At 33.0% G+C, this 72,089-nt stretch overlaps 4 protein-coding genes across 4 annotated transcripts; 2 read left to right on the top strand and 2 right to left on the bottom strand.

Annotated features, from left to right (window-relative positions):
* Window positions 1–8,175: 8,175 nt before the first annotated feature.
* LOC108336802 (UDP-glycosyltransferase 72B1-like) lies at window positions 8,176–8,601 on the top strand. Its single transcript, XM_017573252.1, has one exon. The coding sequence runs from the start codon at window positions 8,176–8,178 to the stop codon at window positions 8,599–8,601; it is 426 nt and encodes a 141-aa protein (XP_017428741.1).
* Window positions 8,602–14,800: 6,199 nt separating this feature from the next.
* On the top strand, window positions 14,801–18,276 carry LOC108338202 (LOB domain-containing protein 19). Its single transcript, XM_017574951.2, has 2 exons — window positions 14,801–15,218; window positions 17,941–18,276. Exons 1-2 carry the CDS (start codon window positions 14,916–14,918, stop codon window positions 18,274–18,276), a joined length of 639 nt encoding a protein of 212 aa, XP_017430440.1. The 5' UTR covers window positions 14,801–14,915.
* LOC108338201 (uncharacterized) lies at window positions 17,798–25,150 on the bottom strand. Its single transcript, XM_052868259.1, has 3 exons — window positions 23,243–25,150; window positions 22,502–22,632; window positions 17,798–21,382 (listed from the first exon to the last, which is right to left on the bottom strand). The coding sequence occupies exons 1-2, from the start codon at window positions 25,003–25,005 to the stop codon at window positions 22,563–22,565; spliced, it is 1,833 nt and encodes a 610-aa protein (XP_052724219.1). The 5' UTR covers window positions 25,006–25,150; the 3' UTR covers window positions 17,798–21,382; window positions 22,502–22,562.
* A 38,684-nt stretch (window positions 25,151–63,834) lies between these two features.
* On the bottom strand, window positions 63,835–67,298 carry LOC108346534 (uncharacterized). Its single transcript, XM_017585609.2, has 2 exons — window positions 67,085–67,298; window positions 63,835–66,065 (listed from the first exon to the last, which is right to left on the bottom strand). Exon 2 carries the CDS (start codon window positions 66,040–66,042, stop codon window positions 65,497–65,499), a length of 546 nt encoding a protein of 181 aa, XP_017441098.2. The 5' UTR covers window positions 66,043–66,065; window positions 67,085–67,298; the 3' UTR covers window positions 63,835–65,496.
* Between the last annotated feature and the right edge of the window lie 4,791 nt (window positions 67,299–72,089).

The following is a 72,089-nucleotide window of genomic DNA, read 5'->3' on the forward strand; positions in this document are numbered from 1 at the left end:
TTATTTTCTTTCTCGTCTTAAACTACTCTTCATTTCTCTGCTGCTTCCTACTTCACTTGTATTGGTTCAGACTTCGTTCCCTCATCTGCTCCCGTATAACATAAACATTATACGATCATCGCAAAAATAAGATTTTCCGGCATAAACAAACAAGTAAGGGTGTGCTACCATGCAAATTCTAAAAGAGGCATAACACTATCATTATACATAATACATTCACCATAAATTCTTGTAAGATGCAATTATTATACTAGACTCTATTTTTCGAATATAATGTTGATGGAAGTCTCGGGTGGTCATGCACTTGTGGTGACCTCTACTCCTCTCTCACAACACAATCTTGGACAAATACAATATTTCATATCACCCAAAAGGTTAGTCCGTTAACATCTATGACCATAAATGAACATAGACTAGGACCTCCTACCACTCTCACCACATAACACATCCTTCCCTATTTGAGACTGGATAATTATTAGAGTATTAGGATAACCACCACCAACAGGACCCTCAAAATCAACATATACACTAATATCATGCCATTATAGAGTCTCTCCCCAAGACTCATACTATGTTCAACTACAAAATTTCATACCCATCATTGTAAAATACATTCATCACAAAAATCATACAAAATAAATATTTCACAAAATAAATTGACAATTATAAAATATCACAATATAAACGTTCTGGAGAACTAAGAAGTTGAATCTGGCATAACCAGTCAGACATCTTCGTATCCTTCTAGAAAGATGAAAAAGAAAAATAAAAATAACCGTAAAAGTTATGGGGAAACAAGAAGTTGAATCTGGCATAGCCGGTTAGACAACTTCTCATCCTTCCAAAAATGAAATATAAATAGATAAAAACAATAAAAGTTTTCTGGGAAACTTTAAGTTGAATCTAGCAAAGCCGGTTAGACAATTTCTCATCCTTCCAGAAAGATGCAATATAAATAGATAAAAACAATACAAGTTTTGGGGAAACAAGAAGTTGAATCTCGCAAAGCCGGTTAGACAACTTCTCATCCTTCCAGAAACATGCAATATAAATAGCTAAAAACAATAAAAGTTCTGGGGAAACCAGAAGTTGAATCTGGCAAAGCCGGTTAGACAACTTCTCATCCTTCCAGAAAAATGCAATATAAATAGCTAAAAACAATAAAAGTTTTGGGGAAAAAAGAAGTTAAATCTAGCAAAGCCGGTTAGACAACTTCTCATCTTTCCAGAAAGATGTAAAAGAAACAACTAAATGTTCTGAGTAACAATAACGTAATTACAGCATAACAACATCAATGTCACGTTTACAACCATCAATAGACTTGGATCTCATCACAGAAGCATGTTCATATTCAAAATTCAAGATCATACAAAAATAAAATACTCCATATTCAAGATTTAAGATCAGACAAAAACAAAAGATTGCATCTTCAAGGTTCAAGATCATACAAAAACAAAAGGATTGCAATTTCAGCCTTCCCCCTGCTTGCTATTTATAACTAAGATTTTGCACTATTTAGTTTTTTTAATAATATTTTATTATAAATAATATTTAAATCCCATTAATTAAAGTTGTTCCCTCTTAACTCCACTTCTTAAAGTAGTTTTTTCTTCTTGCAATAATTGTTTTTGTACTTTTTTTTTACAAAACCTTCTAAAATAAATTCTCAAAATTTTGAATTCCTTCTTCTAAAATTACTATAATCCTTTATGCTAAATTTTTTATTTTTCTTATCATAATTTTCTTATTAATTATATTTTCTACCTTTAAAATTATTACTACTAACAAAGAAAAATTGATACTATTTATTAAAATAAATAAATTTTCATGGACTTTACATAACATGTTATCAAACATATTCTCTTTGCCTTAATGTATATGTTAAGAGTAAAAGGCAATTTCATTCCATTGCTCTTGTAAATACCATGCATTGTGTCGTCAAGATGATTTGTACTTAATTGATTGTTACATATGAAGGTTTAGTGTAGACTTGAGCATAAAGCTCAGATTCAAAAATATTTCCATGCCAAGGCATCTCATAGACTTTCTAAGATGTTTAAAAATATTAGGATTGTTGGAGAATCCCATTATTGGGTTGGGAGGGTGTATGGAATAATTTGCTAGGAGTTCTCCTCTTTATCGCAGCAAAATGTGCTATGACAAAAAAAATAAAAAAACAAACAGAGCTTTAGAAAATGGTGGGACCATACACCCATGTGGTTCCATTATCACTCATAAGCATGTCATTCGTATGGTATAAACCTTAATTTTTTTTTGTTTTCATATTATGATATAACTTTTTTTTTTTTTGAAAATTTATGTATATATATAACCTCGTATTTTGTTACAAGCATAGGAGTTGGGATGATATTTGCTTTTTGATGAGGTATTTCAACAAACTCATCTTTGTAAAAGATAACCAGTTTCTTAAGGAAAAATCTTGGAGGACAGATGTAAGGAAACATACTTACTATTAAACTTAATTACTTACTTGGTCCCTACATTGGGAGGTTTTTTTTTTTTTTGTTTAGTACCAGCTTTTAAAAATGCATGTATTTTGTCCCAAAGTAGTAAAAATTGTAGCAATCAAGTCCCTTCTCTTAAATTGACAGAAACGGAGTTAACTCTGTGCTGACTTAGTGAAGAAATCTGCACTTTTTCTTCTCTTTCATATGCTCTTCCTACAACACCCAACTTTTTTTCTCTTAACTAAATTTCATCAATTTGGATTCTTTACATTATTAAATCGAGAATCTCCAACCAATTTCATTAAAAAATATACATAACACCATCAGAGAAACTTCTAAACTATAATTTTGGAAAAAGAAAAGCAATCATTCACATCAATACCCACCTATTAAAAATGTATTTGTTCTTCATGACTTAGTATGTTGAAGAGGAATAGTCATTCAAAATAGAAAACAAAGTTTATTTTCATCTTGGTAATATAAATTGCACATGATCTTATTCTCCAAAATTATTTTTTAATTACAAAATCTTGAGATAACTCTTATTTAGTGTCTTTTCATACTTGCATTTCTAAACAATCCTATTTCTTTCTTTCAAGACGCTTACTCAAATTATAATTTTATAGAAAAAATATAAATTTTAATTGAAACTCTATTAAAAAAATCGTTATATTAAGTCATCATTTTTTTATACTTATAATTAAATATTTGTCATAAATTTTCATATGTTATAATTACTTATTTAATTTTAAATAAAAAATTACAAAACTTAGTTAAATTTTAATTCTTTCATGAATTTAAATACTTTTTATTAAATTTTTATTAAAAAATTTCTATTAAATATTTAAAATGTCTATATTTTGTTTAACTTAGTCGTTATCATTTATTAAGATGGAGTAACTAATTAATTTTACATTCTTAAATATAATACTTTGAACTTAGAAAATTAAAAAATAATATTTTAGAATTTTATAAATACATAAAACAATGACTATTTGTAAAAGTAATTAGTATTTTATAACTTTTATTATATTTTATTTAAAATTATTAAATCAAAGATCATGTAATTTTAATTAATGATAAAAGTTCAATTAAAAATATAAAAATTTTAAAAGTCCAATTAAACAACAAATTTTAGTAAAAACTTACTTGATTAAATTTTTTTATATTTTTTATGAAAGTATATAAATGTTCACAATACAAAACAATCATTATATTATAAAGTAATCATAATCTGAATTAACAATAAAATCATACAGCAAAAACACAATTGAAACATAAAAAATTTGATTACTCGATCAAATCAGATTTTTTAATTGAAACTTATTATCAAACGTAAAATCATTGCTTAAATTATAGGCTTAAATGCTTACTTTGTCCCCATGTTAAGAGGTGAATTTTTGTTTAGTATCCATTTTAAAAATGAAGACATTGGGTCCCTATGTTATGAAAAGTATATGAATAAGGTGCACAAAGAAAGAACAAGTTCAACAAATCATCAAAGAAAAAGCTGAACAAGAGAGAGAAAAAACTGGATCGTAGAAGAGAGAAGAGAAAAAGCTGGACAGCATAAGAGAAGAGAAAAAGTACGGCCACATCAGCATGGACTTAACGTCGTTGCTGTCAACTTAATGGACAGGACCTTATTCATACACTTTTCATAACATAGGGACCCAATGTCTTCATTTTTAAAATCAGGTACTAAATAGAAATTCACCTCTTAACATGAGGACGAAGTAAGCATTTAAGCCTAATATGTATTTAGAAATGAGTTTTTAAAAAAAAACTCAGTATTATTTATCAAGTAACATTTTCATATAGTCCCAATCGAATGATGTAGTGGAAAGAGAAAATAAAGTCATGTCAGCAAGAGTTAATTCCATTTCTGACAATTTAAGGGAAGGAACTTGATTGGTGAAAATTACACCAGATGGGGACGCAATACATGCATTTTTAAAAGCGGGTACTAAACAGGAACCAAGTAAGCAATTAAGCCTTACTATTATTTACCTTCAAACTTAAAATTGTACCATATTTAACTAATTTCTCATTCTTTTATTAACAAGAAGAATTTGAAACTAAAATTTCACATGCCAAATCTGAGTAATGATCATGTCCTAATGCATCAAAAGAGCATCATAATGATGATGATGCACAAGATGAGATCATTAGGACTCAATGTTGGGGTGTAGTTATTGGTGAAAAAAAATGATGGAAGATTATATTGGGTAACATAACTTGCTACAATTTGCATTGGTTGAAGAGGTAGCCTCAAGCACCAACCATCTTCTTCCACTTATAGTGTTGAGAACGTACTCAAGCAACAACTAGAAGCACATGATCAGGCTTATGAAAATTTGAGTCGTCAATTTCAATACTTGGCTCCTGATCCTAAAGATGTCTTCAACAACATCAATCCAATTCATCAATGTTCCAACAGCAACCCACCTCCGATCCAAGAGCCATAATTCCAACAATAAGAACAAGACCCTTAGTAAGAGGATAATAATTCTATAACAGCAACCCACCTCTGGTCCAAGAGCCACAATTCCAACAATAAGAACAAGACCCTTAGTAAGAGGATAATAATTCTATTGATTATGTAGATTATTAGGATTCTTTTTTACATACTTATTAGGTGTTCTCTATTATGTGTGGATACATTATTTACTAAGATATTACTTCAACCACTTATTTTCTACTATATTTGGCTGTGATATAGTATTATAAACAATTGATGTTTGGATGGGTAGGTATTGTATGTCTTTGTTTAGGTAGAAATATTAACAAGTCTGTGTGGATGTAAAGAATATAGCTAATAACACTTTTATTGCATGTTTGTTTGTGATAAATTTTAGTATATGTGTTTGAGTGTAGAAAAAGATAGCTCACTTATATGAAAACATACATACATGTATCGACAGAAATATTCATTCGTAATGTTTTATAAATTATCAACGAAAAAATACATCGGTAATGTTCCGTACAGAATGCTCATTAAAGCCTTTATTATTGATGAAAAATCATTCGCTAATTATCGAGGAAAACACATCCGTATATTTAGTAATAGAAATGGGGTTGTTGGTAATTACCAAGAAATTTAAAATTCTATCAGTAAATATTATCCATCGTATTATTACTTATATTTATTGATGAAATTTTATTATTTTTTGACAAATTATAACTATGGATGATTTATTTAGTGCTAATTCTCTTAATCAATCTACAAATTCAAGATAATGTAAAATAAAAAATTGAGTTGTGTATAGATTGTTCTGTGTTTCAAATTTATTTTATTCTCTAATATCATAATTTCATGTTGAGATTATAATTTTCTATTGAGAATACATTTTCCCCAAAATTTCAGAATACGTTTTGATCGAGATGTTAGTTTAATAATAAGTTGAAATTTAATGAAATTTTCATATAGTTCGTAAAAATATTAATCTATCTCAATTAGGTATTCAATTAAATTACTTGATTGAATTGATTAATTTTATCTTATATTTATATGATAATATTCAATTTACATGCAACTAAATTTATGGATTGATGTTTTATATTATCTTATTTTAGTAACAAAATATATTCATTTTACTTTTTAATTTGAAGCCTTGGAAGAACTCCACTTAATTTTGGTTCATATAATTTTTATTTTTTATTTTTTTGTTATTTTCTTATACTTCCATAATATTCTTTTCATTTTAAATTAGTTACTTTAAAAATTGTTAAAAAAAAGTGATAAATGTTATGTAATTCATAAAGAAAAATCCAAAATATTTGAAAGTATATATATAGAAAGAAAAACATGACTATATTTCAATAATGAAAGCATATTTGTGTATGTATTGGATAAAAAAATAGTGAAAACTCAAATAACTTAGAGAGACTCGTGCACATTACCATGTTCTTCTTCTCGTTTCCTTGGTGGGTCCTTTGTCTTGTGTTGTTGTAACTTGATGTCTTGTAATCACATCAACCATGTTTTTTTGTGCTTCCTAGTCACTTCACTTTCACACATTTATTTAGTTCTCAACTCACTCACGCACTTCACTTCACTTCTTCAATCACCTTTCTTCCATTCCTTATATTTCCTTAATATTCTCTAATTACTTTTTCCTACATTATTTAAATACTTTTATACTCTTATATTTTACTTCCAAGAGTTATTTAATAAATAAATGTTCAAAATAAAAGAGAAACACATGATCAATGAAAACATGTACCTACATGTGCAATAATTGGTCCAGTTTGAGCTTTATTTCTGCAACCGATTTAGTCAAAGTTATCGGAAGTGAAAATCTTTTTAGTCATTATTTAGGGTTTAATGAGTTTATGCCTTTTTCATCTTTTGGGATTTTGGATACAATTAAAGTTTTGGGAATAGGAGATATATGTAAGTTTTTCCACAAAGTTGAATGTGACAAGTTGTATTTGACAAGTTGTATTGATAAACTTGAAGTTTTATACTTTGTTTGAATATACTATATGACAAAATCTTAGTAAATAAGAAACGTTATATTACATTAATTGAATGCATGATATATGATTGGCCATCTTTTAATAATTTCAAATTATGCCTTCGATTAAAAATAGAAGTTAAACAAAGGATACATATTTTAATATCATAATAAGCTATTAATAAGTAACTATAGTATTTTAGTTTATCGTGCAAAATGAGATTAAGAAAGCGGGTCATACTCTCGATTTTTAGAAAACCGAATCATATATAAAGATGGTGACATTTTTGCAATTTTAACGAACTTATACATCTCAATTATAAGGGAACCGAAACATAAAAGAAAAATTACCTTGGTTAAAAACGAAATCGAGGCATAATGTTTTGCCACTTCCCACCTAAAATTGGCTATTCAATTGACAACTTTTAGAAATTGCTGTACTGCCTCGGTTCTCTGACCAACTGAGGCAGAAAAGTTATGTAATTTTCCAATATGTTAGTCTATGTCCGAAAGGGGTAATCAGATTTCATTTTAAAACCCTTGGCCTTCATAATTGGTTCTTCTTCTTCTTCTTGCGGATAACCCCACCATTATTGGTTCTTCTTCTTCATTATTTCTGGCTCGTGCAAGGGAAGTAGACTCGGGGAGAAGGAGACAACGGTGTGAAGTGGCGCGACCAGACGACGTTCATGGTGGTTCGCGGTGGCGCATGGGCCGTGAGACGCGATTTCGACTTTGGGTTCTCTTCTTCCCTTCTTTCTTTTCGGGTTTAGACGCGGTTTCGCGTAAGGAGGGGCGGCCGGCGCGACTTCGTCTCCGCGGCATGACGGTCCCTGTTCGTGGGGGTGTTAGTAGCGACATCTCGCGATTTAGGGTTTTGATTTGGGGCTTGGCGACACTGTGGGAGGCGCGACTCAGGCACGATCTCGCCTTCGTTGGCGGCGGTTGGCGACAGATCTCGCCTTTGTAAGGGATCGTCCTTAGCGCAGCAAAGGCACAACAATGGAGAGACAAGGGCGCGATGATGGCGTGACGAGGGCTTCTACGTTTGGCGGTGAGGGTTTCACGACGAGTGATTTTTGGTGATTTGGGTTCTCTGTAACCATTCTCTACACGCACTTCTACTTGCCCACGCTCCACAAGGATCTGCCCCAGCCCATCACAGTACCAGGGTGTGTGCCCTTTCATGGCAGGGATCGAAACACAGGATCGAAACACTTTGGTCAAGCACAAGATCAAAACACAATATGGTCAATTGCAAACTATTTCTGATATTTTTTTTACTAGAAACAAGTCTGAGCAGAGCATTCAAAGATGAGGAAAGGAGTTACCCTCCTTTGTATCTTGTTAGACCAATTGTTCAAACTAGGACAACTACAACTGGTTGTACAACAGGATTGGAGTGTTTGACATGGTTGGAGAAGCAACAAGATGGTTCGATTTTGTATGTTTGTTTTGGAATGAACGAGCTGGCACATGGTTTGGAATTGAGCAAGCACAAGCTCTTGTGGGTTATGAGAGCACCAAGCGATGAGGCCAACACAGGTTATCTCGGTGGAGAAAAAGATGCAGACCCATTAGAGTTATTGCCAAGTGAGTTCTTGGAGAGGACCAAAGAGCAAGCTATGTTGCACGTGTTTGTGCCCAAGGTCACCGGGATGAAAAAGTTTTGAATTTTGGAAGAATTTTCCTTTAACTAGTTTCTTATTACAATAAGCTGAACAAAGTGTGGCCAGAAAAAAAAAAAGTAAAAATCACTCTACTACCTTAGTTCAGGTCCCAACCAAAATAGTAGAGTCTGACATATTAACTCGGTTTAGCAGGAATCAAGGCGAAATCCTACCCCTTTTTGCATCGGTTCAAAACTAAGGCAAAAAGGAGTAGACTTTTTGCATCGGTTGAGGAACTGCTGCTTATAGGAGAAAATAACCGTTATTGTTTCCCTTGACTACACTAGTGTATACATCTCACAAGATAATAATTTACTTTCATATAATTAAAAGTTATAATAAATTAACATTTTTAATTACATAGATACGCGAAACACAACCATCTTCAAATATGTAAATTATATGTAAAAGATTCCATAAACAATTTTAAATTTATATTAACTATTAATGTTTTATATAAAAAGTATTGAAGTTCAATTAAATTTTATAAAATATAGTATATTGAAAACTAGGAAAAAATGAACTAATTTAAAAAGAATTATTATAAATAAGATATACATATACATATAATTATATATAAATCTCATCACACTATTAACATAAAACACGAAACAAATAATAATTGAATTACTTTAAACAAAAAGAGAACTTTTAAATCAGATTTTAATAAAACAAAGTAACTTTTTACACTTAATGCCTTGCAAAAAGATTTATTTCAAGCATAATACATGACTAAAAACCATTCCAAAAATCAACCTCATTATATTAAAGTGGTTTTTTTATAGCAAATGATACAAAAGCTCCTTCAATGGTGTGATTTGATCATTGTTGAAGAATATAATATCTCTTTTCTTTAGTGAGTTTCGACCATTAGAACTAGAATAACTTTTAAGGCATTCTCTTTCTCACACACACAAATTATGGTTATATCTTCCGTTATTTAGAAATTTTACACTTAAACACCTATCATTTGAGTGTTCTTGCTCTTTTAATGATTGAGAGTTATTGTAACACTTAAGAGCTCTTATAATGCTTTAGCGATGCATTTGTTATATCACACTAGTTTTAGAAACATTAAATACACAACTTCACCAACATTTGTTGAGTGTTGACATGTAGTTGTATGATTTAACATATTTCAAAATCCTATGCACTATTGTCAATCTTAAGCATTTGACCAACCATGTTATTGTTAAGCATTGCTGAAATTATACACACTATGTTTTTGAGCATTTATGTTGGCGTGTAATCCATAATAGATGGTATATATAATCATTATTCAAACCTTAGGCATCACTTGTAAGTCATTGTTTGAGCGATATCAATTTAGAGAATAAAATCTTTCTAAAACATAGTTTCAACACTTTTAACTATATAATTTTACTTTAAACAATGTATTTTAAATCTAATAACTTGTAAGTGTGGGTGTGTGAGTGGGTACGAGTGTGGGTATGTGTCGGTGGCATAAGCGTATGTGCGTGCGTGTGTGTATGTGAATTTTTTATTTATATATTTCTAGAAACCCAATTAAACTTTGAATAAATTCTAATCACCAAACATTTACATTGGTAATATATTCTCTTTACAAAATATCGAAGAAGAAAGAACATTAACATTTATAAATAATGAAATACTTAATGAATTAAGAATGTGATTAACTAAATTTGATTTTCACCTTACTATTTTTCTTATAGATATAATCTGACAATACAATGATATTCATATTTTTTTTTTGTTATTAATTACAAAGCTAAAATTTAAAATGATAAAATTATGATAAAAAATAAAACATAATATTTATAACCTATTTATAAAATTTCTATTTTATATTCATAAAAAAGTTTAATTTACAAAACTTCATATTTTATTGTGATTGAAATAATTTTTCTTAGTAGTTACTTGTATGTGGAATGTTCTTAAGAAAATTTCAAAATATTCAATTGATAAAGTGGAGATAATAAATTATGTATTTTATAATATAGAAGTAAAAATATTATATATGCTTATGGGAAAATTTTGAGATAAATTCTACTCTATTATATCAATAGAAATGAGTGTATTCATCATAAAAATTAATAGAATTAATTATGTTTTTGTTGTTAAACTATAATGTGATTTTAATTTTTCTTTTTATCTCAAACTTTGATCCCGTTAGGTTTAGTGTCAACTTAACACCTAAATAGGTAAAACTATTTCTTGAGGTCTCTTAAATAAAAAGGCCTCCAAATTTTTGTTAGTTGATAAGTGTGAAAAACAGATGTTTTAACACTTATAAAGGATCTCAATTTTGTAATTATTCATGTTATTACTCAGTGAAAAGTCGTAATAGGAAGTAGATTGTGTTGTAAATTATTGTTCAGGAAAAGTTGTACAAAAGGGAATCTGTCAGCCAATTCTCGCATAGCAGAAGCAAAATTCGCAGAGCTAGGAGAATAAATTCGCACAGCGCACCACCATTGGTTCGCTGAGCGAATGACATCAGAGAAGAATGAAAATTGCAAAATTCGCACAGCGCACCAGAGGCTGTGCGCTTAGTGAATTTGTGCAGTTGAGTGCTGAATTAATTTTAATTCGCACAGCGAATCTGCTTCTGTGCGCGGAGCGAATGGAGCAGTTATGAGAATTCAACTGTCTCTTAAAAGACGTGACAGAGCGACAGAAAGACTCTCTCCTCTTCGAACAGAAGCTCCGGACAAAAGAAAGAAACGAAAACATCTCAGGAACTTCCAGAGACTACTTCAAGGCATCAAGACACCACTGTTGCAAGGGATTGCTTCAAATGTGTACGTTTTAGATGACTAGGAGTAGTTAAATTTCTCTTTCGTTGGGATTGGATGTAATGAATTCACTATGATGCAATTTTCCTGTTCAATATATCGTTGTTCGTTCATATGCTCTATCTTGAATTTATTATCATTGTATGAAAATATGATGTTATTTGAATGTCTTTGATTACTGGAAAGTAACTTTGAACATGAACGTACATAGGGCACTTAAGTGATTTGGGATCTAGGGATAGACTCAATAACTTGATCATTCTTAACATCGGACTTAATGCAAATTATATATTAAAGTGACTAAGGGATTATCATTTTAATATATTAATTTAGAACTAGTTGCTAAGGGATTAGGACTAGTATGCCTTGATGTGAATGTTTGAGTGAAGTAATGAAATATTGAACAAAGTTTTATATTCATATGATTCATGACACTCAATTCCAACGAAGTTTCTTTTAAATATAATTCCTTGCACACCAACTGTTTGATAAAAATACCAAAAAAGAGTTTCTTGTGTTTTTTGTACACTTTGATGTCTAATTGAATTATAAAAGGAAGAATTGTCATGTGTTGCACAAGTCCCTTGGGAGAACGATACACTTTGAACTTACTCTATATTACTTGGAACGATTTGGTATACTGCCAAAAAGTTATCATTAGTGCTAATATATCTCTATCAAATTAATTGTAAAATTATGTTTGAGAATAAAATTAAAATATTATAAGTGATAGTTAATTTTTATTGATACTAAAAATGATATTTAATGAGCTAACAACAATAAATCATAATTTTCTTTAGGAAAAAGGAGTTGGTAGTTATCTTTATTCTGTTATTAATCAGTTAATCCTAACTTCCAATCATCTATCAATTCTACTCATTGACTATTGTTTTCATCTTGAACATTGCTTTAGTTCAATTTGACATATTAGTTAATTACCCATTATTTTATTCTCACTCTTATATGTTTTGCATGTGTCTATTTTCTTTATTTCAAGTGGTAGAAGGAGCTAGATGACAATATTCCTTAAGTGCCATAAGGTAGAAGGCTAAAAGTAAAGAATCATTTGCTTTAGTCTAAAGGTGTTTTTGAAAACTAAGGATAATGAAAATTTATTTAAGTTCAATAATGACTCAACAAAGATTAAATGGATTAATCTTATTATTTGTTGAAAAATTAATATTAAATGAAATAAATTGTGACAAGCTAAGAAAAAAAAAGAAAATAATTAAAAAAATAAAAAAAATGAAAATGACGACTAAGATTTTTAGAAAAAAGAAAAACCTAATCGAATACTATTTAAAAAATTATCTAATAAGTTTTCTGTCTATTAACAAAAAATATATACAAAATACAAGAAACAATTTAATTTATCATTAATTAATAAAATATGATTTTAATTAATCTTTAAACAATTAACACTGCATAATATTTTTAAAATAATAAACATAATAATATCTATCCATTACATTTAAAAAAAAAAACAGTGTTGTGTGAGAAAACAATAACAACCTAATCAAAGACTAAACTGAAACATGTATTATATTAAAAGCGTCACACATGAGTAAGTATTGGAAAAGGGTGAAAGACAGCACACTGGCGATGTGTAGAGGGAAAACAATCTCGTACTAGACAGAAAAACGAGGGCAGGAAGGAGGAGCAAGAGGAGCCCTGTACGAGGTGAAAGAAAGTGTAACTTTTTTAGAAGAAGCACAGGGCACCAATAGTAACTCACACATTTTCATGGTGTCACTTTCACAAGAGAAACAGCAAATTAAGTGAAATGGAACAAGAGGTGACAACTGAGAGAGAATAAGAGGGTCTACAAATGTAGCATTAAATACAGATACATAGAAAAAGAGATTCAATTGAATGAGATGAGACAGATAAGATAGGATGTTTGTCCCACGTGCTGCCGTAGGAAGCTGGTATGGCACGTGGCTTCTTTTAGTGGCGGTTGGAACCTGATACTGATGCTGTCTGTCACCTACTGAATTCAACTCTCTTCTTCTTCACTCTTCTCACCATTTTTGTGTTGTGTTTTGCACTGTGTTTGCTTCACGCAAGACCTCTTCTTCCCTTTCTTTCTCTACTACCATACTACTATGTTCCCTCCCTTCTTACCTTTCCTTGCTTTCCTTGCTTGCGTGGCTTTAAAGTTTCGATCTTTCAACCAAATTCAGACCCCCACAACACACATCATTCTCGTAATAACCTTAACAAAATGCTTCTCATCAACCTTACAGACCATTCCTGCTACCCACATTCATATAATATTTCAAAAACTAAGACTTTTATCATGTCAGGGAAGAAGAGAAAAAGTGTAAAAGAAATTACCTATTAAATGTTTGTGTGTATTTCATAAAAATCTACAAAAGTAAAAGATTATCTTTTTTGAATTAATTCTTTTTTCACAAAGCTTCCGTTTCTTTTATATTATCCTTTAATGAAATTGGAGTTTTATTATGTATTTTATAATGTAACTTTCTATTATGAGTGGAACTTAAACTTTAAATTTAAATTAAAAGAGATATTAGTAACATATATTTTCAAACACTTTTCTTTTATTTAAAGATTACAAGCATTCTTTATTAGAAAGTTAATTATGTTCGAGCTAAAGTAGTGCCATGAAATTCTTTTTCTGAATGTTTAGTGTATCATAGGAAACAACCACGCTTCTAGTTCATTTACACATATATATTCAAGTGTTCTAGCACTTCTTTATAATTAAATAAATTTGGCTAATGGCTTCAAAATTTCGTAATTTTGTTAAATTTTAACAAATAAAAAATATAGGTTAATTATGTTTGCACTTCATAGATTTTATGCAAAATTAGAATTTATTTCTGTTCACTAATTTTAATACATTTTGATCTATTAAAAGTGAAACGATATTTTTAGTTAATATTTAAGAAGAAACCTACCAAAGCAATATAAATAATTTAAATACAACTAAAATATTGTTTGGTATATTAAAAAAATATAACAGTTAGAAGGATTGTATTTATTACTTTTTAAAAATTAAACTACTTCATACACTAATTTCAATTTTTAACAAATAAACATATTTGAAAATTTTTAAAAATAAAATAGTATTATCGGAATGTTTTCTTCAAGACTCTTCAGGGAAGAGTAATATTATAAAATACTTAAGAAATTGCGTCTTCCATTGATATACACCTTTCTCCCATTTCATTAATTAAAAAGTAATGTGTGATAGTTCTCACAGAAATTTGATAGGATTACTGAAATCAAAGTCTTTGCTAGAAGCCAAATTGAAACTGAAGCACAAAGCTAGTCCATTTCAAGTGAGTGACCCACCACCAAAAGCATTCACTCATTATTCTCTCGACATCAAATCAAAATCAACTTAGCAAGTAACATACAAACCCCTCATCACCTCATCATCATCATATATATATATATATATATATATCTCTTTCTTGTGCCCCACAAAAATTTTTGGTTCAACCCTTTGCAAGGAAAAGATTAGGCCAATTTCTTGCTTCTTATTACCCTTTAGAGAGAGAGAGAGAAGGAATGGATTATGGAGGAAAGATTGGTGGAAGTGAAAGAGGTGGGCCTTGTGGTGCCTGCAAGTTTCTGAGGAGAAAGTGTGTGAAGAGTTGCATTTTTGCACCATACTTTGACTCAGACCAAGGAACTGCACATTTTGCTGCAGTTCACAAGGTGTTTGGTGCAAGCAATGCCTCTAAGTTACTCATGAGAATCCCTGCACACAAGCGTCTTGATGCTGTTGTTACTCTTTGCTATGAGGCTTTGGCTAGGGCTAGAGATCCTGTTTATGGTTGTGTTGGTCACCTCTTTGCTCTTCAACAACAGGTTCATATCATCTCACTCACTTCATTTCTCCCTTTCATTTCTCTCTTTCAGTATACTCATCTCTTTATTCCTTCCTTTCCTTCTTCTTGCTCATCACAATACTTTTTAAATGTAACAAAAGTAAGAGTCAAGTCCAGCAAGGGTTTAAACTTTTATGTGTCTTTCTTTCTGGTTTGGTTTTCTGCATTTCTGAGTAAAACCAGATAATGCATTTTTGTCAGCTACTTAACCTTAAAAAATAATCTCTTCTTTTTAAGAAATAGTAAAAGGAAATGGTAAAATTCAGATAACGGTGTCTCAAACAAGATTACACAACATTACACATGTGAAGAACTTAAAAACACCAGAAGATGGAAAGCTCAGAAAATGGTTGTATAAAATGAATGACTGCAAACTAATACTATATCTCATCACTCACTTGATCTTCTTACTTTTCCTTTTGTTTGTGAACCATGAATCAGTGATGCAACCGAATGTGTTGGAATAAGTACTTATGCTTGTTCTTGAATCCTTATTCATTGCACACTTTGTTTTAGATCAATCATTCACCACTACAATCGGCTTGATTATTGTAGTTTTTAACAGGGATTAATATTAATATTTTAACAGATAAACTGGCAGTGATCATGCTAACATGCGCCTGGGTGTGAACTGGTCCCATGCTTGTACTTTGCAGTGTAGTCTCTTGACAAGCATCACTGTTCTGTATTCCTCGTAGGTCAAGATCTTACCATTTAGGATATTATTATAGTTTGTACATTGTACTGTTTGCTTTGACACGTTTGTTAGCTTTTGGACTATTTTTCCATGGAAGCCATACACTACTTAATTAGGACGCCCCCTATGAGTGTAGGTAGGTTTTGTGATTTCAAGGTAGCCATAGATATATCCATAATCAGGTATACTATACCATTATCACTAGCTACTACTAATCAATACTTAAATACCATTTTATTACTATGGTAGAAATAATGAACAAAACCTACCCAAAAGGTCAACATTTAGCATAAAAACTTGGGCACCTGAAATCCATGTGCTGTTGAAAATTAGGTTCTCAATGAACAAAACTTTGTGAAATTCATGGTAATTATTAATATTAGTATAGTGTTTTTTTTTTTTTTACAAAGAGAGAGGGGTGGTGGTGGTAGCCGTCAACTGGGTGTAGCTGACTATGGAGGCTTGTTTTTGTTGCTTGCCGGAGCCACCAAGCAACAAAATTAGCAGCTCGAGAAATATTCTAATATTTTCTGTCTTGACTTTCAAACTTTGCTACATATACACACATTTGTATATTAGCAAATGGTGATTAATGTTCACAATGCATTAAAGTTATGTGATTAAAAATAATGAAAATGTTTCTTCACGTGAATATATTGCAGAAGTTCCTTAATATTATTATTTTGTGAGGAAATTTCAGTTTAATGCAGTATTGTTTAACTATGAATAGTGTCTGATTTTGTACTTGAAATTTGGTGGTGTTAATAAATTTTATAATGTAATGATCACTGAATTGCAGGACATTGTCTAGTGTATAAAAGTCTTAAAAATTCACACGCTTGTATTCATTGTATATTATATTCAGCACGCTAATCAACTCAGTTATACCATAAACTGAACTATTATAGTCCAAACAATGAGTTGTTTTATCTACAGTTTTCTACAGTATATTTTTAATCTCCAATTTGAGAAATTGTGTTTTGATTTGTATGAAACTTTGCAATTGAAACTAAGATGTAAAGTGGTAGATTTATTTATTAAAATACTTACCATAAGATGTAGCGCAGAAAGACTCTACCAGATTTGAAAAGTCTTATGTTATACTAAGGTTATTGTTTATTATTGATGATCTTAGTAGATAAAGTTGCATAGTCTTATGCGTGATATAATAGCAACAACCATTTTCCTTATATTGGAGAATGCATCAAGTATTATCTAAATTCTATGATGCAATAATTGACTTGTAGAATCTCTCTACATGTTCATCCATGATACCTGTGATTAACAACAGCAAAAAAATAGAAAGATAACATCTGCACGTAGTACACTATATATATATATATATATATATATATATATATATATATATATATATATATATATATATATATATATATATATATATATATATATATATATATATGTTTCTGTTCCAATTTTGTGGTCATTATTGGGCAGAAATACACCAATTGCTTCCTCAACTTTAATTAGGTAGAATTCCATTTTCTCTGTGATTAGTTACCAAATAACAATTAAGTAATCCCCCTTCTAGATTCTGCAGAGAGAAAGGAAAAGCAGTTCTGGATAAGATTGATCTTGTCTTTTGCTGCAATTAAACAGGCATTCAAAATAAAATACTGAAGCTTAAGTTTATCTTTTAACACTGAATGAGAATATTCTTCACATGCATGCATAATTTGGAGTATGATAAATTGTATTAAATTGCCGACACATGATTGAGGTAAGTGGTCATAATCTTTATCTCTTTCTCTCTGACATTCTACTATTGTCTGTTCTATGATATGGTTAAAGTACTTTTTGATCAGTTGATGATATCTTAATCAGACAAATTGTGCTATTACTATGGCTACAGAATTATTAAGTTATCATATTTAATCAAAACCTCCTTACATGATATATGAATAGTTGCAATTGAAATGCAACTGATGTGTACTGTAGTTGTTTAACAACAATGATTAACTAGATGTTGATTTAAATTGTGCAGGTTATGAACTTGCAGGCTGAGTTGACCTATGTTCAAGCCCGTTTGGCCACAATGCAGCGCATGCCAATGGCAGTAGCTCCTCTTCCACACCCTCAAAGTTCATCACCACAAACTCTTCCTTCCTCAGATCATTTGGCATCAAATGCTGAAATGCAGAGTGTCCCTATGATGCAGTATGATCCTCTTCAACCACATTCAGCATCATTAGAGTTAAGCAGCATCCTTTTCAACCAATCAGATCAACAGCTGGAGGATAGGGAACTCCAAACTTTGGCTCGAGAATTTGTCACCAAATACTTGCCCGGAGTAAGATTCCAGCAATCTAACTCTCCCTAAGCATAACTTTGCTTACCATTTTCTTGTCTTTTGCTTTAGCTAATCATGTCTAATGAAGTCATATCTACTTTCTCAGTTTGTTGATAACTGTACTTGAAGAATCATGTAACAACCAATGGCTATCTCTTTCTTTGGCTAAGAAAGTTTTCCCAGTTCTTCTGTTGGAAATTAGACAGTACTATGCACTGTGTACAAGTTCATAATACTTTTAACTGGTTAATCATAGATTCTGATACATCTAAATGTTAAAAAGTTCAAAGTTAAGCTATCAACAATGTCGAGCAGTGTTTTCGTGGCAGTATTTTTCGTTTAGAATTCCAAAAATAGAGACATCCTTAGAAACATCCATGTCTTGAACATGAGAACGTTCTTGAACATGAGAACGTTCTGTTATAGATAAATAGTCTCGTCGTTTGATTGGTATAAATTTGAGAATTTTGAAATCAAGTGTAACACTGAATAAATTATGTTTTTTAATAGAAAATTGTGATAAGATTGCGTCAAAAAGCACCATGTAAGTAATATATACTGATGAAGGGCTTCAAAAACACTCGTTAACATTCGTAAAGAAATGCAGTTATCATCCTAGGATGATAATCATTACCTTACGAAGAAAGTATGGACACCAAGTTCTACTACCTTTCCATCAACGACATGATTACAAATAGTAAAAATTAAAACTTTCACTGATAAGTAGCCACCCTATTGGAAATTTACCCAGAGTCTGTACTGATAAGCAGACACATCAACCACAGACCAAACAAATAACAATAAACAAAACAAGAATGAATAGTATATTCAAAGAACAACCCATGTGACAAGTGAACCTTCAATACTCCACTCCACCCATTCTGCTGAACTGTTCCATGAATGATACTGAAGCAACAGTACTTAAAAGTTTCATGCAACTTTCTGATCATGTCCGCTGTTTATTAAACTCAATGCATCACAAACTTGGAAAGAATTAGTACACAACAAGTAAAAGTGAAGAGAAAAAGAAATTCAGGTTGATGCAATCTCCAAACAACAACGACAAAACATCACCATGATTTAACAGTTGAAATTAAGTTTTTTCAGAATACGTCAATCACTATGAAAGAGATAACCTATGTCAAAATGACTAGGAGAATCCTTTCTATGTACCATGTGTATTATTTTTCAACAGAAGTGTATCATCTAAAATAGTGTATCAATGATATTATTTGCATTACGACCATTATTCGAACCATTATAACACATGTTAACAACATAAGAATAACCAATGTCACATTTGATAATCTGCACACGACTAATAAGCGAAAGACACTGATGGAAATAATAACTAAGTGATGTGGATCACTTATTAGGATTATCATTCTCATTATCTTTAAGTTTAGTTACTTTGTTTCTTTATATTTTCCTATCTGCATAAGACATGCACATCTGAATCCCTAATTTCAGATCTATTACTTTTTTTTATTAGGACAATTGTGACCTATGATTATATTAATTAGGATAATTACTACACATCATCCCACTAATCAAGGATTTCTTCATTTCTTTATTTTATCAATTGGGATAGTTGTTACGAATGATCCTATTAATTATGAATATCTTTGTAAGTAAGCCTTTGTAAAGGCAGATCTGAGGGAAATATTATTAATGAGAAATTACTTTTAGAAAAACTTCTTAAAAGGGTCTCTGTCAAAGATGAGGCTGCTTCTCACTTTACCAGTCACAAGAAGGCTCATAACACTAGGATCCACATCTTCACAGCTTCACAATTTTCAGTAATAAGCATACATATAAAAACAAAAGACAAGAAAACACTGAACGGTGACAGAGCAAAACAACAGAATAGCCAAGGGTCAGAGATGAACGATTTCACAATCCCAATAAAACAAAGCAAAGAGTTTTGGTCCCAGGTCTGATGTTGTTCCTACATTCATGTCAAAGTCACGGACCTTCATGACAAAGAAGGATGGATGAATGACTGTGACTGTTTTACTTCTCCTTTCTTTTCTAATAAGCATTTGCCAAATCAAAGCATGTCAGCATCTGCATGTTTCCCAGCTTTCAAAGAGTGGTGGAACTGAAGCTTTTTACATCTTTTGAGATGTTCAAAAATATTAGATGGCTTATAACACATGTATCAACTCATACACATTCTCTTGTATAATTCTCAATAAAATAAATGAAAACAATATATTCTTCCACAAAACAACAAAGCATTATCCCATTGGGTATATATTCTTCTATATACTAATCTAAAATTCCAAATCTTTTTTTTTTGTCATCGTAAAATAACTAACTTATGATAAGACTTCAAAACTATGAAGTCTATTGTTGCTAGACATCAGAAACGCAGCCATTATGGTCCAGCAGTTGTTAGTTGTAGAATATTCCAGAGCACAACAAAATAGTGTAAAAACTGATATCACATCAAAATTCTTTGATTATTGACTCAATGTGATGAAACCTTTGAGCATAATTATATTACAAATAATGAAGATTATGATTGAATTTCATAAATGTTAAAAACCATGTATAAAAGCAATACATACTTCCATATTTATCTGAGATTCCAAATCCTGTTCTCTGTCTATGTAAAAATTGTATTAATACCTTGAAGCTATGAAAAGTCTAGTGTTGCTTGACTATAAACAGCATATGGTGTTATGTTCTGCAGTTGAAAGTTAAAGAATATTCCCAAGTCCAACTAGGCATACACTCGCCAGATCAGATTAGAGTAAAATTCTTTGATTCTTGTCTAAACCTTATGAAATATTAGAACATAATTACTATTATAAAGGTTGAGAAAAATAAACAACGAATGACTATGACACAAACGAAGAACATGATCAAATTTCACACAAATTACAAGTATGCAAGAGAGTGTACCATCATAGAGATTCAAGACTTCACAATGGACCAAATCGAGCACAGTAATGAATGAAACACAATGAGAAACAAGAAATGGATTCTATGGTGCACTTTCAGCTGAAAACGGCAAGCCTGCTAACAATATATGGAAGCATACCTAATTTCGGGGTATACCATGATCTTCTTGGCCCTTACTCCTTGCAGTGTCTGGTTCATGTCTGGTATATTTCTCCAGATCAGTAGCCTTCAGAGAGCCAATGGGAACTTATGAGAGACAGATGTAATATTATATTTATGCATTTAAAAAGGTTACTAAACTGGAACAAAAAATAAAGGACATATTCATCTAACCTATATGTATGTTACAAAACATCCATAAGCAGCATACAGTTACAACTCACAGGAAATTTAATATGCACAAATACCAATTAATCCAGAACAATAATCTAAGATTTTGATCATAGGAATTGTAACCACAGTACAAAGAACCCTGATAGCCTGTTTCCCCCAGACTTACAATATATAGCCAGAACTGAAAATTTAATTTGACAAGGAAAGATCCTATTTTAAGAGTATATATAAAGAGAACAGTTCTGGTCAAATTCTCTAGGACCCTAACTGGAGCATTCAGACTTTGACCAGAACAAGAACTACTTAAAAAATTATATTAGTGGCAGCCCAAGAACTCATTAGTTGATATAAAACATGTTCATCCACATCTTCATAAAAATTCAATTGCATTGGACTTCCAACAAGATACGCAACACAATGGTAACATTTAAATGCAGAATAGGTTCAATACTGCAATCAAATTTTGGTACACATCTTTGAGATTCTTCACTGAACATATCTAACAATGTTGTTACATTTAAAAATAGATCTTCAGGCAGGATGGTGCAACATATAACAAAACCAAAAAAACCTCTGAAACATTTATTCAACAAGTAGACCAACTCCTACACATTAACAGTTGAAAATTGTGTCACGCGCCATTAAGCATAAATTATGGTTAATGTCTTGAATGCCTCTTGACAAAGAGAAGGCAAAGATCTGTCTGAAAAATATCAGTTGAATAAAAATTACAAGGGACGGATTCATATTTGTGCCAAAGTTCCATCTAAAGTGTAGAATGGTATCCCTTTCACCCAACTAGAGATGATATCTGCACCCACCCAAGGAGGTTGTGTACTTTCGATTTTATTCTGGTGATCAATGATACCTGCCTCTTATATTGTTTAATTTATTAGCCAATCATGTATTCAAGCTTCATATATCATGGCATTTGTCACAAAAACAACCCTGGTATAAGAATCCATAAACATCATAATTTTGAAGTTCTAGAGAGGGGGGAAACTGGGTGTACCTGAAAGCATTTGTTATGGCACCAAAAACCTTCATTCTTCAATTCAATACTAAGGAGATATTCACGGCATGTGCCAAGAAGAAATAAACAACGAGGCTGAGCTACAGATGCTGTATTGGGTTGTCTCACCCCTATGGCATAAAGTCAATGATCTTCAAATTGAACCAGAAGCTAAATGATCTCTTGCATACAAGAAATGAGAAAATATATAAAGCAAATGGCCAGAGAGTACAAAGCATACAAGTCAGAGAAAATTTGACGCACACACAATAGTTAAATATGAAAATAAATAACCAGTAGTTCCTCAAGTACATACAAATATCTTTCTAAGTTCTAAAGCAGATCACTTAAAACACTGATGTGCATTATAAGGACCAAGATTAAACAGGGAAAAGCCGAAGGCCATGAACAAGGTTAACTGATATAGTCATACTCATAACGAAGTTATGTGCAAGAAGCATACTGGTTACACTTTACAGATCCACAAGCAATAATAATAAATAATAAATACACCTAAAAGGCATGAAGTGAGCGGCTCCAATCTTCTGTATACATAAATGTACAATCCCTCTTCTTCTATTTGTTGGAAGGGGTAAATAGCCATTAGCCAGGACAACAGAATTTGATCTCTAAGTTAGAGTAGATTAACTTGAATGTTCATGACACTATAAAATCTCTCCATGACGGAATCCACTATCTCCACAATCAGCACCAGTATCCAAAGCACAAGGAGAATCATACCATTTAGAATTGTCCTGGTAGAAACTATCAACCTGAATACAGCCAAGACCTACTACATCCGAAACTATCCCCTCATCATGTCTGATCATTCTGATGGGCTTGGATAGTTTACTATCCTCCTCACAATCAAGAATGCTCTTCTCATCAAAGTCACTGCACTTCAACCACTTTTCAGGCTTACAACTGTCACTCATGAGATCCTTCTCACTCCTGCACTCGGTCCTCATCTGATCCCCCCATGAAACAACCTCCCCCAGTGTCCGGCCAAAACTGTCCTCATCATCCTCAATCAGCTCTGTGTCCTTGCCATCACCATAAATCCTCTCATGATGGTTACTCCAGTTAGCAAGATCATTATCCCCAACCAACACATCATCCACCTTATCTGTGATCAACTCGGCTGGCTTCAACCCCACCTCCCCTATGCTCCTAACCTTATTCAAAACCTCGTATAATTCCCTGGAAATCGACCCCAACAAATCCCTCGGCATCTTTGCAACCTTTCCCTCCAACATCCCCACCTCATTCCTCAACTCCTGAACCTGTTGCAGCACTGAAAACTGCAAATCCCCACCATCCTCCTTCCCCAACAACCCAAACCCCCCCTCCCCATCCATCTCCTCACTCACCCCATACACATTCTCCTGATCCATCAAATACCCACCACCCTTATGCCCAACAACCCTATGCATAATCCTGGCATTCCCATCCAAAGGCCCAGGCTCATGCCCAGAATGCACAGCATAAAGCTTAAAAACCGCCACCCCTTCTTCCTGATACACAAAACTCTTATCCTTCTCATTGTAATTCGCAATAGGCACAATAGCCCTAATCCTAAACCCACATCCACACCTCTTGGAAGCGTAAGGCTCCCTCTTCAAAACCTTAGATTTCTTAGCAGCAGGTTCACCAGCCCGATGGCAAGCATAGTCCTTTACCTCAGCCATGAAAGGCTTATACCTAATATACTTCTGTCTGATGCAAAGAACGACCTTATGCTTAGCCGCAAGCTGCTGGAGCCTTGAGGGCACTTCCCTAGCCGGAACATCGAAGCTCTCAGTATACTCAAAGCGGCGGCGCTTACCGCGAGAGGCTGAGGGTTCAGCAGAGCCCTCCGCCGCACAGCAGGCGGGGCAGGCGGCGACACAGACGCGGATGAAGCTCTCCGGGATGCCGTAGAACTTGGCCCCGACGGTCCAGTGCTGCTTGATGCGTTCGAGGGTGTCCTTGAGGTTGAGGTGGTTGAGGTCGGTGTCGGCGTGGTGGGACATGACGATTTGCTGCCATTGCTCCACGTGGGGGACGAACTGGTGAGGGTTGGTTTTGAAGCAGAGGAAGTGGGAGTTGGTGGAGGGGTCGTGGTGGGTGGTGAGTTTGTCTTGGATGCGTTTCCAGGCAGTGAGGTAGGCAGTGTCCTCGTTCCGGTCCTTCCAGACGGTGCGCCAGGAGGCCAGGACGTTGCGCGGGGTGGCGCCGCGGATGTCGGAGGGGGAGGGAAGGCGACGGAGGAGGAGAGAGCGGAGCATGAGGGCGTGGGAGGATGGGGTGAAGGTGTAGAACTGAGAGGAGATGTGAGGGTCGGGGGAGATGAAGAGGGGTTTGGAGGGAGGAGAGGGGGAGGAGTGGGAGGATGAGGGCGAGGAGGGGAAGAGGAGGGAGAAGGACGAGGAGGAAGGGTCCGTCAGAGGCGGCGGCGGAGGAGACAGATCCGAAGGGTGTGGGAGGAATAGGTCGTCTTCTTCCTCTCGCTTGTTGGAATTCATGGAACAAAACTCTGAATCCAAATAACCAAGAAGAAGAAAATGGGGAAAGTGAACAGTGACTTTATCTCTCTCTCTCTCTCTCTGTGCTTCTGTTGCTGAGGTTTTGTGTTGTGTTGTGTTGAGTTGTGTTTGATGTGTCTGACATGTGTGTCTGTTTGGTTTGGGTTTGGGTTTGGATTTGGGTTTGATGAAGGCTCGTTTTTTGTTTTTTTCTTCTTGGTGTTTTCTCCTTTTATCCTTTACCTCACTCTGCTTAGGAATAAAAGTAATAATAATAATAAATAATAATAATAATATTTGGATGCTAAAACAACATCCTAACAAGAAAGATTTGTGTTAATTTATAATGGTAATTTTTAGACTGTGATAAATGTTTGTATGATGGACATTTTATGTAGTTTGTTACTTGTAATTTAACTTGACAATGTAATTATAAATTTGATCTAGTAAAAACGGGAATGGAAAATCTTAAATTGAGGAGATTAAATTCAAACTAAAAATTAAGATAAGAATAAAAATGTATTTTAACTTGGGTAACATTTTTTCTTCAAGTTTTATCTAAGGAATTCATCTCATTTGTATGAACCTAATACTTTTTCTCAGGATGACTCTAGTATATAACAACATACAACTTTTATGAGTAAGGATGAGATGGAAAAAGTTGTTAAGTGCATGAAATTGTATAAAGCTCCAAGGTCTTTCAGTTTTTAGGTAATTTTCTTGACATTTTATTTATTATAATTATTTTGATCATGCAGTATGTGAACATAGTTTTTTTATTGTATATAATTTAGAGATCATGTGTCTATTATCTACTTAAATTATTGAGATTATTCGTCACCTTATATCTTTTTATTTAAAAAAATTTATTAAATAATGTTGAATCTAGTACAAGCTAGATTTTAATTAAGGTTGTGTTTGTTTCGGAGTTAATATTATTAAAGTGGACGTGTAAGGATGTATTTGTGAGTGTCATATGTTTCTTTCGAGGAATTTGAAACGATGTGAATGCAAGGATACGTGAGAGGGAAGGAGTTTCACATTTGTGCATGGAGATGAGATGTGGAGGAATGTATTGTTTCACATTTTTCCCAGTTTTGCTGAATAATGTTAATTTCGTCCCTCATTTTAAAAGTGTTTGAAATTGGTCCTTACTTATTAAATTTTGCGTCAGCGTCGTTCCTTCCTTCCGTTAAACAGAAACAAACGACGCTAATAGATTGATGACCTGACAGTAGATAGTGCTTACGGGTCATTAATCCTTTGACTCAATCACTCATTCTGTCCTTTCTGTTTCTCCCTCATCACATTCAAGCCAAGAGCTTGAAACTTCTGTTTTTCTCTCAATCGCGGACGATCCAATGTTGGAGCGAGGATGATCTACGTCTTGAGCAGAGGCAAAGACCTCACGGCGACGATGACAAAGCAAAGGCGCGACTATTGCGAGGCAGAGGCACGACGAAGGTGTAGCGAGAGCACGTCGAAAGCTTCTGCATTTCGCGAAGAGGGCATCTGCGTGTTGCGACGAGGGTTTCGTTTGAGGATTTTTGGGTTCTCTGTTATCGTTTGAGGCTAGCGTTTTGGGATGAATGATTTTGGTTCTCTAATCTACAGGTTCTGATTCGTGGCACAATCTTCCTCCTCCTCCTCCTCTGAAATTGCAATTAGGATTTTGATTTGTTCTCGGATTTTGGGGGTTTTCGTTCTAGATTATGCAATTTAGGGTTTCTATGATTGCAAATCGTTCTTGCAATTTGGGTTTTGAAATTGGGGTTTTATTTTCCTTTTCGATTTCGGAGGTTTTGTTATGATATCTGAGTTTTGTCATTTGGGAGGTAGGGGTTCGTTCTAAATTGATTTATGTGGTTTTTGGTCTTGTAATCTTGATCTTGCAATTCTTGTTCTTGTTGGGGTTGAAGATGGAGTGGCCATGGGGTTTCTGCCAAAGAAATCGGCTCAACGGTGGTTGTCTGGGTTGCGGCAGGGGAAACACTGTTTAGGCTTTCAAATTTTGGGTTTCTTTCCTGATTTCTCTCTTGGGTTGAGATTCTATTTCTTCTACATTGATTCAAGGCTTGAATTGGAGCTTCTGATTCTCTTTTCTGTTTTGCAATTTGAGAAGGTGAGGTCTTTGGTTTTTGTTTTGGCTCTTCGTGTTGATCTGAGTTTGGGTTTCATGAGCTCGCATATTTGTTTGGGTCAGCGTTTGGGTTTGAGGGTGGTGGTTTTCTAACTCAATTTTTCCTTAATTTCAACCACCAAATTTGTTAATATCCAACTCAACCTGTAATTAAATAACATGTTAGTAGAGGTGTCATTTGAGCCCCTGGCCCATGGATTGACCCTAACCCCTTCTAAAATCAAGCCCCAAGGGGGCTTTTTAGAAGCCCCAACCCCTAAAGCCCCACACAAAGTGGGTTGGGGTAGGGTTAGGATGGGGCTAGCCCCCAAACTAAATTAATTCACTTTTAATGTTTTTTTAGTTATTTCTTTTATTTACTTTACAAGTTCAATAATTTTCAAAATTTACATGATATTTAATATCTTTTTTAATTAAATATAAATGTATAAATATTGATTTTATAAAAACTTATTTAAAATAATTTTTTAATTATAAGTATATTTTAAACATATAATTTTATTATTTTGGAAAGTTAAAAAAGAAAATTATTATTATTATTTTTATTTAAAAGAAAATGAAAAAAATTTCAAAAAAGAAATTATAAAAGTAACACAGTTGAAAATTTGATTTTTCAATAATCGAATTCTGATATCTATATAAATATTTGAAATATTAATTATGGATAGATTTTAAATTCAAATCTACTGATTGGATGAATTTTTAATATCGGTGTAAAATTTTTATTTTTTATAGTTTGTCATATAAAATTCTTTTGTTGAATGTTTTGTATAGATATATATACATTAAAAAATTAAACCACAAACTTTGTAAAGTTTAAAATTAATTTCACGTAATAAAATAACTAACTTTTTAGTGAAAATCCTTGTTAGGCAAAATTCTTATAAATATCATATATGTTAGTATACAAGATCTAGATGTAATCCTAGTGGTTATAAAATCATATTTTTTTTCTAATCTTTTAGATTATATTAATATTTTAAAATCATACTTATCTTTATCCAACAAAGATCGTTTTTATTGAATTATTTATCATAATTGAGCCGATTGTAATAAAAAATAATTAAATAATAGATACAATATTTTAACATAAATATAATATTATAATTTATAATACTAAAATTAAAATTATTATTGTATTTAATTATTAACATATAAAATAAATAATAATTATAATAATAAATAAATTACATCAATGTCTCTTAATAAGAAACTAATAAAAAAGACAAATGAATATAATATAAAATATATGAAAAAGACATAAAAATATATAAATTGATGTAAATGACTAAATTATACGTTTCATAAATTTTTTTTTAAAAGAATTATATAACTTTGTAAATAATAAATATTAATTTTATTAAATTTGGAAAATTAAAAAAGTTATTAAGTCAAAATTTTAACATGTTCACACCAATTAAAAATAATGTAATTTTGATCACAAATCTTAATCGAATGATATTGATTTAAACTAGTGACAAAATAGATTACCATCTACAAATAAATTCGTTAGTCCATCAAAATTTTACAAATTAAATTAAATTTTTTAACTTTTAAACCTATTTTATGTGGATATCTCTAAACCGTCAAATTTACAAACCAAAATTAAGAAACCAAAATTAAGATGAAAAAATTATCAAAACAAAATTTGGAAATTAAGGAATAATTGTATAAAAACATTATTATTAAACTAATTAATATAGAAACAGTTATGAAGTAGAAAATTAATTTTATTGGCAAAAAAATATAATTATGCATGAATCAATTATGGTTATAAGTTATTACTAACAAAGACAAAATGAAAGCTGGATAAAAAATACACATGATTTGTGATTACTTGTATGATGATATTATGTTTCTGGACGTTAAATTTTGTAAAAAGGAAAGCCCATGGGCTGGCCCTGGCCTATAGGGTTTTAGGGGTTTTTAGCCCTATGGGCTTTTTTAATAAAAAGTTATTTTGACCCTATGGACTTTTTTGGCCCCAACCCACATGGGCTAGGGCCAAATCTTATTAAAGGGGCTCATTTGACACCTCTACATGTTAGCATGCACAAAATTAAATAATGAGATGTTACTAACTGCTGCCACATCATCACCCCATTAATTCCGTTTGGTTAAATAACGGAAGGGACTAATTTGACTCAAAGTGAGGGTCCATTTCAAACACTTTTATAACAGGGACTAAATTGAGATTTGTCAACGAAACTGAGACTAAATTGACTATGAAACCAAAAGTTTTTTATAATTTATGAATAATGTAATGGATGTGATAGATTAAAAAAATGTTCTAATTGATATAAATATATGATTAAGTACTAATTTACTCTTGTGTAGAGATGTGATATAAATTTAAATATAAATAGTGGAAATTATATTAAAATGAAATTGATTTTTTTATTTATTATAAAAGAATATTAAATTTTTTAAAAGAAATTTGTAGGAATAGTTTTAAATAAAATTTCTTAAATAATAACTTTTATATTATTATTTAATTTGCATCATGGTTTATGCTTTATTTAAACTTAATTATGATTATTATATCTTTTTATACATAAATTAAATTAAGTTAAATTCTAAAATCAGGTAATTAAATAATTAAATATAATCCTAACGAAATATAATATATGAGTTAAAATTAATATGAAGTTGCGATTTTTTTTATTAAATTTAATTTAACTACATTATAATTACCATATGCTTTATACGTTCAATGCAATTAAATTACTAAATAAAGGAATTACAATTAAATATACTAAAATGCATAAATTCAATTATCATAAAATATAAAATATTATACAAGACTCACTTCTTATGATTAAAGTATATATAATTAATAAAGAAGAAGTATTATAGCTCCAACACTAACATTGAACATCGATTCTAATCATAAACAGAATAGATTTCAGTCAGTATTGTCTAATGAAACAAAATTTGATTATGGTTAAAATCACAAAAAAACTTAGAATCGATTTCAAACTTTTTTAAGACGTGTGAAATTGATTTCATCCCAATCTCAAGTACTTGAAAATCGATTCCATCAACATTTCAAATACACTAAAATGGGTTCTTCTTCTTATAACATAAGGAATAATCAATTTCACTTTCCTCCAAAATATATTAATTATATCTCTTACCACAGATGAAACTCCTCTAAAACTCACCATGCATCCAACGAATAAAGGTTATTTTTTTCTTTCATAGAATTGTGTACAATATTTCTGTGTGAGGAAAAATATTCAAGTAAAATAGCTACAAATCTTTTAAGGTTACGAAGAAAAGTTTACAGTCATAGGCTTACGAAAAAAACTCATAAGTTTCATAGTGCAATATATCAAATAATGATTAAGACACCTTGAAGGATAAATTTCTAAACTTACTCAAAGGACAATAATAATTGGAAATAGAAAAATTATACCAAATTTTAAAGGAATGTCATTACAAAAAAGTCTAAAGACTTTATTAGAAACATGTCCAAATCTAGACAGTCAAACACAAGCATTTTCTTACCATAATCGATGTTCTGAAAACAATATTTATACTAGTATTGTATGAAACAGAATTACAATTATTTTATAAAAACTTGAAAGACACACCAAGTACAATTATTCAATAAGATTACGATAAACAATTTTCTTGAAGTGAATAATCTCTTGGATGAAAAAACTGTTATAAAATTTGAATATTATATTGCAAAATATAATGTTTTAGAACGGTGCTTTTCGCAAATTTCTCAAGCAGTTTCTTTCACTTTGAATGCTCTTTCTCTTCCTGCAAAGCTCGGGATTGAGTTTGAACTCTTTCTTAAGCCACGAGATTTTTACTAATATTGTGGGTACAATGACTCCTTTCTTGCTCTATAAATAGAGCCTTTCATCCATTATAAAAACATCATCACAAATTACTCTTCTTTCAGTTTCTATTCTTTTGGTTTCATTCTTTCCTTTTTCTTCTTTCCTTAAAAATATTATGGGTTTATTTATTCTCTTTATAGAGATCCTTGTTAGTTCTGATATCCTCAGAAATTTTGAGAAGTTCCTGTTATATCCTGGGGACTTGCGCAATACATTGCGAATAAGTCCTTAAGAACAGTGATCTACACGCCTTAGGAAATCCTTTGTTCATGATCTTTATTCTTTTATTGTCAGCTTTTACAACAATCTTAAGTACTTATGGCTGACAAATACAAAAAAATCTCGAAGAATCAGAATATTGTTTCCAGAACTCAGACAGTCTTTGTGAAACCCTTTCTGAACGTGTCAAAAGTCGAGGTTTTCTCTGGATAGAACTTTCGGAGGCTGGCAAGGTGCTCGTAACAATAGTGGCTTTTGATCGCATTTGTAGGGACCGCAGATGAGGATGAAGAAGAGGAAGACGAGGCGACAACTTGGAGTTCGTTGGAGTTAGGAAGATGAACCCTAATTTTCATGTGTCATGTCTTTGAAATGTTTGAGGAAAGATGGAGAAGTTTTCGTCTCTAGAGAAAGAAAAAGAAATAAGAAGATGAGGCTGGGTACTTGAGTAACTTTTTGTATACTTTATCTACAAATGAGAGAAGCATAACCAAGTATTTTCTCGTTTATCAATCTTAATTATTTTAAAATTGTGGGGGTATAGCTAATTTTACTTAATTACTTGAATAAATAACTTTGGTTTTCACATAATGATATTAGTCTAAATCTGGAAGTAGAGAATATGTCGTTATATATTTATATATGAACGACATGTTAATGATTGACACATGCAATCAGATAATCTCTAAAAACTAAGGTTTCTAGGATCAAATTTTGAAATGAAAGACATGGGTGAAACCAATGTAATTTTAGGTGTTAGAATCATAAGGAAGGGAGATAGTATATTACTATCCCAAGAACAATACATTGAGAAACTTCTTAAGAAGTTTGAGTATGATTTCAAACTCGTAAGTACCCCTTATGATGCTAACTCTAAATTAATGAAAAATAGAGGAGAAATTATATCACAGCCTCAGTATGCCCAGATAATTGGGAGCTTACTGCACTTGATGAACTTTTCTAGATCTGATATTGCTTATGCAGTAGGTAGACTGAGTAGGTACACTCAATGTCCAAATCAAGAACATTGGGATGCACTTTTCAGGCTTATGAGATACTTAAGAGGTTCAATGAATTATGTCCTTGAATATAGTGGATTTCCTATTGTACTAGAAGGGTACAATGATGCTAACTGGAGCTCTGATTCAGATGAGACAAAATCCACTAGTGGTTATGTATTCACACTTAGGGGTGGTGCGATTACATAGAGATCAGCCAGAAAAACGATTATTGCAAGATCAATAATGGAATCTGAGTTTGTCACTCTTGAGATGGTTGGTAGTGAGGCTGAGTGTTTGAAAAACTTCTTAGAAAACATTCCACTAGGAATGAAACTCACCTCATCGGTGTCAATACACTGTGATTGCCAATCGGAAATAGCTATAGCTAAAAACAAGAATTATAATGGAAAAAATAGACATATACAATTGAGACACAATTTGGTGAAGCAGCTACTAAAGAGTGGAACTCTTTCCATTGACTATGTGAATCAGAACGAAATCTAGCAGATCCTCTGACAAAACCCTTGGGAATAAATATGATCTTAGAAACATCGAGGGGAATGAGACTTAAGCCATTGGCTAACAAACAAGTGATGGTAACCCAACCTTTGTTATTTGAGATCCCATTAATAAGGTTCATATGGGTAAAAACAAATCACTTGTTAGTTCTGATAGCACTAATTTGATTTTAAATCAAATATGTACATTCCTATGGTTTGTGTGAAAGTGCTAGAGACTACATTATTGAGAGGTTAAACTTTGTAATTAAACAAAGTTTTTAATGATTTTCATATCCCTTGTGGGTGGTGTATGATTTGCAGCATACACTTGATGAAATCACCTAATGAGTGTCAAGTGGAGCCGCTTGTATGAGATCTTTGCATAATCTCTAGAGCACTCATGAATACCGGGCACACGCATGGCCTAATAAGCGCATCACAACGACAACAACAAGGATTGTGGGGGTGTACTATGATTGATAAACCTTTAACACACTCAAATATCTTTGGTTCATATAGCTTGCTATACCAACTATATTGTGTGTTAAGTTTCTCGATCTAGGACTGGTTCATATAGCTTGTTATACCAACTCTGATGCATTACATCTTATAAAACCCATGATTTTTCTTCTTTTCTTTATTTCAATCATTGTTTCTTATCTTTTTCAATGTGTGGGGGATTGTTATAAAATTTGAATATTATATTGCAAAATATAATGTTTCAGAACATTGGTGCTTTCCATAAATTTCTCAGGCAGTTTCTTCCGCTTTGAATGCTCTTTCTCTTCCCACAAGGCTCAGGATTGAGTTTGAACTCTTCCTTAAGCGACGGGATATTTACTAATATTGTGGGCACCGTATCCATTATGAAAACATCATCAGAAATCACTCTTCTCTCATTTTCTCTTCTTTTGGTTTCATTCTTCGTCTTTTCTTCTTTCCTTAAAAATATTCCAGGTTTATTTATTCTCTTTATAGAGATCCTTGCTAGTTCTAATATCCTCAAAAATTTTGAGAAGTTCCTATTGCATCCTGGGGGGCTTGCGCAATACACCACGGATAAGTCCTTAAGAACAGTGATCCGCACGCCTTAGGAAATCCTTTGTTCGTGATCTTTATTCTTTTATTGTCAACTTTTACAACAAAAATTATATTTGAGAAAGGTTATTTACAAATGGGTAAGTAAAGTTGATAGACAACAAATTGAATACAAATTGAATTAAGTTGAGGTACATAAAAAGCATTATAAAGCATCAATGTAAGAGAGAGTTTAACAACACCAATAGTTATTATAGGAACAACAAATTGATTAGTAATTTACTATTGATATATCCATAAGATTGAAGACATGAGTATTGACATGTGAATCAATGATTCATCTACCTTAAAACAAAGGATTGATAAAGTAGACACAACCATACTACTAAAAGCAGTCGATCATATAACATTAAAGTTTTCATCAATGACATTAAGGATAAAACGAAAAATTATTGGAATAAATTAAAAAAAAACACTTTTGATGCCATATTAAGAAAGAAAAAAATAAAATAATTTATTGAATCAAAATGTATTTCATTTACATACAAGAGAAGACTATTATAATAACAAACATCTTAACAAGTAAAAAAATAAAAATAAAATAAATAATTATATAATATATGTAATAATATAATATTTAATCAAATTTTATATTATAATAAAAAGCATACATTATACTTGATAAAAATGTCTTTTTATATGACAATCACTTTAAAACTTATGCTAAAAGTCATTTATAATCAATGAAGAAGTAAATTTTTCACTGGAAATAATAAGTGAAAGGCATCAAGGAGGTATTCAGGTTCATGGATTTTTCTCTTCAATTTGCTACCCTCCACCTTTGGTATTTTAGAATTCCTCCATTGTTCTATTTCCATTAGAGTATTGATAGTCGAAGATAATTTTTTCCATAACATGTGGTATTGGTACACATTTAACATTGAATGATTGTACCATAAATAAGTCTTATGGTTTCTTTGTTTGTGTTGTAGTTGATATTGATTTGTTATTTGATTTACTTAATCAAATTGTGTTGGAAAAACCAGGATTTGCATTCATTGTTAGTGTAGAGTATGAAAAATTACCTTTATTTTGTTATAATTGTGAAATTATTGATCATGATTTATCTAATTGTACAAGATTGAAACAAGATGAAAACGACAATTGTGGTGGGGAAAACAATTAGTGAAAATCCAACAACATTATCATCCTAAAGTGGTTGATGTTTTGGATGAAGCATGTTTTGCATTCTTTCTTGTAGCCTACGGTGCAATCTCTATTGTAGTTTGTGGTTTAGTAGCCTATTAATGTGGTGCAACAACCTACTACTATGTGATGTAACCTGTTATGATGCCACCTACTACTTAGTCGCAACCTATGGTTCAACTTGTGGCATTGTTTTTACCTTCTCTCTTGGTGGTTAATCATGATAATTGTCATGTTGATGATGAGTCTTCTCCTATGCACAATCTTGATACTACTACTGGTTGTGTGTCGATGGATTTTGACTCCTTGGTTGGTATGTCTTTGTTGCAGGATGTCACTCCCATTGAAAATAATTCTAAGGGGTTACAACAAATTGATTATTACCATAATAATTCTTATACGATCCTTAATCCTTTTACGTCTAAGGAAGTTCGTCTTACAGAGGTATTGAAATTAGCTTTTAATTGGGTTGATATAATTGATGGGTGGGAAATTATACTACTAAAAAAATATGATGTGCTAATTAAAACTACTAGGAAACCTGACACGGGTAGACCTCCAAAGAAAGCTAATGTTAAATCCTCCAAATAAGGGACTTCTAAAAAGCACTCATGAGTTTTAAACGTCTTTCTTGGAATGTGAGAGGGTTGACTAATGATAAAACTCTTAATATGCTAAGGAATATGATTACCAAGCATCAACCCAATTTTCTTTTCTCATTTGAACCAACAACTTCTTTTAGCTCTTCTTTAGTTATTTTTTTTTGTATAGTTTGAAGTTTATGTTGTTGGTTGTCTCTTATTCTTCTACCAAGGTTGGTAGATTATGGTTCCTTGGTAGAAGTTACTTCATGTTTGATATTCTCATTATTATTGGTCAATTTATTTCACTTTTTTGTTATGGTCAATGATGTTAAAGTTACAAGTTAATGGCATTTATGGTTCAGCTACTTACACTGCTCGTCGCTCCTTATGGTCTACCATTGTTAATTTTAGAAAATTTTCGGTACATCCTCGATGATTTTAATGATGTTCTTTGTGCTAAGGATGTGAAGGGTGATGTTGCCCTTAGTGCAATTTCATGTGCTAAGTTTTTATATTAGATTAATTCTAATGAGCTTGTTGTGACTCCATTTTATGTCTCTTACTTCACTTGGTTGAACTTTCGTGGAACTATGCATCATATTGATAGAAGACTTAATAAAGTTTTTTTATATTTTTTTTACTTTTTTAATTTTTTCTTGCTTTGAGAATTGGTCTTCTTATCAATGTTAAGGTTTTACACAAAAATTGGTCGAATCATCATCCCTTGCTCCTTTCTCTTTCTCATTGGGCTGAGGTTTCCATACCATCTTCTTTTTTATTTGTGAAGATATGGATGTCTCATCTAGACTCTTGCTCTTTCATTTATTACTTTCTACTTCTTGTTATCCTATGTTAATTTTGCAAAAGAAATTGCAACGTCTTAAGGTTCTTTGAAATAGTGAAATAAAATGTTTTTGGACATACACATAAGCTATTGGTTGATAATCAAGGCCTCATTTCTTAGATTCAATAACATATTTTGAATGTTCCTCCCTTTGATTTGAATATTTTGCTAATTCATGAAGCCTACATAAAATATGATTTAAATTTTGCTCTAGATTGTTGGGCTATTTATTGAAAAAAAAAAGGCTAAGATGAATTGGTTTAAAGATGGGGATAGGAATATTGCATTTTATCATCTTGTGGTTTGCAATGCAAAACAAATGGCAAGTGCACTGATCATAACGTAACAAGTGATAAATATCATTCTCTCCCAAGAGACTTGTGCAATACTCGACAAATCTTGCATTCTAACTCAATTAGATCACAAAGTTTACAAAAACACAAGAAACTCTTTTTGGTATTTTCATCAAACAGTTGGTGTGCAAGGATATGTAACATAGAATATTTACAATTTGTTAAGACTAGAATTCATCTACTTCACTCTCATGTATTGACAAACATCTCAATTTTGTATTCAAGCCAAAATCAACTCACAATTATACTCGAATCTTATTCCTAGTTTTCTTTTATTTAATAAAACTTCATGTGACCATAAATGATTGATGGGCTTTTGAGGTGTCAGCTATTATAAAACCAAAGTTGTATATTGCAATAGAAAAAAATAGCGTCGCGCTTGAAAAACTCTCTTCCCTACATATATAGTCCGTTCCTCCATCATCGAAGAAGATATTTGCAACTTGCTACCAATCTTCCAACAAAGCTTCACAATTGAGCAATTGGCACTAGTCATAGTTATCTTCTCAAAAGTATGCAAATTTATTATTGTACACACCTCAAAGGCTTTAGTCACAAGTTCCGGTTTCACAACTCATGGGTTGTTATGGATAAAGTGGAACGTTGTAACCTCGAGCTTGTGACCGTGCAAATATGTCCTTTATGCTCTTTTGAAATACACTTCACTCATTCATCTTTTCTCCACTTCTATTCTCTCTTTTCTTATTATCCTGAATTTAGTTGTTACTCTTAATGTATCTTATTAGGATTTGAGTTCCTCAAAATAATTGAAAAATTTATTATGCATCCAGAAATATTTATACAACACACTGCATATAAATCATAAAGGACCGTGATTATAAATGTCTTAGGAATCATTGTTTTCGTCAACATTACAACATCAACATTATTTGGACAAATGCAATTTAAACTCATACTTATAAACTTAATTTATTTAAGAATTTAGTTATTTTTTTATAGACATTTTCATTATTATAATAACAACTTTAGTATTTATATTTTAAGAGGGATTTACGATTGCTAGATAATATTACTCTTTCGCCAACAATAATGCTTCAAAATTAAATTGTTTATTAGTTTAAAATCTTGTTAATCTTATTTTATGAGAAAACAACATCGGTTATAGGTTATTAGGTTGTTAGGTTGTTGTTCAAACTTTTTTTATTCCGATGTGTCTGAGAACTTTCTGATAATAATCTGTGTCATTATTTGGTTCATATGTTCGAATTTATGTTAAAAAAATTATTTGAAATAGATCAATCATGAGCTACCACTTTTTAAAAAGTTGTAAAAAGAACTTATTAAAAAATATTTTTTAATTTTTTTGTAATGATATATACTGTATGCACTAGTAAAAAAAGAGGATTTAAAATCGCTATATACGCTTCGGTTTAAGTAAATCCGAAGCATATAAAAGCGCGGTGGCAGAATCGTAAATAAAGCTAACATATATGCCTCGGTTAAGCTAAGACCCGTGATAGAATAACGATATTGCACCGGTTAATCTGAGACCCAAGGCCTATATCACTGCTACGTCAGATTTAAAGGCATCGGTTCATTAGGAACCGAAATCGTAAATGGTTTCCAGCGCTTTATACCTCGGGTTGGCCATTTAACCGGTGCCAAAGCAATAGCTTATTTTCCCTGCCACTCTGCACTTAGCGTCTTTGCGTCAAATCAACACTTCCACGGCTTCTCCTTCCTCAGCTTCTCCTTCCTCCTGCTCTCCATTCTTCCTCTGCGTCGCGGGTTCCTCCACCTCTTCCACGGCTACCTCTGCGTCGCGAGTTTCATCCACCGCTCCAGATCGCGACCTCTACGTCGCGGGTTCCTCCAGATCGTGACCTCTGCCTCTGCCTCTGCCGGAAATAGGGTTCCTCCACCGCGCCACCGCCACTGCTGCGTCTGCCTCTGACAGTGCTCCAGATCGCGACCTCTGCGTCGCGGGTTCCTCCAGATCGCGACCTCTGCCTCTGCCTCTGCCGGAAATAGGGTTCCTCCACCGCGCCACCGTCACTACTGCGTCTGCCTCCGACAGTGCTCCAGATCGCGACCTCTGCGTCGCGGGTTCCTCCAGATCGCGACCTCTGCCTCTGCCTCTGCCGGAAATAGGGTTCCTCCACCGCGCCACCGTCACTGCTGCCTCTGCCTCTGCCTCCGACAGTGCTCCAGATCACGAAGCCCAAATCGCGAAGCCCTAAATCAGCGTTCAACCTCGCGCGAGTTCGTCTCCTCCGCCTCGGCCACCATCGGCGTTTCTCCCCCAACGGCGAGTAGGTCGCCTCCGGCCCGGCACCATCGCACGTTTCTCCCTCAACGGCGACTGTGTCGCCTCCGCCTCCGGTACGGTCACGATCTGGGGCACGCGATCTTCAGTCCCGACGGCCACCGCGAAACTTCTGATTTGTTGATGATGTCTTTTGTTGATGTTGTATACTGTACTATGAAGCTTCTGCGTTGTGCATTTCTGATATGTTGTTGTTTTTGCTGTGAACCCCCAAATGGCTGGACGGCTGAGGACGGCTGAGTACGGTTGAGTATGGCTGAAAAAAAAAATAATACGTTACTGCCTCGGTTACCTGAAAACCGAGGCATAATCCTATTCTTTTTGACTCGATCAGCCACCGAGGCATAAAACCTACTATTTTTTATCTCGTTCGTATACGCCTCGGTTGTAGAACCGGGGCCTATAAGGAAAAGTAACCGGTGCCATTTCCTCTTATTGTACTAGTGATGCTTGGATGATATACAATATGTATTTTTCTTCTAAAATGTTGAGAAAAAAAATACTGTTATTTTTTATTTTATAAACAAGCAGCAATTCAATTTAAGAAACTATACTAAAAAAATTAAAGAAATAATATTAAAAATGAATTTGTATGGTCATATTTCACTATTGTTTATATAGGTCAAACTCATGTGATTGTATTGGTGGATATAATATTAATAAGTTTTAACTTATCAATAATCTTTTCTGTAAGGTTTTTTATTCAAGGTTCATAATCTCTTATACCTTAAAATGCCAATATCTATTATCCAAAAGTTTAACCGTATTAATCAAATAATTTAAGTTCAAATTTCAACCCTTTTTACTGCAACGTGATTAAATTACAAAATTCTTAGAAATATAAAAATAAAAATAAAGTATATAATTACCTTAAGATTAATCATTATAATTACGTTAATTAAGTAAATAGTACAAATTAAATTAAATAGGTAATTATGTTTGAACCTAGCATATGGATTTATCAATTCGTAGTGAAATTTTAGTGAAATTTTGATAAATTTGGAATTTTTTGCAAAATCATATATGAATGTAGACATGCATTAAAGTTTTGAAAAATAAACTTTAAAAATAGTTGCTTCAATGAAAAATTTAAAAATTCTTGGATATTTATAATTGAAGGGTTAAAAAAACTAATAACTCGTGAAAAAAAAAGTATTATACATATAAAGCATAAAAAGAAATCCAAACATAATAATTCAATCATAACAAATATCATATTGTACATTCTTTTACCATTCTGGCGCAATTTCACATGAAATTACAAGAATAGTGTAACTTTTATTAAAAAAAGAAGTTAAGCTTGAGCTAGTGTGTAAACTTGACACATCTTCAAAATGAAGAAGTTATATCATGTTGAAGTGACTTCATCACGGATGAACTAAAGTTGTATCAAATCATGACAACTTATGTCAAAAAGTTGAAGTCGTCACAACTTAAGACGACTTCATTCTGTAGTAAAATGAATTGAAGTTGTGTCATATTGTAACAAATTCAATTTTGTAATGACTTCAATTCATTTTATTACAAAACTAAAGTCATCATAGCATGATATGATTGTAATTCATTTCATTATAGAACCACAGTCACTGCATTACAAACTGAAGTCGTTCCAGCATGGCAACACTTCAATTCATTTTATTACAAAATTGAAGTCATGCCAACATACCACAAGTTTATTTTTTTCGCATGAAATCATTTCAGCATGATACAACTTCTTTGTTCTTAAATCATGCTAACTTGGCACGACTTACCCATGCTTAAATTTTTTTAAAACTTGAATCATTCTTGTAATTTCATATGAAATTACATCAAAATGGTAAAAAAAGCCTCACATTGTAGTAGTGCTTAAAAATGTTTTGGACCACATTAATGATGGTTATAACTAGTAGGTGAATTATGCTGTTGTTCATTTATAATCATTCATTGTCCAACCCTTGACTTTCGTGTTACTGCCTATCTGGTGGTTAAAAAATATGGTGCAATCATTATTGCCAAAGTTTGTAAATATTGGAGTTTTGGACCAATAAAAGTTTGGATGGACTAGAAATGGTAGCTCATATGTTTGTGTCTATTGTAGGTAACTTTCAACACTATCATCATGAGGATGGACGTGTCCATCTCCATACACTTGTCCCTCATTTCTTCCACGTACAACCTCTAACCAACATTAATCCTTTGTCTCTTCCTAGCAACAAGGTCCAGGGGAATGCATTATAAGACATTGATAGATGCATACCTAAACAATGCTCAAAAAACTTTTCGCAAATGTTGTATGATGAATGTTTAAGAGATTAGCTAGCAAGAATACTTTCAGACGATGTCATTTCATACGACTTTATAAAAGCTTTGACAGAAGAAGAACTGTTAGATACAATTTTAAAATTTTATGCAAGGTAGTGTTTAATAACTTTTTTAAGACAATATGTATATATAAGGTTTGTAAAATGTTTATATGCTAGTTTTTATGATAATAGTAAGTGAAAACTTTTGGATAGTCAGGCAACAAATTATAAATTTTATACTAGTTCACTCAACCTAAGCTATGTCTAGTTCTCCCTTAAGAACTCTTAAGAGGTTCCACTAATCTTTTCAAGATTACACGAGTTTTGCCTCTCCAGGATCTAACCAAGTATTCTTACCACTCTAGGTTACAACAAGTATTAACACCGTTCTTGGTTCCCTAGTCAACACGACTAAAACGAGTTTAGTCTCTCTAGGATTTAACCTTAGATAACTATTTAGATGTTCAACTCAACCTGAGTTGAACAACCAAGTATTTGACTTCTCTTTAAAACTTACAACAAATCCACAAATGAATTTTCTACAAGGTATAGACGAATAACTCTCAACAAGAGAATATATGTTTAAATACAATACAATATGTAACACTTGAAAGTTTCTTTCTTTACAAATATTTTTCTCTCAAAAGATATTTAGCGTCAGACGATATAAGAACACTTTGAGCTTTTCTCTATCTTCACGTTCTTATTCTTCTTATGTTATCTTTCTTGCATTTTTCATCAACAACATCTTCTTTTCAAGATTTCTTCTTATATATAGCTTTTCTTAAAAGATGATCGTTGAACCGATAAGTTGAATTCTGAAGAGTTGGTAGCCTTTGGATATGAAGTTTAACTTAAGTCTACTTTGTAGGGTTTGGATATTTTTCTCCTAACCTTAAAGAGAAACTTGAGCTTGTACGATGTGACATAATAGATGGCTTTAAAAAAACATTCCAGAATGTTCTTCTTCTCTCACAACATCTTTTTTTAGGTGTTGTAATTACGATAATATGTTTCTTCTTTATTGATCTACACAAATATCAAGAAGAAAAGTATACAAGTATCAAAGTACTCTTTCATACATGCATTAAATGTTTTGAATGTTGATAAGCGTTAAGTACTACAGCGTGTTCAAGACATTATTTCATTTGTCATTTCATTAATAAATGCACTGTTTGGTAAGACAAATCACATGTATATTCATCAAATGGTATAAACAAAAGATCCTTTCTCAAGGCTAAAGACGAACATTTTTCAAATATTTTTGCAATGTATTAATCAAATGAATTGGTGATTTATAAAAACATAAGATCCATAAGATTTTTTCAATGTATTTTTTTGCAATGTATTCATCAAATATTTTTGCAATGTATTTTTTCAAACATAAAATCCATAAGATTTTTTCAAATATTCATTAAATGAATTGGTGATTTATAAAAACTAACACTTTTCAAATATTTTTGAAAAATTAGAATGACCTATAAACTTTCTTGCAATGTAAGTAAAATGCGTATGCAATGAAATGTAAAAGAGATAGGGAAAGAAGAACAAACACAATGTTTTATCACGGTTCGGCCTTAATGCCTACATCTAGTCACCCCTCCAATCAACCTTAGATTGAAGGATATTTCACTATAATGATTTGAGATTTACACCAAAGGTTTTACAGTGAACACACTCTCACAATGTAAACACCTCTCCCACTCACAATCAAATAGAACAGAAAACACCTGCACACCCAAAACCACACGTTCTTGCTGCAGAAACCTTTTGAGAAACACCTCTCAAAGTCCAAGAGCTCCTCACTCTTCTTCCTTTCGCACACGACTAGGACAAGCACAATCCCACGATTGTAGAAAATGAATCTGATCAATGCAGAAATACACCTCACTTATGCAGAATTTCATCAGCAACGTAAGTCCAAAATAGATCTTCAAGAAACCTTCAAGATGTATCAACCTTTATGAATCTTGTTTCTTGGAGCGTCTCAATAACCTGTAAAACTCTTATAAACTCAAAGATATCAAATATTAAAATTCAAATGATCAGAAAGTTCTTAGGTGTTAAGAACATTGCGTCAATTTATACATTTCTCATATTAGACCTAAAATAATTGATTACGTTGCTAATGTAATTACTTACATTAAAATCACATGTAACAGAATTACAACTAAAACACATCTCAATTGAATGCACAATTAATGTAATCGATTTGCATTTAATGTTAGTCAAACATATTTAAAAATATGACCGTTATAGCAATTATGACTCAGCTGAAAACAATTTTCAAAAGATAACAGACTTAATTGGTTACCTAACACGTGTAATCAATTAAGCTAAGCACTTAACCGGATTTTGAAAACTTTTTCTCTTTAAAAACTCATCACAACACATTTGAAAAAAATATATGCAAAGACATGAGTTTTAATCAATTTAACACTTAATGTAATCGATTCAAACTTGTTGTTTTGCCATAGTTTAAAACTTAAGTTGTGTGATGAACTTAATTGATTATAACAATACTGTAATCGGTTATGTCATACAAATTTGGTTTTGTTCTTGTAATTTTCAACACACATAAACATACAATATGCATACAAAGATATAAACACATCATAAGCAATAGTATGCAGAACCGATGCCAAAGCCTTTTGTTTTGTTTGCAAAATAAATTAATTTCTAATTCCAAAATATTTAATTTTAATTAATTTAACTTTCAATTAATTTAAAATCTCTTTAAAATTATATTATTTTCCTTTTCAAACAAGCTAACTTTTATTTCCAATTATACTGTTAATATATTTTATTTTCAATTGCCTTTTTAATTAAATTTTATTTGTAAGCCTTTTAAATTTTCTATGTTTATTTTCAATTCTCTTCCTTTATTATTAAGCTTTTTAAAACTGCCCAACAGGTCTTTATGGCCCAATCAGATAGCCAAACCCAAATGTGTCAGCCCAGCCCAAACCATGAATTCCTTAGTCAGAACGAAGTTGCCAACACCGACCGCCTTGACCCCATGGCAGAGCACCCCAACACCTTCGTTGGTTTCACCCATGCTTCAACCACACAACCACCAGGGAACCTCAAATCCACGAATAAAAGAATCCAAACCGCTAATCGCTAAAAGAGAACAAGATCAAAACCCCAATTTCAATCCTTAAAATTCCAATTACACCATAAATCCCTAATTTCTCAATTTCAGCAAAACCTAATCCCCAAAATTAGAGAACAAAAAAAAAACCTTAAACCCAAAACTCGATGTCACCGCTAGCTTCGCCAAACAGGGCGTCGCTGCCCTTGCCATCTTCATGCATTCAGAATCGCGAGCTCTTCACTCAGAAATTTAAACCCCCAAGATCAAAATCGAAAACAAGAACAGAAAACTCCAAAACAAAAAAAAAAAACTAAACGAAGAAGAACACCTCCCCTTCTCGCAAGACAAACCAAAAAAGAAGAGGAAGAGAGCCTCCATCCTTGCGCCACAAACTAAAACAGAGAGAATGAGAGTTCCCCGAAATTGTCGAAGTAGAAACAGGGAGAAGTGGAAGAAGAAAACGGTCTCCTTGTGCGACGAATAAGCCCTACCCAGATCGCACCTTCATAGTGTCGTTGCCTCCTTCGAACAAACGGGGTCGTGAGCTCTTCACCTAGGGCCTGGAGCCACACCGCTAGTTACAAGCCTAGATTCTCGCCACCATAAAGCCACGAAACAACAAAAAACTCTCTCCCCCAATCTGAGTTTTGATTTTGAGAAGAGTAATTCTCATATTTAGGGTTCCTAAGATTACTCTGACCTAAGGATTTAGGAAATCTGATTTATGGCCCTGCACAAATATTTCGCAGACTTTATGGCCTCGTTTACCTTCATAACCGAGGCAGTATCTACCCTATGACTTCGGTTAACAAAGAACCGAGACATATACATTAGCGAAAATTTCAAAAATGCCACCATGCCATATTATGCTTCGGTTTTTGATCAACCAAAGCATAATAGGCACGTTAGTATCCTCTTTTTTCACTAGTGACTGTCTATTCCCTACACAATTTTGTCTTAACAATCTTTCCTTTTTTTATGTTTAACAAATACTCATGCTAAATAAAATATGATGATTTGAAAACATCTCGATATGTTTAGGGTTTTTCTATCTTACAAAACAATGTACATTTTAAGTGTGTTCCCCCTTACTACTAACTCTTCCTGAATTGTTTGACCTTTATTAGAGAAAATGTGATATTTTTCAAGAACTCCTTTAAAGCATTTTTATGACAAAATCCATATTTAGAGCTTTTACGGTTTTCATATCAATTTATTGTATCAGAGTATTATTGCGTTTTAATAAGAAAGTATCATATTAGATTATTAGACATTCATCAAAGGAAACATACCATCAATTTTTCATGTATCAGAATACATATCGTCTAATAATTTTTTAGTAAAATATTATCAGAGCATATTAGATATATATCATAAGATGATTATCATTTTGTAAAGGATATGACTTCCTTAAGTCATATTTATGCATGATATGACAACAAACACCATCGTATGTATTATCAATGCGCAAGTGCTTTAATATACCAAGGTTAATATATAAGAGCATAAATATCTTTGCATAATGATACTTTGACAACATTTTTTTGACAACATTTTAACATCATCTACGTGCCATTTTGTGATTGGTCCATGTTGATGTTTATAATTATTATTATTGATTGTGGAGTAATTTTGGACCCATCACAAAATGACACGTAAATGATGATAAAATGTTGTCAAAGTATTGATTAACAAATTTTTAATCCCCGAAAACGGAGTGAAAAACTTGTTAAGAACTCGACAAGTGTACCGAATCGTATCAAGTAATAATAAATGGTAAGAACAAATATCGTTTCCCAAGAGACTCACGACACTAAATAGTTATGTGATTACTCAACTAATTAAGACTCTAAAGAACAAATTTTCGGTTTTTGGATGAAAATGCAATAAAATAAACGTGAATGCAATTTGATCAATTGAGGCTAAACACAAGAATGAATTGATGAAGTTGATGATATTGGTATTGGGTTTAGATTTCACCTAATTTACTCATGCATATATGAATTCATCTTCTTCATTAATGTTAATGCCACTTTCTAATTTACCTTAAACTCGATGTCTCGGTGAAGAAAGCCTACTCCTAATTACTAGTTCACAATGTCTTGTCTCCCTAGCAATTAATCATGCATTACATTCGCACAGAAGCTTAAAGGCAATCGATCCTCCTATTCCTATGTCTAGGTAATAGTGCTTCCAGGAGAATTTCCCCAGTTCTAGATTTCTCCGTATGTGTCCATATCGACAAAATCAAAGATCATGCAATTGAATGAGTTAAGCAAAGCATGCAAAGAGTAAAGAGGAAAAACCCTAACAATTAATGAAGTAAAGCATATATAATCAAGAATCAATTCAATACATGAGAGTTTAAGAGGTTACATCTTTCCCATAAACAAAGAAGGTTTAGTTCTCCATCGTCATGGAAGAGCTAGATGAACAATGGAATGAAAGAATGGAAGAGATAGAAAAACCCTAGAAAGAGAAGAGGAGAGCCATCACCATCTCCAAATCTACCCCCAAGGGGTGAAAAGTGTGTTTTTGTGCTCAAGTCATCAAAAGATACAATCCCTAGGACGTGCAAGTCCTTAAATAGAACATAAAAATAACAGTAAACAGATCCAAGCCCATAAAAATAAAAGAAAACAGGTCAAAGCCCACGTTGTCGGAGCTTAGCGCCAAAATGGCGCTCAGCGGTAGCTGCGGCACTGGCGCTCAGCGCAACTTTTTCTGCGCTCTGGTTGACTTTTCTACATTCTTGTTGACTTTTCTGCACTCTGGTTGACTTTTATGCATTATGGTTGACTTTTCTGCATTCTAACCATTCGGTACTTTAACTCTTCTTTCAAATCATTCTAATAGCCTACAAAATCAAGGTAATCTAGCACAAAACCATTAAATTCACCTTCAATTCTCTTATTCAGTAAACTAAAGTAAAAGAATGAGTTAAAACAAGTTTCTAAGTTAGAAAGGGTGTTTTTAATATCACTCATGAATGCTCATCATAGAATGATTAGTCAAGACATAATGATGCTTTAGCCAATCCAGCTTCAACTATGGTGCTCACATAATCAAGACATACACAATAGATGCAAACCTCATGAATAATCAACCAACCAAGCAATAATGTTATCATATAGTGCATGGAACAATTCCTCACCAAAGAGAGTGTTTCATTCAAGCACTCAGAAGTGTTTCACTCAAGCACTCAAAAGTGTTTCACTCAAACTCAAAGGTGTATAGTGAGTTGTCACTCTTACACTCTACCATCACAATGTCACATCAATCATTTTTGCCTTTCATTTAACCACATATCAAACACACTCACAAGCAAGTTATCATCACAAGGACTGTTCAAGGATTGTATTGAGGCTCGGCTAAGAAGAAAATTGGTTTTTCTAGACAACAAAATTCCTTGAATTAAGAGAGTGCAGAATTCATTTATTCACATTAACAATAATTTCTCTTTCTCCTTTTATGTGAGAAACCAAATCTTCAACTTATTCCCAACTTTCCTTTCATTGAGGTCAACCTTTTCTTTTCTTTCTTATCTTCTCTTTTCTTTTTCTTTTGCTTTTTGCTTTTGCTCAATGCTCTTTGATAAATTTCACAAAGTTCTTTCCGGTTTCTCACCACCCCAAACTTGAACCATTCTCCATTACCACAAAACATACTTTACTTAACTCAAGGTAAGGATTTCAAAAAGGGTTTTTTCCACTTTTCAAATTTAGGCTCAAGGTGCAAAGGTTAGAGAAAACATTGATCTTTATTGGGTTCACCTATAAACATTGGCTCTAAGGGAGAAGAAAAACATGACCTTGATCATTTGTAACAAGCAAGCAAGTGGTGCAATTATAGAAAATTAGGCAAAATCAATCATGCTTCCAAAGCAATAACACTCAATCAATCAAAAACTTTGGAGCCTAATCTCTCACAGGTTAACTCAAGTTCCACAATTTGATAAACATCCTACCCAACATATTAATCACAATTGAAATCATGCATCTGTTTTTAACAATACTATGAGCAACCACCATCTATGCTTAAAAAGCCTCAACAATCATTAACTCAACATGCATCATAGAACAATAGAGTAAACACAAGAATATTACTCATCACAAACAACAATTTATCACATCATACCAAACCATTGCACACAACTCATTAAACCAAGTACATAAGCTAAAATAAAAATAAAACAAAATTCAAATAAAATAAAGCAAAAACATAAAAATCCTGATCCAGCAGCATCTATCAGTAGATGTTGTCAGTAACATCCATCAGTAGATGTTGTCAATAACATCCATCAGTAGATGCGTTTCTCATCAGCATCCATCAGTAGATGCTAATCTTTCTCATCTTCATCGGCATCCATCAGTAGACGCCTTTAGTAGCATCCATCAGTAGACGCTTAATCACATAGCATCCTTCAATAGATGCTATCAATCCTCATCCTTATCATAACAACATCCATTAGTAGATGTTGTCATCTAAGTCCTCCTAGCATCCATCAGTAGATGTTGTCCAACATCCATCAGTAGATGCTGTCATCTGCAAAACAAAATCAAATTTAAAGGAAAAAGTCAGAAATTGGGTTGCCTCCCAATAAGCGCTTGCTTAACGTCACAAGCCTGACACCCTTAAGCACAATATGCATCTATGATGTTGGTGTTCCTTTTTCTTTCATCACACCAATTTATCTGCAACATCTTCTTGTTCACCATCTTTACCCTCCTTGAATAAGGAGCCTCAATCTCAATAACTCCATTCTCTTTGATATTTTTAACCACTTCATGCACAGAACTTGGTGAACATGACACTTGAAGGATGGCGCTCAGCTCCCTTAATGGGGCGCCCAGGCGCACCCTACGACCTTCTTTAACCTTCTTCTCTTGATGATCTTATGCTCCTAGTACAGATTTTCCAATTTTACCCTACAGACACTAAAGAACACAACACTATAGCACCCAATTAGCACAAACAGATAAAAAATTAAAAAGATAAAAAGATGAAGAGATATAAAGATAAAAACATAAAAAGATAGAAAGATAGAAAGTTAGAAAGATAAAAAAATAAAAAGGTAAAAAGATAAAAAGATAAAAAGATAAAAAGATAAAAAGATAAAAAGATAAAAATAAGAATAAAAGGATAAACAGATAAAAAGAAAAAAAAAGATAAAAAAAACTAAAAAGATAAAAAGAGAAAAAAAGAAAAAGAGAAAAGAGAAAAAGATAAAAATATAGAAAGATAAAAAAATAAAATAAAAAGATAAAAAAAATAAAAAGATAAAAAGTCTAATCGGTTAAGAATCACACAAATAGAATAGTTATACCACGAGTCCCCGGCAACGGCGCCAAAAACTTGATAAACAAATTTTTAATCCCCGAAAACGGAGTCAAAAACTTGTTCAGACCTTGGCAAGTGTACCGAATCGTATCAAGTAATAATAAATGGTAAGAACAAGTATCGTTTCCCATGAGACTCACAACACTAAACAGTTATGTGATTACTCAACTAATTAAGACTTTAAAGAACAAATTTTGCGGTTTATGGATGAAAATGCAATAAAATAAACATGAATGTCATTTGATCAATTGAGGCTAAAAACAAGAATGAATGGATGAAGTTGATGATATTGTTGTTGGGTTTAGATTTCACCTAATTTACTCTCATGCATATATGAATTCATCTTCTTCATTAATGTTAATGTCACTTTCTAATTTACCTTAAACCCGATGTCTCGATGAAGAAAGCCTACTCCTAATTACTAGTTCATAATGTCTTGTCTCCCTAGCAATTAATCATGCATTACATTCGCACATAAGCTTAAAGGCAATCGATCCTCCTATAAATGTCTTAGGAATCATTGTTTTCGTCAACATTACAACATCAACATTATTTGGACAAATGCAATTTAAACTCATACTTATAAACTTAATTTATTTAAGAATTTAGTTATTTTTTTATAGACATTTTCATTATTATAATAACAACTTTAGTATTTATATTTTAAGAGGGATTTACGATTGCTAGATAATATTACTCTTTCGCCAACAATAATGCTTCAAAATTAAATTGTTTATTAGTTTAAAATCTTGTTAATCTTATTTTATGAGAAAACAACATCGGTTATAGGTTATTAGGTTGTTAGGTTGTTGTTCAAACTTTTTTTATTCCGATGTGTCTGAGAACTTTCTGATAATAATCTGTGTCATTATTTGGTTCATATGTTCGAATTTATGTTAAAAAAATTATTTGAAATAGATCAATCATGAGCTACCACTTTTTAAAAAGTTGTAAAAAGAACTTATTAAAAAATATTTTTTAATTTTTTTGTAATGATATATACTGTATGCACTAGTAAAAAAAGAGGATTTAAAATCGCTATATACGCTTCGGTTTAAGTAAATCCGAAGCATATAAAAGCGCGGTGGCAGAATCGTAAATAAAGCTAACATATATGCCTCGGTTAAGCTAAGACCCGTGATAGAATAACGATATTGCACCGGTTAATCTGAGACCCAAGGCCTATATCACTGCTACGTCAGATTTAAAGGCATCGGTTCATTAGGAACCGAAATCGTAAATGGTTTCCAGCGCTTTATACCTCGGGTTGGCCATTTAACCGGTGCCAAAGCAATAGCTTATTTTCCCTGCCACTCTGCACTTAGCGTCTTTGCGTCAAATCAACACTTCCACGGCTTCTCCTTCCTCAGCTTCTCCTTCCTCCTGCTCTCCATTCTTCCTCTGCGTCGCGGGTTCCTCCACCTCTTCCACGGCTACCTCTGCGTCGCGAGTTTCATCCACCGCTCCAGATCGCGACCTCTACGTCGCGGGTTCCTCCAGATCGTGACCTCTGCCTCTGCCTCTGCCGGAAATAGGGTTCCTCCACCGCGCCACCGCCACTGCTGCGTCTGCCTCTGACAGTGCTCCAGATCGCGACCTCTGCGTCGCGGGTTCCTCCAGATCGCGACCTCTGCCTCTGCCTCTGCCGGAAATAGGGTTCCTCCACCGCGCCACCGTCACTACTGCGTCTGCCTCCGACAGTGCTCCAGATCGCGACCTCTGCGTCGCGGGTTCCTCCAGATCGCGACCTCTGCCTCTGCCTCTGCCGGAAATAGGGTTCCTCCACCGCGCCACCGTCACTGCTGCCTCTGCCTCTGCCTCCGACAGTGCTCCAGATCACGAAGCCCAAATCGCGAAGCCCTAAATCAGCGTTCAACCTCGCGCGAGTTCGTCTCCTCCGCCTCGGCCACCATCGGCGTTTCTCCCCCAACGGCGAGTAGGTCGCCTCCGGCCCGGCACCATCGCACGTTTCTCCCTCAACGGCGACTGTGTCGCCTCCGCCTCCGGTACGGTCACGATCTGGGGCACGCGATCTTCAGTCCCGACGGCCACCGCGAAACTTCTGATTTGTTGATGATGTCTTTTGTTGATGTTGTATACTGTACTATGAAGCTTCTGCGTTGTGCATTTCTGATATGTTGTTGTTTTTGCTGTGAACCCCCAAATGGCTGGACGGCTGAGGACGGCTGAGTACGGTTGAGTATGGCTGAAAAAAAAAATAATACGTTACTGCCTCGGTTACCTGAAAACCGAGGCATAATCCTATTCTTTTTGACTCGATCAGCCACCGAGGCATAAAACCTACTATTTTTTATCTCGTTCGTATACGCCTCGGTTGTAGAACCGGGGCCTATAAGGAAAAGTAACCGGTGCCATTTCCTCTTATTGTACTAGTGATGCTTGGATGATATACAATATGTATTTTTCTTCTAAAATGTTGAGAAAAAAAATACTGTTATTTTTTATTTTATAAACAAGCAGCAATTCAATTTAAGAAACTATACTAAAAAAATTAAAGAAATAATATTAAAAATGAATTTGTATGGTCATATTTCACTATTGTTTATATAGGTCAAACTCATGTGATTGTATTGGTGGATATAATATTAATAAGTTTTAACTTATCAATAATCTTTTCTGTAAGGTTTTTTATTCAAGGTTCATAATCTCTTATACCTTAAAATGCCAATATCTATTATCCAAAAGTTTAACCGTATTAATCAAATAATTTAAGTTCAAATTTCAACCCTTTTTACTGCAACGTGATTAAATTACAAAATTCTTAGAAATATAAAAATAAAAATAAAGTATATAATTACCTTAAGATTAATCATTATAATTACGTTAATTAAGTAAATAGTACAAATTAAATTAAATAGGTAATTATGTTTGAACCTAGCATATGGATTTATCAATTCGTAGTGAAATTTTAGTGAAATTTTGATAAATTTGGAATTTTTTGCAAAATCATATATGAATGTAGACATGCATTAAAGTTTTGAAAAATAAACTTTAAAAATAGTTGCTTCAATGAAAAATTTAAAAATTCTTGGATATTTATAATTGAAGGGTTAAAAAAACTAATAACTCGTGAAAAAAAAAGTATTATACATATAAAGCATAAAAAGAAATCCAAACATAATAATTCAATCATAACAAATATCATATTGTACATTCTTTTACCATTCTGGCGCAATTTCACATGAAATTACAAGAATAGTGTAACTTTTATTAAAAAAAGAAGTTAAGCTTGAGCTAGTGTGTAAACTTGACACATCTTCAAAATGAAGAAGTTATATCATGTTGAAGTGACTTCATCACGGATGAACTAAAGTTGTATCAAATCATGACAACTTATGTCAAAAAGTTGAAGTCGTCACAACTTAAGACGACTTCATTCTGTAGTAAAATGAATTGAAGTTGTGTCATATTGTAACAAATTCAATTTTGTAATGACTTCAATTCATTTTATTACAAAACTAAAGTCATCATAGCATGATATGATTGTAATTCATTTCATTATAGAACCACAGTCACTGCATTACAAACTGAAGTCGTTCCAGCATGGCAACACTTCAATTCATTTTATTACAAAATTGAAGTCATGCCAACATACCACAAGTTTATTTTTTTCGCATGAAATCATTTCAGCATGATACAACTTCTTTGTTCTTAAATCATGCTAACTTGGCACGACTTACCCATGCTTAAATTTTTTTAAAACTTGAATCATTCTTGTAATTTCATATGAAATTACATCAAAATGGTAAAAAAAGCCTCACATTGTAGTAGTGCTTAAAAATGTTTTGGACCACATTAATGATGGTTATAACTAGTAGGTGAATTATGCTGTTGTTCATTTATAATCATTCATTGTCCAACCCTTGACTTTCGTGTTACTGCCTATCTGGTGGTTAAAAAATATGGTGCAATCATTATTGCCAAAGTTTGTAAATATTGGAGTTTTGGACCAATAAAAGTTTGGATGGACTAGAAATGGTAGCTCATATGTTTGTGTCTATTGTAGGTAACTTTCAACACTATCATCATGAGGATGGACGTGTCCATCTCCATACACTTGTCCCTCATTTCTTCCACGTACAACCTCTAACCAACATTAATCCTTTGTCTCTTCCTAGCAACAAGGTCCAGGGGAATGCATTATAAGACATTGATAGATGCATACCTAAACAATGCTCAAAAAACTTTTCGCAAATGTTGTATGATGAATGTTTAAGAGATTAGCTAGCAAGAATACTTTCAGACGATGTCATTTCATACGACTTTATAAAAGCTTTGACAGAAGAAGAACTGTTAGATACAATTTTAAAATTTTATGCAAGGTAGTGTTTAATAACTTTTTTAAGACAATATGTATATATAAGGTTTGTAAAATGTTTATATGCTAGTTTTTATGATAATAGTAAGTGAAAACTTTTGGATAGTCAGGCAACAAATTATAAATTTTATACTAGTTCACTCAACCTAAGCTATGTCTAGTTCTCCCTTAAGAACTCTTAAGAGGTTCCACTAATCTTTTCAAGATTACACGAGTTTTGCCTCTCCAGGATCTAACCAAGTATTCTTACCACTCTAGGTTACAACAAGTATTAACACCGTTCTTGGTTCCCTAGTCAACACGACTAAAACGAGTTTAGTCTCTCTAGGATTTAACCTTAGATAACTATTTAGATGTTCAACTCAACCTGAGTTGAACAACCAAGTATTTGACTTCTCTTTAAAACTTACAACAAATCCACAAATGAATTTTCTACAAGGTATAGACGAATAACTCTCAACAAGAGAATATATGTTTAAATACAATACAATATGTAACACTTGAAAGTTTCTTTCTTTACAAATATTTTTCTCTCAAAAGATATTTAGCGTCAGACGATATAAGAACACTTTGAGCTTTTCTCTATCTTCACGTTCTTATTCTTCTTATGTTATCTTTCTTGCATTTTTCATCAACAACATCTTCTTTTCAAGATTTCTTCTTATATATAGCTTTTCTTAAAAGATGATCGTTGAACCGATAAGTTGAATTCTGAAGAGTTGGTAGCCTTTGGATATGAAGTTTAACTTAAGTCTACTTTGTAGGGTTTGGATATTTTTCTCCTAACCTTAAAGAGAAACTTGAGCTTGTACGATGTGACATAATAGATGGCTTTAAAAAAACATTCCAGAATGTTCTTCTTCTCTCACAACATCTTTTTTTAGGTGTTGTAATTACGATAATATGTTTCTTCTTTATTGATCTACACAAATATCAAGAAGAAAAGTATACAAGTATCAAAGTACTCTTTCATACATGCATTAAATGTTTTGAATGTTGATAAGCGTTAAGTACTACAGCGTGTTCAAGACATTATTTCATTTGTCATTTCATTAATAAATGCACTGTTTGGTAAGACAAATCACATGTATATTCATCAAATGGTATAAACAAAAGATCCTTTCTCAAGGCTAAAGACGAACATTTTTCAAATATTTTTGCAATGTATTAATCAAATGAATTGGTGATTTATAAAAACATAAGATCCATAAGATTTTTTCAATGTATTTTTTTGCAATGTATTCATCAAATATTTTTGCAATGTATTTTTTCAAACATAAAATCCATAAGATTTTTTCAAATATTCATTAAATGAATTGGTGATTTATAAAAACTAACACTTTTCAAATATTTTTGAAAAATTAGAATGACCTATAAACTTTCTTGCAATGTAAGTAAAATGCGTATGCAATGAAATGTAAAAGAGATAGGGAAAGAAGAACAAACACAATGTTTTATCACGGTTCGGCCTTAATGCCTACATCTAGTCACCCCTCCAATCAACCTTAGATTGAAGGATATTTCACTATAATGATTTGAGATTTACACCAAAGGTTTTACAGTGAACACACTCTCACAATGTAAACACCTCTCCCACTCACAATCAAATAGAACAGAAAACACCTGCACACCCAAAACCACACGTTCTTGCTGCAGAAACCTTTTGAGAAACACCTCTCAAAGTCCAAGAGCTCCTCACTCTTCTTCCTTTCGCACACGACTAGGACAAGCACAATCCCACGATTGTAGAAAATGAATCTGATCAATGCAGAAATACACCTCACTTATGCAGAATTTCATCAGCAACGTAAGTCCAAAATAGATCTTCAAGAAACCTTCAAGATGTATCAACCTTTATGAATCTTGTTTCTTGGAGCGTCTCAATAACCTGTAAAACTCTTATAAACTCAAAGATATCAAATATTAAAATTCAAATGATCAGAAAGTTCTTAGGTGTTAAGAACATTGCGTCAATTTATACATTTCTCATATTAGACCTAAAATAATTGATTACGTTGCTAATGTAATTACTTACATTAAAATCACATGTAACAGAATTACAACTAAAACACATCTCAATTGAATGCACAATTAATGTAATCGATTTGCATTTAATGTTAGTCAAACATATTTAAAAATATGACCGTTATAGCAATTATGACTCAGCTGAAAACAATTTTCAAAAGATAACAGACTTAATTGGTTACCTAACACGTGTAATCAATTAAGCTAAGCACTTAACCGGATTTTGAAAACTTTTTCTCTTTAAAAACTCATCACAACACATTTGAAAAAAATATATGCAAAGACATGAGTTTTAATCAATTTAACACTTAATGTAATCGATTCAAACTTGTTGTTTTGCCATAGTTTAAAACTTAAGTTGTGTGATGAACTTAATTGATTATAACAATACTGTAATCGGTTATGTCATACAAATTTGGTTTTGTTCTTGTAATTTTCAACACACATAAACATACAATATGCATACAAAGATATAAACACATCATAAGCAATAGTATGCAGAACCGATGCCAAAGCCTTTTGTTTTGTTTGCAAAATAAATTAATTTCTAATTCCAAAATATTTAATTTTAATTAATTTAACTTTCAATTAATTTAAAATCTCTTTAAAATTATATTATTTTCCTTTTCAAACAAGCTAACTTTTATTTCCAATTATACTGTTAATATATTTTATTTTCAATTGCCTTTTTAATTAAATTTTATTTGTAAGCCTTTTAAATTTTCTATGTTTATTTTCAATTCTCTTCCTTTATTATTAAGCTTTTTAAAACTGCCCAACAGGTCTTTATGGCCCAATCAGATAGCCAAACCCAAATGTGTCAGCCCAGCCCAAACCATGAATTCCTTAGTCAGAACGAAGTTGCCAACACCGACCGCCTTGACCCCATGGCAGAGCACCCCAACACCTTCGTTGGTTTCACCCATGCTTCAACCACACAACCACCAGGGAACCTCAAATCCACGAATAAAAGAATCCAAACCGCTAATCGCTAAAAGAGAACAAGATCAAAACCCCAATTTCAATCCTTAAAATTCCAATTACACCATAAATCCCTAATTTCTCAATTTCAGCAAAACCTAATCCCCAAAATTAGAGAACAAAAAAAAAACCTTAAACCCAAAACTCGATGTCACCGCTAGCTTCGCCAAACAGGGCGTCGCTGCCCTTGCCATCTTCATGCATTCAGAATCGCGAGCTCTTCACTCAGAAATTTAAACCCCCAAGATCAAAATCGAAAACAAGAACAGAAAACTCCAAAACAAAAAAAAAAAACTAAACGAAGAAGAACACCTCCCCTTCTCGCAAGACAAACCAAAAAAGAAGAGGAAGAGAGCCTCCATCCTTGCGCCACAAACTAAAACAGAGAGAATGAGAGTTCCCCGAAATTGTCGAAGTAGAAACAGGGAGAAGTGGAAGAAGAAAACGGTCTCCTTGTGCGACGAATAAGCCCTACCCAGATCGCACCTTCATAGTGTCGTTGCCTCCTTCGAACAAACGGGGTCGTGAGCTCTTCACCTAGGGCCTGGAGCCACACCGCTAGTTACAAGCCTAGATTCTCGCCACCATAAAGCCACGAAACAACAAAAAACTCTCTCCCCCAATCTGAGTTTTGATTTTGAGAAGAGTAATTCTCATATTTAGGGTTCCTAAGATTACTCTGACCTAAGGATTTAGGAAATCTGATTTATGGCCCTGCACAAATATTTCGCAGACTTTATGGCCTCGTTTACCTTCATAACCGAGGCAGTATCTACCCTATGACTTCGGTTAACAAAGAACCGAGACATATACATTAGCGAAAATTTCAAAAATGCCACCATGCCATATTATGCTTCGGTTTTTGATCAACCAAAGCATAATAGGCACGTTAGTATCCTCTTTTTTCACTAGTGACTGTCTATTCCCTACACAATTTTGTCTTAACAATCTTTCCTTTTTTTATGTTTAACAAATACTCATGCTAAATAAAATATGATGATTTGAAAACATCTCGATATGTTTAGGGTTTTTCTATCTTACAAAACAATGTACATTTTAAGTGTGTTCCCCCTTACTACTAACTCTTCCTGAATTGTTTGACCTTTATTAGAGAAAATGTGATATTTTTCAAGAACTCCTTTAAAGCATTTTTATGACAAAATCCATATTTAGAGCTTTTACGGTTTTCATATCAATTTATTGTATCAGAGTATTATTGCGTTTTAATAAGAAAGTATCATATTAGATTATTAGACATTCATCAAAGGAAACATACCATCAATTTTTCATGTATCAGAATACATATCGTCTAATAATTTTTTAGTAAAATATTATCAGAGCATATTAGATATATATCATAAGATGATTATCATTTTGTAAAGGATATGACTTCCTTAAGTCATATTTATGCATGATATGACAACAAACACCATCGTATGTATTATCAATGCGCAAGTGCTTTAATATACCAAGGTTAATATATAAGAGCATAAATATCTTTGCATAATGATACTTTGACAACATTTTTTTGACAACATTTTAACATCATCTACGTGCCATTTTGTGATTGGTCCATGTTGATGTTTATAATTATTATTATTGATTGTGGAGTAATTTTGGACCCATCACAAAATGACACGTAAATGATGATAAAATGTTGTCAAAGTATTGATTAACAAATTTTTAATCCCCGAAAACGGAGTGAAAAACTTGTTAAGAACTCGACAAGTGTACCGAATCGTATCAAGTAATAATAAATGGTAAGAACAAATATCGTTTCCCAAGAGACTCACGACACTAAATAGTTATGTGATTACTCAACTAATTAAGACTCTAAAGAACAAATTTTCGGTTTTTGGATGAAAATGCAATAAAATAAACGTGAATGCAATTTGATCAATTGAGGCTAAACACAAGAATGAATTGATGAAGTTGATGATATTGGTATTGGGTTTAGATTTCACCTAATTTACTCATGCATATATGAATTCATCTTCTTCATTAATGTTAATGCCACTTTCTAATTTACCTTAAACTCGATGTCTCGGTGAAGAAAGCCTACTCCTAATTACTAGTTCACAATGTCTTGTCTCCCTAGCAATTAATCATGCATTACATTCGCACAGAAGCTTAAAGGCAATCGATCCTCCTATTCCTATGTCTAGGTAATAGTGCTTCCAGGAGAATTTCCCCAGTTCTAGATTTCTCCGTATGTGTCCATATCGACAAAATCAAAGATCATGCAATTGAATGAGTTAAGCAAAGCATGCAAAGAGTAAAGAGGAAAAACCCTAACAATTAATGAAGTAAAGCATATATAATCAAGAATCAATTCAATACATGAGAGTTTAAGAGGTTACATCTTTCCCATAAACAAAGAAGGTTTAGTTCTCCATCGTCATGGAAGAGCTAGATGAACAATGGAATGAAAGAATGGAAGAGATAGAAAAACCCTAGAAAGAGAAGAGGAGAGCCATCACCATCTCCAAATCTACCCCCAAGGGGTGAAAAGTGTGTTTTTGTGCTCAAGTCATCAAAAGATACAATCCCTAGGACGTGCAAGTCCTTAAATAGAACATAAAAATAACAGTAAACAGATCCAAGCCCATAAAAATAAAAGAAAACAGGTCAAAGCCCACGTTGTCGGAGCTTAGCGCCAAAATGGCGCTCAGCGGTAGCTGCGGCACTGGCGCTCAGCGCAACTTTTTCTGCGCTCTGGTTGACTTTTCTACATTCTTGTTGACTTTTCTGCACTCTGGTTGACTTTTATGCATTATGGTTGACTTTTCTGCATTCTAACCATTCGGTACTTTAACTCTTCTTTCAAATCATTCTAATAGCCTACAAAATCAAGGTAATCTAGCACAAAACCATTAAATTCACCTTCAATTCTCTTATTCAGTAAACTAAAGTAAAAGAATGAGTTAAAACAAGTTTCTAAGTTAGAAAGGGTGTTTTTAATATCACTCATGAATGCTCATCATAGAATGATTAGTCAAGACATAATGATGCTTTAGCCAATCCAGCTTCAACTATGGTGCTCACATAATCAAGACATACACAATAGATGCAAACCTCATGAATAATCAACCAACCAAGCAATAATGTTATCATATAGTGCATGGAACAATTCCTCACCAAAGAGAGTGTTTCATTCAAGCACTCAGAAGTGTTTCACTCAAGCACTCAAAAGTGTTTCACTCAAACTCAAAGGTGTATAGTGAGTTGTCACTCTTACACTCTACCATCACAATGTCACATCAATCATTTTTGCCTTTCATTTAACCACATATCAAACACACTCACAAGCAAGTTATCATCACAAGGACTGTTCAAGGATTGTATTGAGGCTCGGCTAAGAAGAAAATTGGTTTTTCTAGACAACAAAATTCCTTGAATTAAGAGAGTGCAGAATTCATTTATTCACATTAACAATAATTTCTCTTTCTCCTTTTATGTGAGAAACCAAATCTTCAACTTATTCCCAACTTTCCTTTCATTGAGGTCAACCTTTTCTTTTCTTTCTTATCTTCTCTTTTCTTTTTCTTTTGCTTTTTGCTTTTGCTCAATGCTCTTTGATAAATTTCACAAAGTTCTTTCCGGTTTCTCACCACCCCAAACTTGAACCATTCTCCATTACCACAAAACATACTTTACTTAACTCAAGGTAAGGATTTCAAAAAGGGTTTTTTCCACTTTTCAAATTTAGGCTCAAGGTGCAAAGGTTAGAGAAAACATTGATCTTTATTGGGTTCACCTATAAACATTGGCTCTAAGGGAGAAGAAAAACATGACCTTGATCATTTGTAACAAGCAAGCAAGTGGTGCAATTATAGAAAATTAGGCAAAATCAATCATGCTTCCAAAGCAATAACACTCAATCAATCAAAAACTTTGGAGCCTAATCTCTCACAGGTTAACTCAAGTTCCACAATTTGATAAACATCCTACCCAACATATTAATCACAATTGAAATCATGCATCTGTTTTTAACAATACTATGAGCAACCACCATCTATGCTTAAAAAGCCTCAACAATCATTAACTCAACATGCATCATAGAACAATAGAGTAAACACAAGAATATTACTCATCACAAACAACAATTTATCACATCATACCAAACCATTGCACACAACTCATTAAACCAAGTACATAAGCTAAAATAAAAATAAAACAAAATTCAAATAAAATAAAGCAAAAACATAAAAATCCTGATCCAGCAGCATCTATCAGTAGATGTTGTCAGTAACATCCATCAGTAGATGTTGTCAATAACATCCATCAGTAGATGCGTTTCTCATCAGCATCCATCAGTAGATGCTAATCTTTCTCATCTTCATCGGCATCCATCAGTAGACGCCTTTAGTAGCATCCATCAGTAGACGCTTAATCACATAGCATCCTTCAATAGATGCTATCAATCCTCATCCTTATCATAACAACATCCATTAGTAGATGTTGTCATCTAAGTCCTCCTAGCATCCATCAGTAGATGTTGTCCAACATCCATCAGTAGATGCTGTCATCTGCAAAACAAAATCAAATTTAAAGGAAAAAGTCAGAAATTGGGTTGCCTCCCAATAAGCGCTTGCTTAACGTCACAAGCCTGACACCCTTAAGCACAATATGCATCTATGATGTTGGTGTTCCTTTTTCTTTCATCACACCAATTTATCTGCAACATCTTCTTGTTCACCATCTTTACCCTCCTTGAATAAGGAGCCTCAATCTCAATAACTCCATTCTCTTTGATATTTTTAACCACTTCATGCACAGAACTTGGTGAACATGACACTTGAAGGATGGCGCTCAGCTCCCTTAATGGGGCGCCCAGGCGCACCCTACGACCTTCTTTAACCTTCTTCTCTTGATGATCTTATGCTCCTAGTACAGATTTTCCAATTTTACCCTACAGACACTAAAGAACACAACACTATAGCACCCAATTAGCACAAACAGATAAAAAATTAAAAAGATAAAAAGATGAAGAGATATAAAGATAAAAACATAAAAAGATAGAAAGATAGAAAGTTAGAAAGATAAAAAAATAAAAAGGTAAAAAGATAAAAAGATAAAAAGATAAAAAGATAAAAAGATAAAAAGATAAAAATAAGAATAAAAGGATAAACAGATAAAAAGAAAAAAAAAGATAAAAAAAACTAAAAAGATAAAAAGAGAAAAAAAGAAAAAGAGAAAAGAGAAAAAGATAAAAATATAGAAAGATAAAAAAATAAAATAAAAAGATAAAAAAAATAAAAAGATAAAAAGTCTAATCGGTTAAGAATCACACAAATAGAATAGTTATACCACGAGTCCCCGGCAACGGCGCCAAAAACTTGATAAACAAATTTTTAATCCCCGAAAACGGAGTCAAAAACTTGTTCAGACCTTGGCAAGTGTACCGAATCGTATCAAGTAATAATAAATGGTAAGAACAAGTATCGTTTCCCATGAGACTCACAACACTAAACAGTTATGTGATTACTCAACTAATTAAGACTTTAAAGAACAAATTTTGCGGTTTATGGATGAAAATGCAATAAAATAAACATGAATGTCATTTGATCAATTGAGGCTAAAAACAAGAATGAATGGATGAAGTTGATGATATTGTTGTTGGGTTTAGATTTCACCTAATTTACTCTCATGCATATATGAATTCATCTTCTTCATTAATGTTAATGTCACTTTCTAATTTACCTTAAACCCGATGTCTCGATGAAGAAAGCCTACTCCTAATTACTAGTTCATAATGTCTTGTCTCCCTAGCAATTAATCATGCATTACATTCGCACATAAGCTTAAAGGCAATCGATCCTCCTATTCCTATGTCTAGGTAATATTGCTTCCGGGAGAATTTCCCCAGTTCTAGATTTTCCCGTATGTATCCATATCGACAAAATCAAAGATCATGCAATTGAATGAGTTAAACAAAGCATGCAAAGAGTAAAGAGGAAAAACCCTAACAATTAATGAAGTAAAGCATATATAATCAAGAATCAATTCAATACATGAGAGTTTAAGAGGTTACATCTTTCCCAACAACAAATAGGGTTTAGTTCTCCATCGTCATGGAAGAGCTAGATGAACAATGGAACGAAAGAATGGAAGATATAGAAAAACCCTAGAAAGAGAAGAGGAGAGCCATCACCATCCCCAAATCTACCCCCAAGGGGTGAAAAGTGTGTTTTTGTGCTCAAGCCATCAAAATATACAATCCCTAGGACGTGCAAGTCCTTAAATAGAACATAAAAATAACAGAAAATAGGTCCAAGCCCATAAAAATAACAGAAAACAGGTCCAAGCCCACGTCGTCGGCGCTCAGTAGTAGCTGCGGCACTGGCGCTCAGTGCAACTTTTTATGCACTTTGGTTGACTTTTATATGCATTCTGGTTGACTGGTTAACTTTTCTACATTCTGGTTGACTTTTATGCACTCTATTTGACTTTTCTGCATTCCAACCATTCGGTACTTTAACTCTTCTTTCAAATCATTCCAGTAGCCTACAAAATCAAGGGAATCTAGCACAAAACCATTAAATTCACCTTCAACTCTCTTATTCCCAAAACTAAAGCAAAAACATGACTTAAAACAACTTTCTAAGTCAGAAAGGATGTTTTTAATATCAAAATTAAGTATAAAAATAACGGGTTTTCAACCGTTATCAAGTATCATTATCCAATATCTTTTATATAACAAAGTTGAAACAAACGTAGATTTATGTATTAGGCATGAATATGTTGGAGTAGTCTTTATAGAATTTTAAAAAAGGTGTACTCCGCATAGGATAGTCTGTGAGGTTTGTCTCGAAAAATCATCAAAACAATTCAAAGTAACCAACAATCATATCAAAGCAGTTAAGGCATTAGAGCATTAGTGTATATCAAATAAGTATCTTGTGAATGCGTGATGACTTCCTGATGGGGAAGTGCATACCTAGAGAGAATATACTAAATGACATTTAAGAGAATGGGAAAGAAATTAAAAATGGAAGAGATTAAGGAAAAGGAAACATAGGAATTGAAGATGCGCCACTTGAACAAGCTTCCAAGATAAGCATCAAGAGGAGGACCGCCACTTGCTTGAACAAGATAAGGTCTGCCCAAATTTGGGACTTTAGAGACAGAATTCTATCTCAAAGAGGATTGCAAAAGTGCAAATCAACTCAAATTCATTGAATCAAGGTAAGGTGTACAAAAAGGAGACCCCTAAGCCTTCTTATATAACCTTTGGAGTGATCTAAGATGCAAGATCTAGGAGATGTGGGACTTTTGAGGGTGTAGTCCGTCCAGCAGCTGCTGCAGGTCTTCTAGGGACTTTTGAGTCCCACATTGCTCAATTCTCTCCACTCCAAAGGGTTTATAAGGCAACTAGTTCTCCTATAGTTCAAAATATGAAAACTAGCTATGCTACTAACTCCTACACGCCTAGAATGCTCACTTTCTCTTCTCTTCTTTTTAAGATCAAGCCATGGATAGTCCCACATTGCTTGCTCTTAAAGAGAAAGAAGAGTTTATAAGCGTTTATTCACAAGAACTAAGAGAAAGAAACAAAGAGGCAAATACAAGCCTATGAAATCTATTCTACTCTTTTTATGCTTGCTGTCACTTTGAAAACTCTTCATTGTTGCCCCATCTATGATGGGAGGGGAAGGTGCCTGCAATAACACTTCCTTTGTGATTAGGACATTTGCCTTCTCCTTTTCTCTCACAATTTCTTCTTTTTCTTTGCTTGCTTTCTCCTCTTTTTCTTTTCTCTCATGTTCTTCTTTTACTATCTCCTCTTGGTTATCTTGAATGTCCTTATTTAAACAATGAAGCATAACCTTCTCTTTTTCTTCACTTGGTGAGGAAGAAGAGCTATAAGTGTGTGTAGGTGAGGAAGAGGTAGACTCATTAATGACAACTTCTTCTTCCCTAATGCACACTACCCTTTTATTAGGACAAGAAGATGCTATATGACCATGCCCTAAACATTTAAAACACTTAATATGGCTAGGTCTAGAAGGAGATTTAGATGGGAAGGAGGAATGGTTAGAAGAAGAATGGTTAAAAAAAGAATGAGGACAAGATTTGTTAATAGGTTCCTTAGAAACATTCTTAGCTTTATCCTTTGATGATGAAGATTTGTAGAAAACATCTTTTGAAATTTTGTTGTGAAAAGCCTCTTTTTGCAAGAGTTTCTTCTCAACTTTCATGGCCCTATGAACCACTACATCTAAAGTCTCATCATCATGGAGTTTCAAAACATCTTGGATGTTTCTATTAAGTCCACTAATAAATCTAACTATTTTTGCATGATCATTTTCTTTAGTGTTAGTATGATATAGGAGCACTTTGAGCTCGCGAGCATACTCCTCCACACTTCGTCTACCTTGAGTAAGCTGTTGGAGCTTAATCAAGAGGTCCCTATGGTAGTATGGAGGTACGAAAATTGGTACAAAATGTCCCTGCAATGTTCCCATGTACTCGCGGGTGAGGCCATGGTTAAGTATCTCCTATTTAGCCATTGTTTGGCGTATCCCTCTAAAGCTAAACAAGCTAACTTTACACGCAAAGGTCCATTTACACTATACCAATCAAAAATTTGGTCTACTTTAGCTATCCAATCTAGAAAAATAAACGGCTCGGCTTCTCCTTTGAAAGTAGGCAAATTCAACTTTGGTAGTGTAAGGCCTTGGTCCATAGCTTTATCTTCTTGATGCTTCTTTGGTGAAGGAAGGTATACATTTATAGTTCTAGCTTCTTGCTTCTTCTTGTAGAAACCATGATCATGACCATGAGATTGCTTCCCTTTAGCCTTTGTGTCCGCGTCTAACCGCTTGCTCATAGCATCAAGTTGATGTTGCATTTGTTGGAAAGCCTTCATCACATCAAACTTGCTAGAAGGACTTCCATGGGGGCTATCACCATGAAATGAAGCACGGCTGGAACCTGCAGACATGGTAAGGCAACAACCACAAAAAACTAACACCAAAAAACAGGTTAGAACCAATGAAAAATCACGGCAATACAGCAGCCACAATTCTGGTCACGGTTTCACTCAAATAAAGCAATGAAATGGTTCAAAACTCACGGCAAGTGTCTTCAAAGAAAAAAGGAAAGGGCAGAACCCTTCTTTTAAGATAGTAAAATGTCTCACAAGTCCACTTTGAGAGCACCAACTCAAGTCCAACGCAAATGGAAAGATGTACAATCCACCCTCAATGCAAAGAAGCCAAATCAAGACAGCATATGGTAGAAGCCAAAAAAAAATGAATGAAAACTACAAGACAAATGATGAAAATAGAACCTAAAAATCAAGAAACTTGGCACAAAAACAAGGAGGCAGTATCTAATGAATGTGAAGAGACAAAACAACAAGAAATTGGAGTCAAAACAGTGGCACAAAATGAACAAGACAGCAAAGAAAATTAACACAACTAAGGAGCAAAATCACATGAACATGCTACGCATACATGAAGAGCAAGACCGAATTAATGCTGGAAATAATTTTGGCAAACCTCAAACCAAAATATTCTGTATTGGAAATGAAAAAGAGGCTCTAAATGAAGCAATCAAACACACCAATCAATGAGAAAACTCTCGGCCAAGCACACCAAACAGCAACCAATTTTTTTGTTGATTTTATTTTGATACAGCAAACAGCACTCTGTAAAATGTCTCGGCCAAGCCACTTTAATGAAGAAAATGTGTTTGATTGGAAGCACAATTGTAATGGTTTATAGCCTCTATTTATACAGAACAAATAAGCAAGGTTCACATGCTTAAATCCAATGATGATCAAGCTCAATTCATCATACAAGCAAGAAGATGTAAAAATGCTCTTAGCTATGCAATTTCAGAAAAATACTCTAGAAAACTCCTAAAGAGGAACAAACATATGACTCAATTCAAAGCTAATAAGCAAGAAAAGACACATACAATCCAGCCAAGACAAGAAATTAAAGCTGGAACAAACAAACAAAAGGAAATAGGACACCTACTTGTTGAAGACCTCCAATAGCATTGTTGCTGTTTGATGAAATGTCTACTTGCACAAGGCTCTGGACAGCCACGGTTTAGTCCCTCAAAGCATTGATTTGAAGTGTTGATTCCTTGCTTAAGAGTATTGAGAGGGTGTAGCAACGTCCAGGGAGCAATTTCAGCCACCAAAATGTCCAAACAGCCAACAACAAAGCAAAACAGTGGAGTATTAATTCAACAGCAGAAAACTGGATGAACACAGTGGAGAAAACAAATTACTGGGAACAGTACAGAACGAATTTGAGAAAAGTAAAATATGTTCACGAAACTAGACATCCAGACGAAACTAGGAAAAAAAATTTCATGGAAAACGGACAAGAAATGAAGCTAAACTAAATCATACAAGTTCACTGTATTTTCACGCAGAGGCTGGGCGAGACAGAAAATGGCTCAGCGAAAATGAACATATCTAAACTATTCTACTCTAGCATGCAATTCCTAAGAGATCAAAAACCTAAGGCTCATGATACTACATGATGGGGAAGTGCATACCTAGAGAGAATATACTAAATGACATTTAAGAGAATGAGAAAGAAATTAAAAATGGAAGAGATTAAGGAAAAGGAAACTTAGGAATTGAAGATGCGCCACTTGAACAAGCTTCCAAGATAAGCATCAAGAGGAGGACCGCCACTTGCTTGAACAAGATAAGGTCTGCCCAAATTTGGGACTTTAGAGACAGAATTCTATCTCAAAGAGGATTGCAAAAGTGCAAATCAACTCAAATTCATTGAATCAAGGTAAGGTGTACAAAAAGGAGACCCCTAAGCCTTCTTATATAACCTTTGGAGTGATCTAAGATGCAAGATCTAGGAGATGTGGGACTTTTGAGGGTGTAGTCCGTCCAGCAGCTGCTGCAGGTCTTCTAGGGACTTTTGAGTCCCACATTGCTCAATTCTCTCCACTCCAAAGGGTTTATAAGGCAACTAGTTCTCCTATAGTTCAAAATATGAAAACTAGCTATGCTACTAACTCCTACACGCCTAGAATGCTCACTTTCTCTTCTCTTCTTTTTAAGATCAAGCCATGGATAGTCCCACATTGCTTGCTCTTAAAGAGAAAGAAGAGTTTATAAGCGTTTATTCACAAGAACTAAGAGAAAGAAACAAAGAGGCAAATACAAGCCTATGAAATCTATTCTACTCTTTTTATGCTTGCTGTCACTTTGAAAACTCTTCATTGTTGCCCCATCTATGATCATATCACTTCCATAAGTCAATAATATGTGGAGCAACGAATATGTGATAATAAGATTATCTTAAAGTAATTTTTTCAACGAATTAAAGAATTAACTATAAAGAGAATGTGATGTAGAGACTTCAGCGTATAGCATATTTTCTCCCCCTTATTTGATAAACATCATAAATGGGAGGAGAGTTAATTACTGCCCAGAGGATGGTAGTGGTGGTTGATCTATTTTGGGAAGGATTTCGGCAAGAGTAGTGTTTATGGTAGTCAGGAGTGTTTGGAAGTTGGCTTGTTGTGCTTCCCTATTTTTGCTTGAAACATTACAGTCACTTTTGCATCTTATTGCGCATTGTTCTTAGCAAACGGTTGAAGAACATGGTTGAGGATGGAGGTTAGATAAGTGGTTAAGGTTTTCTTTTTTAGCATTGTATCAAAATGTCCATCATCTTAGGAGAGGACGACTTTCTCATTTTTCTTTCCTTCTTCTCTTTTAACTCATTTGGTCGATGATGTTTACTGGAAATGTTTGAATCGTTAAAGCTTCAAAACATTCACCAGAAATTGTTTCTTTATATTGTGTGGGTGGCTTCTCAACTTCGATCTTTACTGCCTTTTCTAATTTTAGTAGTTTTTGTCTTCATAGTCTTTTAGGACTTGGCGACTTTTAAGATCAGATTTTAGAGAAGTTAAGGTTGAGCTAAAACCTGTTACCTTTAAGGACTCCTTTTTGCTAATGTTCATACGAGAATGATTGAACCTATCATTCCTCATGACACTACTTGCAACATCTAGCTCAAGAACTTTCATTATCTTCTTTGTGTTCAGTTGTATTTGACGAATGTTGCTAATGTTGAAGATTTCTCTTCGAGAAACACCTCCTACCAGAATATTATTCCTTACAGAGTCTAGAACCTTTTCAGACATTAGATGGTCCACAACCTTTTGATTAACCAGCAGCAAGTAAACCAAAGAAGTGTAAAACCAATTGTACACTTCTTTGGTTAAGTCCTTGATGGACTGAAATAAAGTGAATATAAATCATGTGTGGGAGATTAAACGACGTTCTAGTTAGTAAATGATAAATTGTGAATCTCCCCATCTTAGTAACATGATCTATAGAGCTACTTTTGTGTAGGAACGTCTTCGAATAGATGTGTTAGAGAATATTTGCATAAGGACTCAAATCCTTTGTATATGATTTATCTTCGAACTAGTTCCCTTCTGAAATTCGTCCCGTAGAGAAGTCGCTACACACTTCCATTTTCAGCATACATTTTATCCCAGCCTTCAAAGAAGTAGTTGTCATATCTTTGACAAAGCACTGCAGAAGAATGATTAACGCGTCCAACCAATTAAGGCATCCAACCAATTAAGAGGGAGGTAAATTGGTTTCTTATTGCAAATCGTTCTTTTAATAATTTTCTCACACAAATATAAATTCCTTAAAATAATTTAAATAGATTAAAAGAGTAAGGAAGAGAGAAAATTTCACAGGTAATTTTTATCCTGGTTCGGATCAAACAGATCTTACATCCAATTGTTAATCTCAACTAAGAATTAAAACTTCACTAGCACAAACCAACAAATTGTTACGGTCACAAAGAAAATAAAACAGTTTAAGGTTAGAACACATCTCTTGTTACCCCCAAGAGATGAAACTCACTTCTCCTGTTTCCCACAAGGGATGGACACCTCCTCTGAATCTTCACAAAGGATAAACACCTCCTCCGATTTGTTTCAAGAAGGATGGCAAACTTTCAACTTAGCAACAACTACAACACTCAATAACACTCCTTGTGAAAGTTCTCGCTCTATGCCAACAGTAACAACAATCAATCACACTCCCTGTGAAAGTTCTCGCTCTATGCCAACAGCAACAACACTCAATCACGCTCCCTGTGAAAGTCCCCGCTCTATGCCAACACATCAAGTTCTCAAAGCCACAACACAAGGGTTCAGCAAACCCTAGAACACTTATCACCACAACTTGCAGATAAGAATTTTGAAATCCACTTTTTTTATGTTTCGAATTTCGTATTTTAGAATGAGAGTGTCAATCTAATTTATAGAGATCTCACTCAAGGATATATCTAAAAATCCGTTGTCAACTAAATAACATGTGATAATCTATTATCCAATTATGGTAATTGATTATGCATTTAAGGAATGCACAACGATAAAAAAAATTTGCTTAAAAATTCTCATAATTACTTGTGTCATAATTGATTATTGATAATCGATTATTATAAGTTGATAATCGATTATGTTGTGTATAAAATGAGGTTTTCTTATTCAAAATAAATTTTAACGCAACCTAAGGCAAACAATACATAGAATCAAAGATAAACCACATCTTATACATAAATCTAATAAATTACAAAAGCTTTAATATAAAAACAAGTCTCCATGAAGATCTTCTTGTAACAAGAGCGCTTGAGACTTGACTTTGAGATATCATCAAAACTTCTTCTCTTCAGGTTTATGCTAACAATCTCCCCCTTTTTGATGATGATAAAAAACTCTTTGATCTACTTTTATTTAAAGCTTTTTTTGTAACCTGTACTAATCTGTAACGCATATATAACTTAAACAAAAGGGATTATTATACAAGAGATCAATATAATTAAGCCTTTAAACATATTTCTCCCCCTTTTTATCATTATTAAAAAAGGCGCTATGTATGATTAAATAATTTCTCCCCCTTGCTATAAAACTCCCCCTGAATATAAGCGAAAACAAATTAAGAAAAAACAAATAAATAATAGTTATAATAATTTTTATTAAAGGAAAATAAGAGGAATAATTCAAAACATAGTAAATAGAAGAAATTTACAATTGATAACAAATAAATAAAAAGAAAGAAAATAAGTACTCTTTGTTATTGAGTAACTTGAACAAAATTAAATTATTCCTAAATTTGATACCTTAAGGAAGAAAGAGAAGTAGTTGAAAAAAAAAATCAAAATTTTCCTTTCAAGTTAAAAACGCCCACTTAATTTGACAAATCATAATTTACCAAGTTTTGGTGCACATCCTAAAACTCCTTCCTTAATTTTGAAATAACCTGGAAAATAGAAAAATAATATTTTGGTACCCAAGAATACTTATTTGGGTCCTTTAAAGTTAAAAGCAAGTTATTTTATAATAGGAATCCAAACATATATTCCATTTGGAACACCATAATGTTTTATTCTACATTTATTGGATGTATGACCATTTTCTATACAATAAAAACAAGTAACAACATTTGGGTTCTTATAATTTCTATTTTTATAATTGTAATCATAATAATTTTGATTATATTTTGGAACATACTTGATTTTATTATTATTATTATATTTAGGAACATTTTCAATTTTATTACCATAATTATAATCGTAGTAATTATAATTATTTTTAGGAACATCCTTAACAAACTTTTTTATTTTTAAATTATTTCTACATTCAACGTTGGTTGTTTTATCAAGAGGCTTCTTTTTATTTAAACAAGAAGCACATTCTTCAATTTTGGTATATTTACCTTTTTCATAATATAAATTTTTATTTTCCAAATCCTTATTTTCTTTAAGAAGTTTTTCATGATTTGATTTTAATTCTTTAAAAATTTTCTTTAATTTTCTATGTGCATTATTTAGTTTCTCCGATTCACATACTAATTCTTTATACGTATCAAGTAATTCACTTTCACTATAATCTAAATTTTCAGAATCGCTAAAGATACTTACTTGACTTTCAGAGATGTCATCATCAGCCATCAGACATATGTTGGCTTGTGAT

This window comes from Vigna angularis, chromosome 9 (genome assembly GCF_016808095.1).
Source record: "Vigna angularis cultivar LongXiaoDou No.4 chromosome 9, ASM1680809v1, whole genome shotgun sequence".
Lineage (NCBI taxonomy): Eukaryota > Viridiplantae > Streptophyta > Magnoliopsida > Fabales > Fabaceae > Vigna > Vigna angularis.

What these genes read in the sequence shown, in the direction of transcription:
- LOC108336802 (XM_017573252.1), top strand. Translation starts at nt 8,176, where the DNA reads ATGGTCAATTGCAAACTATTTCTGATATTTTTTTTACTAGAAACAAGT.
- LOC108338202 (XM_017574951.2), top strand. Translation starts at nt 14,916, where the DNA reads ATGGATTATGGAGGAAAGATTGGTGGAAGTGAAAGAGGTGGGCCTTGT. An exon ending in TCTTTGCTCTTCAACAACAG is followed by an intron (nt 15,219 to 17,940) that starts GTTCATATCATC and finishes TAAATTGTGCAG; the next exon opens with GTTATGAACTTGCAGGCTGA.
- LOC108338201 (XM_052868259.1), bottom strand. Translation starts at nt 25,005, where the DNA reads ATGAATTCCAACAAGCGAGAGGAAGAAGACGACCTATTCCTCCCACAC. An exon ending in TACCAGGACAATTCTAAATG is followed by an intron (nt 22,633 to 23,242) that starts GTATGATTCTCC and finishes TTTATGCCATAG; the next exon opens with GGGTGAGACAACCCAATACA.
- LOC108346534 (XM_017585609.2), bottom strand. Translation starts at nt 66,042, where the DNA reads ATGTCTGCAGGTTCCAGCCGTGCTTCATTTCATGGTGATAGCCCCCAT.